Source organism: Chanos chanos, chromosome 9 (genome assembly GCF_902362185.1).
Source record: "Chanos chanos chromosome 9, fChaCha1.1, whole genome shotgun sequence".
Taxonomy (NCBI): Eukaryota; Metazoa; Chordata; class Actinopteri; order Gonorynchiformes; family Chanidae; genus Chanos; species Chanos chanos.
Window position 1 is genome coordinate 9,339,055 of NC_044503.1, and position 54,508 is coordinate 9,393,562.

Here is a 54,508-nt window from a genome sequence, read left to right on the forward strand (position 1 = left end):
AAACCCTCATGTATTTATTTGCTGTAGGAATGGAGATGGTTATATTGATCTGGAGGAGTTAAAGAACATGCTGGAGTCTACAGGAGAGACTATCACTGAGGATGACATAGAGGAACTGATGAGGGATGGTGACAGAAACAATGACGGCAAAATCGACTATGATGGTGAGCAGTAGAACACAGTGAAAAAAAGTCACGTGTAGGTTTAAGAGGCCTGTAAAGGAGGATATGGAGGGCAAAGACCAGTTAACTTTAGCCATGATTTTACATGAATGAAATGTGAAATATTTTTTAAAAGGGCAAAGAGTTTTACAACTAGTCAATGTCAAAAATGATGTGACTAAAAATGATTGTACATGGTGAACACAACTACTGCGCATAAATTCATTAACGTAGTGTCAGTTTATAACATCTACACAGCTATGCGGATTTTGTTTCATTGTTTTTACTGATATTGCAAAGCAGCATTGATAAGCAGATGTGAAAGTACATGTCTAAGTGTTAGTCCAGTTTGGAGAGATTCTAATGTCCTTTATGTGTCTCTCATTCACAGAGTTCCTGGAGTTCATGAAGGGAGTTGAATAAAGGACTCACGGACCCTCATATTACATCTGACTTTCCAAGACAACCACAACTAGATGAACCATCATTTGAGAAAACGGAAATAAATTCAACTAAATAACTACAATTATCATGTACTTTCTCAGTAGTAACATGTTCAAGATGAAAAGTATCGTATCAATAGGACTGTTCTTATGTTTGACATTTGTTTAATGCCCTTGTAAAAGGCACTGTTAATATTTTTGTGCGTTTTTTTTTTCTGGTAGGTTATCAAAAAACGAAACATAATCTCAGACCTGCATAAATGTGCATACTGTAACACCAGACCCATCTTAATTTTAATAAAAGATCACCTTTTTCCAGCAATCTGCATCTGTACTGATTCTATATTCGACCTACATTTTTCACCTGGAATGTCTTGATTTATGACTTGCAGTAATTTGTCCTGATTATTGTTATTGCATTCTTCTTTCATCACAAGTCTGGTCTTGTCCTACACTGACGAGAGGTTCTGACGATGCCTTGAGATCAGCTTCCTTCATCCATCTGTAGGCCTCTTCCACAGGCGTTTGCTTCTCTATGTGGCATCAGAGCTGCCCATGCATAGTCTTGTCTCTCAAAGTCCTGATGGTGTCTTCCATTTGTTGTTAACTCCAGGCTGTATCTCCTTTGCCTGGTCTCTTATACTCTCTCCCTGACCAGAATGCATGGATGATCATGTTCCGATCTTGCTTGGAGGCCAATATGTAGTGATACTGAGTTCCCCTTCTCTGCGGGCTGTTTTGATGTTTTGTAGGCCTCTTCCTCCTTTGTCCTGGGTCAGGTACAGTTGATGGATGTCCGTCTTGGGATGGAGAGCTCCAGGAATAGTTACAAGTTTCCTTATCGTTCGGTGCAGCCTCTGCACCTCTTCCATAGCCCAGCAGGTGATTCCTCCAGCGCGGCCTATTACTGGGAGGATGTGGCTGTTAACTGCTTCGATCTTGCTCTATTCATTGACCTGATGTTGCCATATACTGAGATACATGCCGCCTTTCTTGATATCTGTATCCTTGATGTATCCTCCTTCCAGGTTCATTCCTTCAGTACCTGTGATTTTGCCGTGCTTAAAGATGAGCCTAGCCTATGTGTTAAGCCCATGTTTCGTCTTGATGTCATCTGAGAAAGTTTTTGCTGTCTGTGTCAGGGAGTCAATTTCATCTGCTGAACTTCCGTATAGCTTGATGTCATCCATGCACATCAGGTGTTGCATATATGTTGTGTACGCCAGTCAGTCGGCAGTTATGGTTCTGACCACTGAAAGCTGGTATTTCATCCTTCTGCTCCTGGGTCTTGCTTCTTTCTGCTGATAGGCAAGGAGGTTCTTTTCCTGCAGGTGCTCAGTGATGCTATTAATTATTTCTCCAGAGAGCAGTCTCCATGTACTTAGTAGGCACATGATTGGCTGGTAGTTGCTGAAGGCTGTATCCCTCTCTTTATCTTTCCTCAGCGAATAGGTCAATGAGGCATCTTATTTGGATGTTGCTCTTGGAGATGGTTGGCCAGTCTTTCATGTACTGCTGGTAGGTAGTTTATCCAGTTAGGTCTGTGTTTGGTCTGGTCCAGCTGCTTTCCGGTTTGCCATATTCCTGATCTTTCTTTCAATGTCAGCAGGTACTTTAACATTTCCTCTAGCTCTAAGGGGCTTTCCATGGTCCTCTTGACATTTTGAACCCACAGAGTCTGTGCGGCTCTTCTTCTTGGTCCAGGGGGTGCTTTGTTCTGGGGTGAGTGCTCAGCCATTGTGTTGGCATCTTCAGCCTGTTCATCTACATGCAGGAAGGCCACGATCTCTGCAGAACTGAGCAGGTTGTTCTTCTCAGTTGCCCTCATCAACCTTTATTCAGCGGCAGCATCATGAAGGAGTTGTCACTGAACAAAGAGCATGCATTCTCTTCCTATTCTTCTTCTATTATTATTATTATTATTATTATTATTATTATTATTATTATTATTATTATTGCTGCTGGTGCTGTTGTTGTTGTTGTTGCTGCTGCTGCTGCTGCTGCTGTTGCTGTTGTTAACATTAACAACGGCAATAACAATGGAAGTTTACTCCACATTACCAGTTGACTGATCCAGATCATATTTGGACAGTTTCTGTCAAAAACCTAGAGAAATCCAAGAGAGCTGAAAACGAGCATTCTAATCGGAATTTGGATGCTCTCAGAAAGCCATAGTCTTAAAAGATCAGACTAATTCTGCCATCTACTGGAAAATGATTAAAGTACAGATGTATTTATAGTCTCGTCAGTCCTTGCTCAGCCAATCATTCTTTCGGAACCCCTGTTTAAGGAAATATGGAGACTGCGGTGGTTATGGTTTAAAAAATATAAGCTGCAGTTTCATATAAAAGACACGGCGTTGAATATTACAATGTCTGTTTTATGACTACAGTCTCTGAAAACATTATTTCAGTTTACTCGAGGATCAATCGAAGTGTTTTAGAATGGCTACGCCTACGCTAACGTGGTCAGAGAGAATGCTTCTGCTCCTTCGCCGAATGAATAACTTCTATTTGCCGGGTGAGGTGCCTTTACTTGCCAGGTCCATACCTGTGACAGTATCACAGAGTAATGCCTGAATGGATTGAAATAAAACATAAGTTCAGATGGTCATATGTTGTGATTTGCTCATGGCATTATAACAAACAAATAACGATACCACGCAATCGGTTATCTGTTATTGTGGTAATTTGACACCTGTTCTACAGCAGTTTTTAAAATGGAATTTGGGCTTGTACACAGGTTCCAGTCTTGAGAGTTGTCTACGGTTCGAAGTTGCCGGGGAACAAGTTGGCTGGGTGCCCTTTAGAGTAGCGTCCATCTTGAGCTACTTTCCTCATGTTTTCAGTCAACCATACGGGAGCACTATTGCAATGTCTTCCGCACTTGACACCTATCACAAGAGGTCAGAGGCTATGGACTTAGTTCTGCAGGAGCTGAGGAGGGATGAGTCACTTACGTGTCTGAGAGGCTGGAGAGATGAGGTGAGAGGCACAGTCAAGCACGTAAACAACACGGCGACACTGGATAGGTGATAAAGAGAGATGTTCAGTATGTAGGTTATTCACTGCATCATTGCTTAGATTTTAAATTATATTTGTATGAAGTGCTATTTTTCTACTCATGTGACGTTTTCCTCTCTCTCTCTGTAGAAATACTCAGTAATGCCCAGATTTTGTGACACCCCATTAATGCACATGGAAAGAGCTGCAACAAGTAAGCAACATATGCAACCCACTCATATTGAACTTAATTTTATGCGAACACGTCCTGCTTTTGGTGAGAAAAATCAGAATGGTTATGAATGTGAAAATTGTCTGCTATATTTTCATATACAGGCCTGTTTGGGGTTAAACGTTACGGGGTCCATGTCAATGGTTATAGCTGGGATGAAAATGGTATACTGTATATGTGGTTGGCACGCCGGTCCCTTACAAAGCAGACCTACCCAGGAAGACTCGACAATCTGGTATCACTTTTATTTTTTTATTTTTTTCCAGCTTTGAACACGTAGGATTTATCATCACTGGCAATTTCAAAATTAACCGGCAGGCAAAAGAAGAATGACGCCGTAATTAAAATACGTATTTTAATGAATACACTCCTTTCCCCTTACGTTTATTTCTAGGCTGCAGGAGGTCTAGCAGCAGGTTGCAGTGTGAAACACACGCTGGTGAAAGAATGTGAAGAGGAGGCGTGTATCCCTCCATCTTTAGCAGAGAAAGCCCAGCCTGTTGGTACAGTGAGGTGACTCTCCTCCTCTCGAAGGCAGATCTCAAACCATATATTTTAAGAAAGACAGAAAGAAATTAAAACCAATTGAATTGCTTCAGGTATGTAAGTCTCTCTGTTTGGATCCTGACAATATAGAACGTTTGCCAGGTCATTCATGTTATCCTCTGTTTCATTCATTTTTGTAGCTATACTTATGAGGATGACGAAGGCATCTTTCCTGAGTGCCAGTTTGTATTTGACTTGGAGCTGCCCCTCCACTTTAAACCCCATATCGGGGACGGAGAAGTGCAAGAATTTTACTTCTATCCTATCGATAAGGTCAGACACTCTGTAAATGAACTCAGTGATCCTATTCAACGAAAAAGTTTGGTCCGCATAGGTGAATTATTGCTGTGTTCTGTGTGCAGGTAAAAGATCTTCTGGTCAGTGATGACTTCAAGCCTAACTGTGCCATGGTGGTCCTAGACTTCCTCATCAGACACTCTGTCATAGAGCCTGACTCAGGTTGGTAACTGATAAGCTCACAACTATGATTTTCTCTTATGTTTTTAATGATACTCCAAGAGCCAGGTATTCAGGCATCAAGCTGAAGTGTAACTCTGAATTAGACTGTACTTTGAGTGATGGTTGTCCATTGAAAATGCAATTTAAACCATGTCTCGGTCTCAAGCCTTTGCTCTGAGTAACTAACCTACAATGTAGCAGACATTGAATGGCATCAATAAAAACTGATACCAATTACAGAACTACAAGTGTTAGAATTTCAGCTGATGATCATTATTAATGTGTTGCTGGTTTTCGTTGAAGAGTCACCAACCAACAGTCCCTGTGTCTTTTTTGCTTTTCAGAGCCCTATTATCACGAGTTCATTGCTGGGTTACACAGATCACTATAAGTGAAGGGTGCATATTATGGGGAACCTAGTGCCTGGTACAGCTACCTCTGTGACTTAATGATGCATGCCAGAGTATGACGCTCATTCCTATTAACGCAGTGATATTAGTGTTACCATCAGTGAAATCTTGTGAAGTTCTGTACAATACTTTATGAACATATGTGGCTTCAATTCAGATGAGGACATTTTGGATTATACAATGCAATTTCAAGAGTAAATCTGGAAATACACACACAAATAAATAATAAAGGCACAGCCAAAATTGCCCTATAACTTTATTTTTTTTTCTTTCTTTCTTAAAGTACATTTAAAAGGAGTTTGGAGAATTCCATGGATGCAATTTTTATACAAAAAAGGTACAGTTGCATCAAAGGTTCTTTTTTTTTTTTTCTTACAACGAAACGTAAGATCACTTAAAAGAAGTTATTTGCTTTTTAATAATATGGCATTTAAACTGTTCTCTCATAATCTTGCTTTCACTACATTCTTACATTATTTTTTTCTTTAAGAATTTTGAAATTCTAAAGGTAGAGGAATTTGCAAAATATGTGTGACTCATCAAGAAAAAAAGCCAGTAGAATGTCACAAAAAAAAAGTTAAAACTTACAGTACGAGAGAGAAAAAAAAAGGGGGCGGGGGGGGGGGGACTTCAACAGTAAAAAGAATGACATGGAGTGAATAATGGAGGGAGTTGCTCGTGTCTGCGAGGTGAGAAACAAACGATTATTATCGCCTCACCCTAAAGAGCAGCCTGCCACGCAGGCGAAACGTATCCGCAAGAAAATACGACTTTTGCAAAATCTCTTAAATCTGACCTGATACAAAATTAGACCTCTTTTTTTTTTTCCAAAACCAAACAGTGTCTGACAATCCACATAAAGTGTGAAATAGTATTAAAATTCATATTCTGGTATGCTTTGAGCTCAATTACTATAGATCAACCCAAACTAAATTTCTTTAAAAAAAAAAAAAAAATTACAATACATAAACAAGCATATAAAATACCCAAAGAAAAGTGAATTAGTATCATTATGGATGTATGCGTTTTACTCAGTTTACAAGCAAAGGCAAATAAGAACTAGATATATTTAAATTACTCAGAATTGACAGTTGGGACAAGGTGTTGTACGACCTCCAGTGATACTCTTAAACAGTGACTACGCTTTCTATAATGAAGAAAAGCTGGCCCCTTAATGAATGGCATTGGTCTATCTGTTGTGGGAAGAACATATAAACAGAGAGTAGAGCATGGATGGATAAAAATGAAGAGTTGACACAAAGAGACACAGGGTGTCTCTGTGAGGTTATAGACAGAACCTGGGAACAACCCCATTTGAGGCAGTAATTTCACTGTTCTACAACAATGCTGTGCTCTGAACCAGAACCAGTTCTGGGGTCAAAGGTACTGAAGTAACACCCAATAGCAATTATCAGTACTCCTGAGGAAGGTCACATTCAAAGACAAAGTATACCCCAGAGATATTATGTGTTGCTCTAGAACTTTCTAGATTCAATTCAACAACTGAAATACTAATCTTGATAATCTTGATTTTAAAGAGTACTGATATCAAACGTGTTGGCCTTAAAAAAAAAAAAAAAGTTAAGTCCCTTTGTCAAATACTACGTATTCAGTTATCTTCTCTAGGTCCTTTGGCCTGGTAAGATAATGACTTTCCACAACCCCCATCTGCCTCACCGCCCATGTCCATTAGGGAATAGATCCCATCCCACCCACCCGCCCATCTTACTGATCTCTCTCCTTCTTTTCCTTGGCCTGGTTTGGTCCCCCTTACCCTCCCTCTCCCACATCTCCTCCCTCCCTATAGCAGAGTGCAGGCATTTTTCTTGCCACGTTTCTTGGCCTGGAGCGCCGCCCTGGTGGCCATTTCAAACACCTCCCTCACTCCATCCTTCGTTTTGGCTGAGCACTCCAAATAGCCGAACGCATTGATGCGGTTGGCCATGTCCCGACCCTCCTCTGGTTTTACAGGTTCCTGTTGCATAAGGATAAGAGCACAGGGGGCATTTAAATGTGGTCGAATGTGTGGGACATCTTGGATAAAATAGAAGCGAGAGAAACAAAATGGAACAGATATTGGGAGTCCTAATGAATCACGTACCTGTTTCATTTTTAACAGTTCCCGACGCGTATGCTCGTCATTCCGTAAGTCCTTTTTATTTCCCACAAGAATGATGGGAACGTTGGGACAGAAATGCTTCACCTCAGGGGTCCATTTCTCTGGAATATTCTCTGTGAGGGTAAAAAGTGGTCGAGGAAAACATTGAAGTAAATATTGCCACACAGTGTGGGCGTTCCTATTTACATTCAGACTACAAGATTAGCCCGGTAAGCTATTTCTGAGCCTGTGTACACTTCAGATTATATAACTGTGGTCCAAATGTGAGATGTTTGAATTCAATACTGTGGCAGGCATTATTAATTTACTATAGAACTGTAAATAAATTTAAAAAGGAAACAACGTAATTTGAGTTATAGCAGAGCAGTTGCAAATTAACTTGCCGTCCTACATGACGACCAAAGGAGTAGGCTTCCCCTCAGAATTCTTTCACCGGGACATTTTGGTGTCATTATGACAGAGCACAAAGTAAACGAGTAAAATAAATAAATAAATAACATAAATTGTAAAACAACAAAAATCCAGGCACTGAGAACATGACATCACAGATACTGCCAATCTGGATAGTTCTTTTGTGTTAGATAATGATTTACAAGACAATGTTGAGTCTAAAGGCAAAACCTCAGAACAGGATTTCTATCTCATACTGTATTTATAGGTGGTGCATCAATAAGTTGCCTTACTGTACAGAGTCTCTCAATGAATGAATTCAATGGAAATGAAGGGCTTTGCAAACAGTATCACCAGGACTTTCAATCCTTACCCAAGCTGTCAGGGCTGTCTATGGAGAAGCACATAAGAATAACGTCAGTGTCGGGATAGGAGAGGGGCCTTAGTCTGTCATAGTCCTCTTGTCCAGCCGTATCCCAAAGTGCCAGTTCCACCTTAAGACATAGAGGAAAACAGATGCTTTAGGATTTAGTCACCACTTTGTATAGCCTACATACTTCTGTCAGATGAAAGCCACTGTCATGACTGAACGCATTGTCTTAATGCTCAAACCCTCTAATTGTCGAAAGGCAAACTAAATTAACTTTCACATGTATTCATTTAGCAGACGCTTTTATCCCAAGCAACATCCGAATCAGGTAGAGCAGATGAAGAAATAGGAATATGTTTGGACAGTATCAGAAGACTCAGATAGTGAATGACATTATTTGTAAGACATGCAACAGGTGATATATGAGTGAGGGCTGAATGGATTTACTCCAAAAAGGAGGTGGACCAGGGTAACTACGGGGGCATTGATTCTCCACATTCGACTGCAATGTAACACACAGGTTAAATGTTCAGCAAGGATTCTTACCTGCTTCCCATCCACTTCAATGTCTGCAACATAGTTCTCAAAAACTGTAGGCACGTACACTTCAGGAAACTGGTCCTTACTGAACACTATGAGCAAACAGGTCTTTCCACAAGCTCCATCCCCAACTATCACCAGCTTCTTACGGATCGCAGCCATCTGAAATTTAGGCAAGCGTTCAGGTTAAAGCAAATGAAGCTTTCACTTAAAGGAAGAAAAAAAAAAACCCAGTGTCAAACAAATGTTGAGGATTAATCACATAAGTCTATTTAATCATTAAATCTTAATATGTGTTTGATTTACGTGTGAACAAAGGTATGACTGTGATACCGTTTATTACTGTGCAACATCAACGACAAAAGACAGTGACCTGAGTACAACTGGTATATGTAATACCTAATTCCTTGTCAACAGTCATATCAAACAAAAATGATGTACCTCCACTCGAAAGTTGTGATGCACATTCTAATACCATTTCAGTCTACTCTCTGACATGCCTACCCGGTAGCATCGGATCCTACTGCTGCTGTCAAAACACGCCACACCCTAGTGGCTCTCCCAACAGTTGTGAGACAATGTTATTTACCAGGACACATCATGTTATATAAACCTTGATACTGGATTTAAGAACGTTATAAGACGATCGTTTACACACTTTCACAACCTCACGACATATATGATTTATAGCTCTGCGTGCTACAACCTGGACGACTCAAAGCTGACATGGCACTGCGTTCTGTAAGGTTTTGCGCAAACTCCGAGCGTCGCACAACTCGAGTGAAGAAGTTATGATTAATTGCGTAAGACCAACAATATCTTTTGTTCTTATTGTTGTTTAACATCGATACCTGTAGATTTACTGTCACAGTCAATCTGACCTTTAATGGTCAGAAACCTTGCTCTCTGTGTATACATAGAAACAGCGAATGAGCCATGAACCAAATCCAATGGCAATTACGGGTGATCATATCCAATGGCAGTGGGGTTATCCTAAAGAGGCCATCGTAACGGGAAAGTATGTAACAAGTGCTTAAGTATGTTGAAAGAGAAACATGAAACGTTCACTCGCACGGGGGCTAGCAATTTATTTTGTAATGTGTACTACGTATCTATCAAGCTAGCCACTTTCTGGAGTGCCTCTGTATTTGCCTTGCTGGCTTCGGAAGCGAACACAGGCAGTATGCAATATTTCAACACTAGCTAAGCAAGCTAGCTAACTTTACAGCCTATCAAGAATGACTGCTTAGGTGTTACCGTGAAACTAGTCATTCACATGAACTACTCCGATGTACAACTCAGTCTTTTCAGTGCGTTGCTGTTGTCCTGTATGTGCTTCACAAATTATCCATTTAGCTCAGAATGCGGTACTATACATCCTATCGCACAATAAGTTATCTGACCGAACTAGGTTTTTTTTCACTTGTTGTTCGTCCGTTTCCGTCATCAAGACCAGCTAGCAAGCAGCCAAGATCAAACGAGATCTTTAAACTCCTCTTTTCTCTTTCGATTAAACGTTTTCATTACGGATTGTTACTTAAAACTGTATAAGTGGTTGACAAAAGAAATGACCGACCAAAGTGGTGATATTTTAATATATTTACCGTTTCGTTTCAGATGTCCTCCCTTTCTTTCTCTTTTACTGGGCTATGTGAACTGAGCAACAATGACGAATATCCAAGATGGCGACGGAAACAAGTATTTGTCAGAATAAAAGACGACAATTATTTGAACGCTTTTACAACGCCGAAAAATAAAACGTCAAAAATCGTCGACCCACCCCACTGACAGCATTTAAGTCTTTAACGTACGTCAGATACTGTTCACGGACTGAGTACCATTTTTCAGATCATATCGATCCATTCAGTTAATACTCCTGAGAAATTATTCGCAGCTATCACAGCACACTCATCATAAAGTTAATGAAATAAGTTAATGAAATCAATATAAGAGATATGTTTCAGATTTATCAGGGAGAAACCCATGTCATTACAGAATATAAACATACACAAATATCAGCGACTATAAGTACATACATAACGTGGCTAAACAACTAAAACGTCACAAGAATGTGGACTTCAACTTTAAAGTAACTACAGCACGATTACAGCCCGCTGTACAGGTAAGTCACATTGAATACTACTTACCAATTTGTGTCACCGTCAAAAGAGGTCTGATCATCAGCATTTCGATATGAGTGAGAAAAAAAAAACGGGCACATTGTTGCCTAACTTGAAGGTGACTAGACTACAAATGCGAAATTATTTCATATGCCAACCCAGTCTTATTTGAAAATCATGACAGCATATGTCAAACAGGAAAAAGCTGCATAACAAGAGGTACAGATGATAGGAGCTTAAGCTCATTGACAGGGATATAGTGATGCTTGACAGGATGGCCGTTAATCACAAAGCAATAGCCTATCGACCATGGAATTAATTTCACATCTGTGTGACCCATCCTTGACAAAAAAAAGTGTCTGTCTCACTAAGCTAGTATTTATGATAGGGCTGCAATATGGAATCAGTTTGAACCATGACGAGTGAGCAAAAACACCAAGAGTGGTATGATAACTACAAAATGAACTCGTGAGAGAAAAAAGCAATGTGGCTACATGACTTTTACTTTAATTCATTTTCCTACATCGGAATGGGTTCACATTTGCAGAAAGGTAAAGGATGCCATTAACCTGTACTGCCTGCTCCCACTTATAAAACACAGTAGTGAATCTATTCTGATATGACCAGTCATCCTGAGCGAGTCACCAAGTATGATGATTGTTCCCTGTGGTTGAATAATGGCTCTGGGCGATGTGCAGCCATTTTAGGCAACATGTCATGCTCTCTGCTGAAAACATTTTCCTCTAGATGTTGCCATATTTGAAAGTAATAATACCTTATGACCCCTGATAAATGGGTGCATGATTGGTATCATGGACACCTGGATGAGGCCAAAAAACTTTCCATGACCTCCCTAACAACCTAATCCAAACATCATTGATCCTTAATAGGCTATCAGTGCTGAGTAGTTTTCTACCTCCTTTATCCCTCAAAGGGCAGGAAACTTTCCTTCCTAAAGAATGTTCCAGTATATAACTAGACAAGGTTTAGAACTTGTTTAACAGATCTTAGTTATTACATTTTCAAGTTCTGTTTGGTGTTTCTGTTTTTTGTTTTGTTTTTTTAAATGTGTTTTCTATATGTAAGGAGTGAAGTTAATTCCTTTGTTGTTGTTTTTCTTTTTGCCACATGCAAGAAAGAACTTTTTTTTCCCTTTAAAACAGCTTGAATACCAGGTCTGTGAGATATAATTTAAAAGAAACAAACCTTGCTGCTTGATATTAACAGAATTTTATGTTTTGTGAGCTAGCAACACTATGAAAACTTTGCTCATTGTGACAAAGTTGCTTTAGAGGTTCCTCTGCTTTTTAGGTGCACAGATCTCTCCCTTCTCAATTACCATTGTCTGATCCAGCCTCTCCCTAAATACCCAAAACAATAATAGCCATCTGGGCTCTCCTCCAAAAGGATTTTGTGTCTTGTTGACGTGCTATATCATCTTATATAAACTGTCAGTAATACTCCGTATGCTGGGGGCACGTGCAGTTGTGGCGCAACACAAACTTCTGAGTGCAATTTCATGCGAAGGGTCATGAACTCCAGCGAATCGGTTTCAGATATATTTTTTTAAGCAGCACTTTCCTTATCCTCTACTTTATGTATGTCACATGTTTGTGTTCTGCAATGGTTTTGATAAAGTGTATCACTCTATCCTTTGTTAAATGGGGATATTTGGTAGTGCAAGTTGTTTTTGTTTTTTTTTGCTGTCCATGGCAGCAGATTCCCTACATTTGCAAGGGAGAAAGTCATTTAAGAAAGAGAAAAGAAATCAAACAGAATAGTTTCGGAGTACCACTGATTTTAGAGATGTAAATTACTGACTCAACTTCTGCAAATATCTGGTTTGAGCTATAATGCTTTGAGACCATTTTATGTGTTATATATCTCAACCATGTCATCAACTCAGCTGAGCTCAAGGTTTTTTTTAAAAATGTGTTCCTTCATTCTCCTTACAGTATGCATGACCATATAGAGAATTTCAGCTGTCCTGAGAGATTCAATGATTGTGACATTAATTAGGCAAATGATGAAATGTAACAAAAAAAAAAAAAGGCAACACAATGCAAAACAGTGAAAGTCTAGAATAATACATATGTTTATTACACTTTCGTTTTACTAGAATCAAATGTACAGTCAAAGACAAAATGAACAGATTATCAGTCAACAGGCTGGTAAGGTAGGGCCTACTCCTTTTCAGATGATGGTAGGACAATCTTGCTGGGGTCGTAATAGTTCTCATCCATAAGGGGAAGACCTGCAGCCTCTCTCTGAACAATCAACCTTTCTGCTTCCCGCCTTGCCCACTGCCTCATGCTGAAGAAAGATGTGACAGAAAGTTAGTCAGGCATAAAACAAACTAGCCATACCAAAGGGCATATTCATGTAAAAACAACTCAGTAATTAACAAGAGCAGCTACAATCATCATCAACATCATCATGATCATCACAAATTGTAAACTGGTAAGTAATCACAATATAACGTGTTCATTTGTCTAATAATCAATAAGATAAAACAACACACGGCTTGTTACCGTTTACAGAAGAGTGAAAGCAACAAAGAGACAAAACGGTATTAGAAGGTATTAAATTCATGATACTAAAGTTAACTGCTAAAACAATCCAGCTGAGACCTGGTGACTGAGCTGGCTGTGACATATGGTTTCCATTGTTTTCACACTCATAAAACCATTCAATAGCCACTTGTGCTCTCTAAATGATGACTGTCTTTCTGTAAGAGTTCACTCCTATTGTGACAACAATGCTTCACCACAGATTGAAGATGATCACTCAGAATGGTTTTGTAATGACTGGTGTTAAACACTCCCTCACTGTTCTCTGAACTTTAATAATGTCAGGATATTACATCCTACAACATCACAGTGTCCCCAATACCCTTCACCCTAGAAAATTAATACTTACACCTGTAGGTTTCAGGTGGCAAGCCAAAACATTTTTCTGGTGGCAGTGCAGTAGATCACTGTCTTTTTTTTTTTTTTCTTTTTTTTTTTTTTTTAAACACCACCTTACTTGCAAACATGTACTTTTATTTGTAATAGTAGGTTTAGATAATGCAACTCTGACACAGGACCTATTTCTACTTGCTCGGAGCTGCTTTTTTTTTTTTGCCTTAACATCCTTAAATGATGCAAAGACACTATAATTGGGGACTATGTATTTACTGCACCACTGACCAACACTGATGATGTTTGTCAATGTTGTCTTACCCTTGATTCCTTGTGAAACATCAGCAAGGCGACATGCCAGTCACTCAAGCTCCCTTTCACTTAAACCATCACTCCTCTCTAAGTCACTGAGATCTCCTCTAACCATTAAAATCAAAATAATTGGCCATACTGGCCAGCGATGTCAGTGACAATGAAATACTAATTACAAAAGTAAACAGACACCATGCCTGAGTGGTAGCATATGTTTTCATTAATTCACGTCTTTCAATTATTTGAATATTCCTTTATGCTTAGATTGCTTTTAGCAGCTACCTTAGCCAGGACTGAAAATGGTGCTTTTGCTAAATACTGAGCTATATCAGTAGTATTTCCATTCAGCTAACACCCGCTCTTGCACTGATCTGGGAACAGGAAATACTGCTGTATCTGCTGCTGCTCTAACACAAAAAGTTCCCTCGTTGACTGACATTCTTACCCGTGATCAGGCAGATAATGGATGAAAGTGCCCCCAATGACAATGGCCACGGAAATTCCAAAGAAAAAGGCCAGTTTCATATTCCATTCATCCACAATTGGGTCTTCTGAAAATCCATGGTAGTCTGGATTCTACAAAGTTCAGAGGGATAAGAAAGAACATGGTTAGTCAGGGGTTTTTTTTGTTTTGTTTGTTTGTTTACTTTTACTAAGAATCGGAAAAGAATAAACTTCAGATAAATGCTCTATTACTCACAAAGCTTGAAAACAACATTTTTTTCAACTACTTACCAAGACACACTGTCTAGATTCTGCCTTACAAAAGCTGCATGTTTGCACATAACGTTCCTATACATGCTGCCAGTGGCTGCGTGTTTCTAGTGCTGTAAGCGGTATATCTATATAGCTGTAAGGGGCCACTGCGCGCACTGGCGATAATTTAACGGGAGGATGGAGTAGTAAACACGGTAAGGTAGATAAGACCACACAGTGACCAACCACCACAATAGACTCCACTTGCTTAAATCGCTAGCTAGGTACAAGATAGTCCATGTATCTAGTAAAGAGTAGCAAGTATTCGCGTGACCGATTAAAAAATGTTTTTAATTGCTTCACTGAGTGTGAGTAGCTAGTAAGGATATTTTCGTGGATCCAAGAGACCAATTCACCTTCTCAAATACGTTGACCTCTGCGTGTCCATGGCTGTCTTTCGCAGGAGTCACCGGCTGTAAATCTGAAACAGTAGCTGCTCCAGCTGCGCTAGATGATGGAGTTTGAGACACGAAGCGAGTCCCGCATGCTGTATTTAGGCGAACCCGTGACAGCATGGGCCAAATCCTTGTCAACCGTGAGGCCATTTTCCCCCGTTCCCCTGCACTGAAAAGCTGTTTGAGAACAGCAATCGTTTCAGATAAAAAAAAAAAAAAAAAATCAATTCATTTCCGGGATCGGAATCGATGTAACCTGGAAGTGGAATACTGTTTCTTACTCGCTCCTTCTCGGTGATTGTGCTCGGTTTACACGGCATTACTGCCATCTACTGTCATTTTACATAACCCGTCATTATAAAATCAGGCGATCACAAATGTAAGACAAATCTAAACGTTCCACTTAAAATATTACTTGATTAAGGCCTTATCGAGTAAAATCTGCTTAAATCATATTATAATGGGGGCGAATCAATGCACACAGTTTGCGTCTTCGAGAGGTTGTTTTGCTTCATTTTTATATATCTCTCACACCGGCGGGGACACTCTTGTCGCTGTCGCTTGCAGTCGCCTAGCTGTTGCTTGCAGCCAGCTTGTGGGCGTTGCTAACGTAGTTTTGAGGAAGAGGGCTACAAATGTATCGACAAGAGATGCATCAATTTCCCTAAAAAAATGTATACACTAATAAATATTGTAAATATTACTATACGTTATACTTATTTATATGTTATATTTACGTCGTCTGAATTCATCATGGAGTTGTATGTTTGTATTTTGTAAAAGGCAGGCCTATTAGTATACCCAATAGCCTATATGCCTGAACAAATCAGCTGTATCCATACACAGAGACAACGTTGGGAACAAAAATGCTAATATAGGAACTAAAGTCACAGCTAAAGAATATAAGAGGAACACATCTGACCTCCGGTTGGCCGTCGCTCGACTCTGTCGTTGCTCATTTGCATAAAGGTGAACGTTGCTCAACTTTTTGTTGTCGCCAAGTTGTGGCGATTTTGTCGCCAGGCGACTGGTCGTGCCGTGTTGCTCAGTGACGCCCAGCGGCCATTGGAAGCGAATGACCTCCTGTCGCTTGTTGTCGCTGCCGGTGTGAGCGCAGGGTAATACGGCTGTTGTGCAGTTTTGTACCTCAGACATACACGTCCAAGTGTGATTAAACACTTTGGGCTTCAGCATTATACACGCTCTGCTACTCATAGTTCAGTGCTCTTAACCCTCAAAGTGGATCTCCCCCCTGGTGAACTGCCTCTCTCACTTTCCAGCTCTGATGTCTGCGCCACCCTGAGCAGGGTGAATGCACGGAAAGCAGCTGGTCCTGATGGAATACCTGGCCGTGTGCTCAGAGTCTGTGCAGGGCAGCTGGCTGGGGTCTTCACGGACATTTTCAATCTGTCCCTGGCCCAGGAAGTTGTCCCCACAAGCTTCAAGACTGCCACCATCGTGCCAATGCCAAAGCACTCCACAGCTACGGCCTTGAATGACTTCCGACCAGTTGCACTCACCCCCCTCATTGCAAAGTGCTTTGAGAGACTGGTTCTAACGCATCTCAAATCCTGCCTGCCTTCTACCTTGGATCCCCTCCAGTTTGCCTACCGCACCAACAGGTCAGCAGAGGACACCATCTCCATGGCACTCCATTCTGCCCTGACCCACCTAGACAGTCCCAACTCCTATGTCAGAATGCTGTTCATTGACTTCAGCTCAGCATTCAACACGGTGATTCCCTCCAAGCTGATCTCCAAGCTTAGCCAGCTTGGTATTAGCACATCCCTGCGCAACTGGACTCTGGACTTTCTGACGAACAGACCCCAGTCTGTTAAGTTAGATTACCTCTCCTCTTCCACTCTCACTCTGAGCACCGGCGTGCGACAAGGCTGTGTGCTGAGCCCTCTCCTGTACTCCCTCTTCACCTATGACTGCATCCCTGTGCATGGTTCCAACACCATAATCAAGTTTGCAGATGACACCATGGTGGTAGGCCTGATCAGAGAAGACGACGAGATGGCCTACAGAGACGAGGTCGAGCACCTGGCTGCGTGGTGCGCAGACAACAACCTGGCCCTTAACACTCAGAAGACCAAGGAGGTCATTGTGGACTTCAGGTGTGCTAGGAGCAAAGCACACACCCCCATCTACATCAACGGAGCTGTAGTGGAGCGTGTACCAAGCTTCAAACTCCTGGGCGTCCACATCTCTGACAATCTCTCCTGGTCCCTGAACTCCTCCATCCTCATTAAAAAGGCACAACAGCGGCTTTACTTCCTGCGGAGCCTTAAGAAAGCTCATCTGTGCTCCAGGATACTGGTGGGCTTTCACCGCTGTACCATTGAGAGCATACTCACCAACTGCATCTCTGTGTGGTATGGCAACTGCTCCGCAGCAGACCGTAAAGCACTCCAGCAGGTGGTGAAAACTGCCCAACGGATCACCGGCACCAAACTGCCCACCATTGAGAACATTTACACCAAACGCTGCCTGGGTCGGGCGGAAAGCATCATCAAGGATGCATCCCACCCTAACCATGGTCTCCTTACCCTCCTCCCATCTGGCAGGCGTTACAAGAGCCTCCGCTCCCGCACCAGCCGGCTCAGGAAGAGCTTCTTCCATGAGGCTGTGACCCTGCTGAACTCCACACTGCAGCGCTAGCTTTATTTGCACTCCACTGCACTATCTGTACTTTATGCACTATCTTTGTACTATATGCACTGTTTTCTGCTCCTTTTGCACTGGCTTTCCGCTCATGCTGTTCAGAGTACCCTATTTAAACTGTACATAAACATACTGTATATATTTTGTCTGTTATGTCTATTCAACCTATACATATACACTGCTCTGTCTACTCTGTCAGCTTCACCTCTGTGTATAACATTATTAATATATATACATGTACATATCTGTATATTTGCTCACCACCATCTATAATGCTGTATATACTGTATCACCACTGTCTATAATGCTGTATATACTGTAACATAAACATCACTACTGCTGTTCTGACTACCTGCACTTGTAAATAATACTATGCTTTTGCACTTCTGGTTAGATGCTACTGGATTTCATTGGCTTTGTACCTGTACTCTGCACAATGACAATAAAGTTGAATCTAATCTAATCTTATGGAGTCTGAGGACTGTCAGCCACTTTTGAGGTAGTTATATATTTCACCTATTTAAAAAACATTGATCCCAAAGTGTTACATATGCTTATATTCACCACAGACTCAGCACTGATAATCTGAGAGCAGTAAGAATTTCATTAATCTATTTTTTGTTCAAATCAAAGTAAACATACACTTTTCAAAAACCTGTTTTCAGAGGTGCTGAGATATTGTAAAAAAACACATTATAAACCTTTCTGGCCAAAACTTTTGAGCTCTGAACCATGTAAACACAGGTGTTGGCTACACATAGGTGATTAAAGCATTCATGTGGTTTGACTACTGAATTGTTATAACTTTGGACTGACGCTATTTTTCTCAAAGCCAGTGGCCTACACAATGAATATTGATGAGGTAGGTGTCAACACACCTGTAACAATCCCCTGCCCCGCTGTCAAAGGTAATGGCCCATCAGTCTGGAATATCATTGTGGCCTGTCATTGTGCTTGGAAAGTCAGTGTGAGTTGTAAGAAAAGAAGAGACAATAAAGGCCTTTTCACAGTTCATTAAAAATGCTGTGTTCAAACCCAAAGAGACAACAGATAACAGAAGTTCAAGTTTCAGGTTTAGTGTCATATACTTGATAACAAAGCGACATCATTACTAGTAATGCATTACAACAGCCTACACTGATGAGACTAATTGTCATAGTAAGGGCAGTATAATCTCCATGAGTCTGATTTAGTTGGCTCCAATGATTACAACACTCTTATTTTGTAAAGCACACAAACAAGAGCAAATACTCCTATTAAAAGCTCTATAGTGATTCTCAGCCACAGACAGCAATGCGCTGGCTACGTGAGGTTGTTTACCCAGCAGATCACAAGCTTTGCCAACAATCGTCAGGCTATGTACATTCAGCAATCACAATAATAACTCTAAACATGATCAATCGCTTCGCGGAGCAAACGAGCCGCTGTGTGCAAACCCTTCGAGCCGTAAAACTTTCCCCACTCAATTTCAATGGGAAAATAAGAGTGTCTTTTGTTGCCATAACAACAGCTAAGAGGTTAGTTTTGCTAACGACAAGCAGTAAACACAAACATCTCATAGAAACTCCTAGGATCCGTCCAATTTGACTCAAAACAGATAGATGCGTGATTGTGCCATCGTCTAGCTCCTTTGTCAGTGTAAAAGCAACCCAAACATGTGCTCTTGTTTACAGGACTCAAATTGAGCGTTTCCAAGCATTTTCTTGCCTCGTACTGACCCATTAACGACTCGTTATCATGCCGTTATCATATGAATAGATCTATTTGCAAATGGGTGGGCCACCAAGAGCTACTTTCTGACTCAGAGACTGAAATGTGCATGTTGTTCTTTTTATTCCCCTCACATAGTTCTAGAAAATAAATTCACGCTCTATCTATATACATTTTAAAATAGACAGTTGAAGGTTTCGGATGATATGTTTTTCATATTTCTAGGACAAAAAAACTGGCGGAGTTTTCGAAGGGGTTTGTCGAGATTTCTGTTTCATCCCACCGGTGGGATGTCCGGCTCTATTTTAGTTGTTTGTGTGATCTTAACCACAAATTTACCATCTCATCTTCCATGGAACAAAGTAAATGGATGTAGACCTGCTTCAACCTTCTTTTGTGGTTAAGTCTGCGGACGGTATTTTGAAATAGCGTTACACAATGCCTAAAGGGAAGCTGCAAAGCTGCTTCTAAAGCAGAACAAGTGGAGCTAGATGTGCTTTTGTTTAAAAATTATACTGTTGTATACAGTAGGTGATTTATTTTTTAACAGAGGGGCTGGCCAAATGGTCACTGACACTACTTTATACAGTATATAGGGGGAGGGCGGGTTAACAATGGGGGTGCATTTTGGTCTTTTTGCTAATAAGGGGGATCACATCTCCCAACAAATCACCTACTATTTTTATATATTGGAGAGGCCATTGCTGATGGCAGTTCACAGGACGGATAGTACCTAAAGTCTTCCCAAGCAAAAACACACAGTACTGTCCAACGTCTATCTGTGGGCATGTTGCTACAGCGTTTGTATGCGCAAAATAATAATCATAATAATAATAATAATATTTATTTAGAGCCCAATATCACTATTCATAGTCTCAAAGGGCTTTACATGTCTATAACAAAGTCAAATCAAAATTATATCATGCATAAGTTCGAGAAAATAGATAAGTCTTTAGTTTTGTTTTAAAGGTATTGAGAGAGTTTGCTTCTCTGACTTCTTTAGGTAAACCATTCCAAAGGAAGGGAGAGCGGTAGGAAAAGGCTCGGTTGCCTGCGGACTTCTTTTTGCCAAAAAATGCGTTGTTATCGACTGGTATTGCTAACAATCGCTAATCTGTCTAAAACATAGTTTTCTGACTTGTTACCCTGCAACGTGGTCAACTCGGGTGTGAAGTCATTCCCAGGTCCGAGTTCCGACTTCCAAGGTAAATGAAACGCACCACTAGGCCGCTATTGCTATTGTCTTTGCTGATCTGTGTACTCACAGTTTATTTCACAATTTCCTAAATCTGCCATTCATATAATTGCACTGATCTATTAGTGAATGATCAGAATCTACGGTTGACACAGTCAGTTTCACTTTATATTTGAAAAACTCACACCATCTAGAAATTTCACCAGATTTTTTTTAACAGGGATAGCTCATTTAGTGGGATGTCCGTAGTTGCTTTAGGGTTAATCTATGGTAAATACCCCACTCTCCCACACGGAACAGTGAATACCCCACCCTCCCTCACAGTGAGGTTTCTGTACTCCAGTTCACTGCCCTTACGAGAAAGGCCATATTTGCAGTTTGTTCCTGAAAAAAAGGTATGTCATTTTGAGTACAGAAAAGGGAATTTAAAAACAATTTAGAACGAATTCTGAACAAAATTTCCCGAAATACGAAGTGAAACTAGCTTGCGTCTGACTGTCTCTCACAACTATTGTCAGTTTGTCTGTGTTGCTCAAGAGGCTTTGAAAAGTGAAGAAATCACTCCGATGACCAGATGAACTCTTTGTGAAAAATATTTCCAAATATGGAACTCTTTGCTGTGTTACGACTGGCCAGTTCTCTTATATGATGCTCTGTGTTGTTATTTGTCAGTCTGTTACACATGACGCTTCCCAGCATAAGGCTTAGTTGTGACCTCTGATTCCAGGTGCTTATGGTTACACAAATCAATATCTAATATCAAGGACAATCAGGTGAAGAAATGATGTTGTTTTTGTTCACTATATTCGTGATGCTTTGTCTTCAGCAATCAGGTTGGTTTTATTCCCTTTTCAAGTTAATATAAGATTCATGTATGCATGCATTGACCTAGTCAGCATTGTAGCAAATAATTTGTGTTTCTCCCGTTCAGCTAATACACTGTTAATAGGGCATGTGCAAATTAAACCAAAAATAAAAAAATATCAGTGTCAATGTGTGCAGAAGAAAATAGCTTTTTTTTCATCATGTTTTTTTTTTCCCTTTCCTATTTTCATTATTTAAGCAATATATTGTCTGTAGTGATTTATAGTGACTCAGTGACATCAACTTTCGTCAATGTTTCCTGTGGTTTGTTTGGTTGTTTAGCGATCATGTCAAATAATTTTGTTGGTTATATAATTCATTAAGTTACAGTCAGTGAAAGACTAGCACTTAAAACACAGAAGTAAATTGCAGTTATCAATATGCAAAGTAATTTCACTAAGCAAACTGATCTCTTTGTGAAGTGTGTGAGGTGGTCGAGTGTTACGGTCAGTTTGATCCGTCATCGGGGAGATGTGGCAATGTTTTGGGTGCTGTAGATATGGATGACTGCTGTTTAAACGTGGACTATGGATACATGGATACAGATGGCAATTGCAAATCTTGTAGGTAAGATGAAGACTTCTGAATTGTCCTTAATAATCTGTTATTACCCAAACCATCGTAACAACTGATGAAATTTGATGTAAATTTACATTTATGTGTTAATCTAGAAAAGCTAAATGGTCGGAGTGGTCACCCTGGAGCTCGTGCTCAGCATCGTGTAAGGAAGGCGTTAGGATGAGACGGCGACGTTGTTACGGTATCGGAAAATGCCGCGATCCTGAAATGCTTGGAGAGCTACAGACAAAGGCCTGTGAAGATAAGAGCTGTTGTCCTGGTAATGTAAAGATCAAAAACATTTAAATATACCATTTGTCTTAACGTGTCGAGACACGTCTCTTTGTAATTCACTGCGCTGTATTTAACAGAGGATGGGGGATGGACTGAGTGGGGCGAATGGCAGCCGTGCTCAGTTACCTGTGAAAAAGGCTTCAAAAAGAGACAGAGGACTTGCACTGAGCCCCCACCTAAATGCGGAGGGTCCTGTTTTGGTCCAAATGAACAAATCGCAGATTGCGAAGAACCTTCTGTCTGCCCAAGTAAGGAACTATCTCAGGTTTTGCACAAATAAAAGTTTCTCAAAACTCAGTTACTCAGCCAGTTGGTGCAGTCAAGGGAAAAAAACCACACACACACACACACACATTATGTAGATAGGATATGTAGAAAGGAAATACATACTGCCAAACTGAAGGGAAAAAATGTTTCTTTTGAAACTTAGCTCATGGTGGCTGGTCCGAATGGGGAAATTGGGAACCTTGCACAGGAACTTGTAAGACAGAGGGACGTGAACCCCCTCAGCAAAGGCGCTCTAGGACTTGTACCAACCCGGCACCATCCTCACAACCCCGGGGCCGTCACTGCGAGGGCTCGGCTACTGAACCTCGAGCCTGCCAACACCTACCTTTCTGTGCTGGTAACACAAAATTGCATTTATACCTGAAGACCTGGGGAGTACTTCATAAAACTTGTTGATGTGAATGAATCCTCTATGGGGTCAGACTTGTCAAATATAAGTCAAGGTCCGAGTATACCTGCTGGGCAGCCCAGTAGAAGAAACTTTTACGACCATTTAAATTAAATTAAATTTAAAACAGTTAAATTGGTTGTTTATGTGAAGTCATACTCTTGATATTTCAGATTTAAAACAAACAAACAAACGGAATTGTGCATGTTCGGAATAACAATACCAAAAGTGCTGCTGAGGTAGGTAATGTTGTAATTCCATATGACAGTTCCAGGTAACTGGGGACCTTGGACGCACTCATCACCCTGTTCTGTGACATGCGGAGTGGGGCTGGAGACAAAGACTCGAGAATGTAACAGTCCACCGCCCAAACATGGTGGCCAACCCTGCCAAGGAAACGGCATCAAAAAAGATATTTGCAATACTAAGGAACCATGCCCAGGTGATGACATTCGTTCTACACAGCTGAAATATCAAACATTTTCAGCTCTTATTAATGTATTCTTTTTTCTTTTTTTTTGAATGAATCCACATTCCAATGTGCTCACAGCAAATACTGAGTAGGAGCTCGTGGATGAAATGGTTGCACTTATTTATACAACCAGTGTCAGTTCATATTAAGGTGGGGTAGTTGAGTTGAGTATGTGAATCTATTCATTTTCTTCCTCTCAGTGGATGGAGAATGGTCATCTTGGGAACCATGGGGGGCATGTGAAAATAAGGCCACGAGATCAATAAGATGCAGAAAAAGAGAGGGGTCACAAAAGCGAGAGCGATGGTGTGAAAGGGACTGGAGTGGAGAATACTGTAAGGGAGATATTGTGGCTTACAGGAGCTGCTTTGACATTCAAGATTGCAAAAGTGAGTAATAGGCTTTGTCAGATAAAACACAAACAACCAAAGGTGAGTGTGTCAGATCTAATTGTAGCCTAATAATAGTAAGAGTGTCCTATTAATAATTTAACAGTAGGCTTTTGATAATAATTCAGTACACCCTCACAATGAGGGGGTACAAAACAAGTCCATGTTCATCAGCTTTAGAGCCTATATGTACTCGCAACACCACTCCACAACACTGTACCATATTTGACTGTGTACAAGCCCCAAACCTCACAACACTATTGACTAGCTAGAGTAATGCATTACATTTTCAAGTGATGACTCAGTGTGAAATGTAAATACACATTGTCTCCACTGTGACTCTGTCATTATGGAAGCTGAATTTTCCTTTTTTTGTGTGTGTGCTTAGTGAAACACTATTGGACTGAGTGGAGTGAATGGGGTTTGTGCCATCCACCCTGCGGACCTGGATCCAACAGGACAAGAAAACGAGAGTGCAAACCTGACGTGTCAGAATACAAGTATGATGAGAAAACTGATACTCATTAGCTAATTTATTTAAATATTAAGTTTTACATGCTTTTTTTTTTTTATGAGTGTCTGGCATTGTGCTTTAAAACTGTTGATTCCAGTTTCTCATTTTTTTTGTGATCCAGAGGTGAGAGTAAGAACTTTTATGGAACACCACTGCTGGACTGTCCAGATCCCGTAGAGACAGAGTCTTTGCCATGCACAGGGGTGCCCAGTTGTGAGGATGCTTTGGTAATGTTAGATTCAGCAACATTATTTTAATTTAGATTTGGTAAATATCTTTGATGTTTAATTAAGTAATTACACTAGGCTTCTTAATATCTCATAAAATAATTATTTCTTTTTTTCCAGCGCTGATTTGCTTAAATTCAGGAGCACCCCAACTGAGGCTACACTAGAAGAGGAAAATGCCTTGTGTTTCTCTTTGAAAAAGTACATAAAAATAAATACATTATGGCACAAATAGCTACAAAATATGTTTTCAGATGTATGCTCATATATTAAAAGCATCCTTCTTTCAAAGCCTTCTTTCAAAAGCTCATTTGCAGCTACAACACCTTTTGTCTTTTTGTAAATTTATTTGCAATGGCACAGTCTTTGTGTTGAAACCTTGCATGCATGTGTACACAATATGGATAACATTCATTCCAACAGCTTTTATAACCTTGCTATTAATAATGAAAGCCATGCAACGTTTGGTAGTTCTGTTTGTAAAGCAGCAGTTGTCATGTGGCCTTATGTTGACTTCAAATTAAAAAAGAAAAAAAAGAAAAATGTTGCCTAATGCACTAGAACGATTTACATTCAGTAACTTAATAGTAAAACCAGCACAGATACACAGAGACCAAAAGGCTTTGACTTCAAATTAAAAAAAAAAAAAGTTGCCTAATGCAATAGATCAATTTACACTCAGCAGTTTCATAGTAAAACCAGCAGAGACACCCAAAAAAAAAAAAAAGTTTCGAGCCAGCCAGGAGTCGAACCTAGAATCTTCTGATCCGTAGTCAGACGCGTTATCCATTGCGCCACTGGCCCTACGAAGTCGTAGTGGACAAATGACTTAATTAATTATGGTATAGCTGCCATTACGACGTGCATTTTCAACAGGTGTCGTTTAAATGCGGAACATTTGAAATTATATTGAATTTGTTTCTAAGTAGTTCTAATTCCATGTAATTCGTGCCTAGCTTAATTACATAAAAGTCAACGTCTTCACGAAAGATTGGTTTCGCAAAATAGCAAATCCGCCATTTATCTTCACGTCATTAGTTTCTCTCCTTAGTTTTTTACATCATGTAAACCAGCCAACATTTAAAGATTGACTTTTTCCTGCCTTGTAGGCAAGATATGTATATGGCAATTTGTAAGTGGTGATACATACCTTTAGGATTTCAGTTTCGAAAGTGTTGACGACCTCGCTAACCCTTCTATATAATTCTGCTCACCTAGCAATATATAGTTTCCGTAGTGTAGTGGTTATCACGTTCGCCTCACACGCGAAAGGTCCCCGGTTCGAAACCGGGCGGAAACATCCTTTATTAGATTAATCTTCACTTCACGGTTCATTTATGTAAAACCCCGATGGTTGTGTGTGTGTATATATATATATATATATATATATAATACAATGACAATGGCTGGGGGCAACCCTCTCTCCATAGGATATATAAAAGTTTTGACCCCCCCCCCCCCACCAAAAAAAAACTACCGTTTTTACCTCTGTTGTCTGTACTTCTGTTTTTACCCTGTGTATATGTATATTAGGGGTTGCACAGAGTGCTCGCTAGTCGCGTGATGCTAAATCTCTCGCGCACTCAGTTTCGAGTTAGAGCCCTTGGTAAACGAGAGGACCGATGGCGACAGCATGAAAGGGTGAATCGATTGTTTGCTTTATTGTTGTATTTCACTGTGCACATTTCTTTCCCAACTATCGTTATGATTCAATAAACGTGCAACATTTGTAAGTTGTGGACGGATTTCTCAAGGATGGCTCTAACATCGAGTCTGGCTACTAACTAGGCTAAACAACTTAATGTTGTTAAAAGGCAGATGCACGCAAATATGACTAATTTCATTTTTAAGTCGGTTAGGCATACTAATGATGACCAGGCAAAAAACACAACGCTATATTTAAACACAATAAGAACATTTAACGGAGACATAATTATGCGTTTTCAAATTTGCCCGGGTTTGCCCACTATAGTGTGCACAACACGCTTTCTTGACTGAGCTTTCTATCTTGGGCTACTGCAGAATGTTGGTAACAATGGAGTTAAAATATCGCCGGTATCATCCATACTTCACCATTGCGTAAGGTAAGACCAAGTGTTATCTTCATATCATATCGTTAATGTTATGCTTTGCCGTATGCGCTAGGACCAACCGCATCATTGCATAGTTGATGCTGCAGCACGCACCCCCCCCCCCGAGTACTCGAGTACTCGAGTATTCGAGTTGTAAAATGATTTACTCGTGCAACCGCTAATGTATATATACATAAAATTCTATTACATATGATATTGTATATAAAGAAAAATTATTTATAATTTTTTCAGGCTTTCCCACAAGTTTTTCCACCGTATTGAGTCATTAAAATGGATTTGGGCTGCCCTAGGACATGGATAGTGCCTCAGCTGAGAACCAAGGTCTGGCTGATTGCTGACATTTCATAGCTTGTTTAGATCTGTGGATCACCCCCTGGGGAAACTACAGAGAAGCACAATCTTTTTTAGTTCAGTATGTAATGCAGCGAACAGAAGTGATCAATTTTTTGGCAAACTGTATTTCATACAAGCACACACTGGTCAACAATACCTCTGCCTCCTCCACAACATATTCTGGAAAATCCACAAGTAATCTACAATTCACTGATTCTAGGCCAACATTGAAAACTACATACTTTATATTCTGAAGTGAATTTTTTTTTTATTTTCCAAACAATGTGGTCGGCTTTTATGTTATATTTGGTGCAGGAGAACTGCATAATCACAAACAATTGGTTAAGTGAATTTATTGTACAAATGTGTGTATTGCTAGCATTCAATCTGACAAATCATGGGTCATCCATCTATTTCAGTAGAGAATTCAGTCATACAGATCAAAAGGAATCAACCACAAGCATACATGTCTGTAAAATGTCTAACAGAAACACAAGGCCAACAACAGTTCCAGTTTCAGGAAACATTTTTTTTTGGTCCTGGTAAGGTACACAATAAGGATTTCAGCATTTAAACAGGTGAAAAAAAGAACACTTGGTGTTAAGACATGAAAAAAAAAATTCCAGTGTTGCAAAACTAGGATAAGGGCATTTTGTGCAAGGCATTGACAAAACATTTGTGATTTACTGATTGCATTTTTTTTAATCACAAGAATATTTTGTGGCTCTGAGAGGTCTCTAAAGGATGCAAAGTCTCCATTTGATTGAAGTTTGTTAATGTCAATAGATAGTTTCAAACACAGACAAGCCTTTGGTAAAAGAAATGATAAATGAATAGAGATAATAAAAACAAAGAAGGCAAAAAAAGAAAAGAAAAAAAAACCATTACGAGGCACTTCTCTGCAAAGAGGCTAATTAAGTGTATCTGCCATTTGACCAGCTGGTTAAATTATTATCAGACCATACATTCAGCAGTATATTGATTTTCATTTTGAATGTTTTCTTGTTCAAAGACAGAATTTCATTTCAACAGATCATGAGGATGCTGTCAGAGGGAATTTAAGTCTTAGTGTATACATGTACAGTCGTGTGCTTAGACATACGAGAAATTACACAGTACAAAAATCTGTGACTATGTATTTCTCTTGATCAGAATATAAACAGGGAAATAAGAGGGCAAAACAAGAGCAAAAATGATTACTAAAATGTTGATAGTAATTAATACTGTTAAAACTATTCATAATTGAGAGAAGCCAACAAGCACAGATTTTGCCCAGAATGATAATGCACATAGTTTGTTTCATGGATCTGCTGAATCTTTCACATTGATGGGAAGAACATTTCTTGCAGGTTGCCTTCATGAGAAAATGTAGTCCTTGCACTGCTACAAAAAACATACACTCAAATTCCTGTAACATTCTGAAGTATTGAGTATGATCAGTACATCATAGAAATCAAGTGATAGCATCTAAAAGACCTCTTTTGTGGAATGGTTGCTTATACAGGTCTAGACAAGAGCTCATGCTTCATAATTACTTTACTCCATTTGGCCTACGCTTTATAAGCATAACACATAAATTGCTAAGAGGCACAAGAATCCCTCTGTTATAAAGGAAACATGATAATTCCAGTCAAGCTTTGGAGTCTTCAAATGAAAGCTAATGCTGTGCATTGTCTGAGCAGAGTACAACAATACCAGCAAAACAAACAAACAAAAAAAATTCCAACATAACTCACTTATAATTTATTTTGTTTTCTAGTGTCCTTAATGTGTCCTTTTCATAGGTTTAATTTACAGAGTTAACAAAACATGAACTGGCCGTGTCCTTAATTGGGACAAGATAGAGGTCAAGTGCTAATACATGATGTAGAGCCAGAAAAATGATGAGACCAAGTGTAATGCTAAAGTGTGGGGACCAGAATTGGACTACATTATACTGGCATATTACACAGAGGTTCAGGCAACATGAAACATGAACTGAGTGAAACCACTGTCAGGAAGAATGACTGGGCAAGGGGTAATTTATAGTTCATATTTTTGCTCATATTTCCAGACATGCTGGGAACACAAGACAAAACTATCATTTGTTTCATTTGCCTAGTGTGGTTTGTGATAGTGTGAGTGGTGTGTTTTGGTTTGTGGAGGGAACAGCTTTCTCGAAATGACATCAAAATAAATCAGGAGGATGATGGAGGCGGACCAGTTGGTGATGTAGGGGAGGGAATCGTAGTTGCAAGGTTGTAGGTTGAGTTGGGGGAGGTGGCCGGAGTGGACTGCAAATTGGGAAATGTGGCCCGGTTAGGGGGGGTTTGGGGTGATGCCACAGCTGGGGTGGGAGAGTCCAAACTGACCTCGTCACCCTCCTCAGAGTCCCAAACCTCACTTTGCAGATAGTCTGCAAAGAGGGCCTTGGCACGCTGCAAAATACGACCAAGGTTGTGCCGGCGAACCAGCCGATCAAAGTGCATGGCTAGTTCATTATAATCTAAACTGTTCTTAATTATGTGATCACGGTGTTCCAGCAAGATGGACAAACACAGGAACAACATGAAGGGATTGCCCTTCCCAAACTCCTGAGGAGGGGGTAGTGAACATGGTTTGACAGTGCTAGTCTCTGGTTTGTTTGTATTTGGTGAGTTCATAGTGGTGCTTGGAGGTTTGCATGGTGAGGGAAGATTGCTGGAAAAGGGCTTAGGCAAAGATGGAGCTTTTCCAAAGGACAAAACTGGGGAAGAGAGCAGAGAGCGGTTCTGAGAGTAGGAAAGTGATGGAGATGACAGATTGGACTTCCCTGTCGGGCTAGATGGGGAGTTAGCACCTGTTCCGTTAGACACTGAGGAAGAGGGGGGAAATCTGCCAGGAGCTTTATCTGGTGATGTTGCACCTCCGCCAGTAAACATGGAGGCAACACATTTCATCGGTGGCCCATCAGGGGATCCTGTTCTCCAGTTAGACTGTGGAGGTGACGCTACCTGAGATGAGCCATTTTTCCAATCTGGCACACATTGCTGGACTGGCGATGACAGAGAAGCTGTGTGCCCATTGGGGGAGCTTCGCTCTTCAGTCTCAGTGGATGAGGACTTTTCGTTACTGCTGATGAGTGGCTCCCTCTCTCCAGGGTCATCTTCACTCTCTTCAGTGGACTGCCTTACAGCAAGAGACAAAGTGGGGTGTGAGGGCTGAAACTCTATAGGGGAACCTGTGGTGTCTTTCTCTTCCAAGTCAAAGCTATCATCATTACGGGCACTGTAGTATTTGAATTCCCCAAAACTGGCTTGCTTCTCAAAAGGAGGTGCAGGGATACTGGTATCACTCTTAGCTTCGTAATCCATCCCACTTTCCCTTTCACATTCCCTCCTGGGCTCTTTCTCATCTCTCTGTTCTTCCTCGATGTCGAGCTTCCTTCCACCATCAGCCTCTTCTCGTGAAGGCCTCAGCATATGGCGTCTCCTCTGTCTTTCCTTTTGCTCCCCGTCTGTTCCATCATTGTCTGCCATCCCATGTCCATTTACAGATTTGGAGGTCTGCTCCGTCTCAAGAGGGGGTCCGAGTAACTCTACCTCAGTCTCAGGAGGATCTGGGGGCAGAGAGCTCCAGGTGACCTCCAGCATCCTCAAGGCATCGTCAAAGGCAAATTCTCGCTTGAGCTCGAGAAGTAACCAGCGGTAACAGAAGAAAAGGTCATCAGCCCCCCGAGAAACCAAATAGGCATAAAATTCGGGGTCTGAATATTGTAGGAGAAGCTTGAGGTGCTGAAATTTGATGGACATGAGTTGGCCATCGGGGCGGAAGTTGCCTTCCAAACGTTTCATGATTCCACAGAAGCAGATGAACGCATGGGCTTCGTTATCCATTACAGCCAGGATAGGTGACGCAATATCACTCATACCTTGGCAGTATGAAACCTAAAAGCAAAACAAATACTTCTTTTTGAGATACATTTCAAAAACAGGGACAGAGTCACGTTAAGTATTTTACTCAGAATGCAATATTATTCTACAAATCTTAAATCAAGATAAAGTTGGACAAACTTGTTTCTTGGCCATACCTGTGGATGTGTGATGGCAAAGGTGGTTAGGAGGTCTGTCAGAGCAGTGAGGTGGGGACTGTCTTCTGAGCCAGCGTAATAGGGGTGGGCACGGTCAGTTCGAAGGACGTCCTTCAGCACATTGCCCCTGATAAACTCCAGGTCCTCTGGGCTGACTCTAGCTGTCCATTCACACTTTAACTGGTCGTATTCTCGGGTCTTCCTTTTCATGTAGTCCATCCGCTCTTGGCCAGTCAACCCATCGGGGTACACATTTAAGAGGTACCGCCACACTACCTAATTATGGAGGTGAGAAAGAGGTGAGAAACGTGAACAACGCAAAGCAAAGGTTATCAGGGCAAATTCCGTTTCGAGTGGCTAGCGCAGCTTAAGGGCAGCATAAATTTAACTGTTTAGTAAACAAAGAAAGCACATCATGTCTAGAGGCCTTGCATCAAAGTCTCATGACGTTTTCTTAGACAGGTTTAAAAAAAAAAAAAAAAAAAGATTTCTGAATGCCAGTCCCAGAGAGGCCTAAACACTCTTTCTTCCCGGTACGACAAAGCTTTTTGATAATACCTGACGTGGACGTGGACTTATCCAAAGTACTACAAAAAATTCTACTGATTCTTTCAGTAGAAATGTACACTGTCTTATAGGTGTGTTCTTAGAGCAGAGAAAGAATAGAGTAGACGTCTCAGCAAGATCAGTGGGTTTCACATGGCCTATTAATTGCTATCAGTTTGATTACTTTCTCATGTTACCTTGCGCAGTGATGGTTCGACCCCTCCGTGATAAATACGTAGGCGCAGCTCTTCAGGACGTGTCAGCTGACCCTGGCCGTTGAGGTAGCTGTGGAATTCTGCGTCACTCAGTGGAGGCTTGAAAGGCTTTACTTCTTCACCATATGACCAACTCAAAGCCTGCTGCACCCTTGACAGTGTTCGGCCCATCTGTGAAGACAACAACCAAACGCGTTCACAAACTGCGATGGTGAACTGATGAGGGTGGCTGAGCTATAGCTTCTTTATGATTGCATTAGGAGATGAACCTGACTCAAAGCAGCAGAGACTGGCTGGTAAAACAGTTGGCTGACTGGTTGAAGAACGTCATCAGTAACCTGTGACAGGAGAGACTGGGTGAAGGGAAGAGCAGCGGCTGCCAGAGATTTCTTCTCCCCCTGGAGCTGATCAGAACCAATTACATCCTTAGGGCTGATAATGTCCCAATCCTCCAAGACAGGACCTGCAGGAAAGCAAAGTGTGAATGGGAAATAATCCAAACAGCTTCACTCCATCAGAAAAACAACAAGATTATTTGAGTGCTTGCTTACTGTCTTCAGATGGCTTAATGTCCATCTTGAGCTGTAGGTAAGGTTTAGCGGCACTGACAAATGCTGCGTCCAGATCCCAGTCAGACAATAGTGAGAGGTACGCTTCCACACCTCCTCGATCACGGGACAAATAACTTATTCCAAAATTACGTTTCCTGTGGAAAAATAAAAAAGTCTTAATAGCGTGGTATGGTAAAGCATCAGGACCTTTTCAACTTTCTCATAAATAATAACAAGATAATGCCTTTTACTATTAATGTAATCTAAAAAAATCAATATTTTGTTTATAAATGATAGAGTCAATGTATCATCTCAACCCACATAAGATAACTGTGTTCTTTTCCATTCAAAGTTCAAGTTAAAGCATATCTGTATATCTTTTTACAATTAAAAATGGTCTCCAAGCAGCTTTACAGAGATCAGTGGCTTAAGCCCAAGACAGCAAGTCCAAAGCAACAGAGGCAAAAAAAACTTAGTTATGAAGTGAGCGGAACTCCAGTGCGACCTACCCATTCAACTCAAAAGCACGAATGAGTATGTGCTGTAGTACTTCCAGTGAAGTGATCTGTGGATCAACGGCAAATGACCGGAATTCCACCGGCAGCATTCCTTCGCATTTCTGTATGAGAAAATATCAACACAGCAAAGTATGAGGAACGAAGAGTGAGGAACTAAAATGCATAAAATAAAGCCTCTATGCAGCCTTTAGTGTGAATAGCAAAACACCGACAATGACATACCACAGCAGATAACCAGTTCCCATTTCTGGAGCACCTCAGAGCGGGGTTTCGTTTCGGTTCAAGTATTTCAGGTATCCAAAAATTGTGACATTTACATACCCCCTTAAAATGCAGTAGGGCCTAAATGCTTTAAGAAACAATGAACAACAACCACACTCTATGCTTGACGCGTTGTAACACTGAGGCAAGCTATGTGGATCAGCCAATATTAAACTGACAATTAAATTGCTTGCTGGTCTACGCCAGCTCACTGGCCTTTAATCGTTTGACTTAATAAATAACCAAACAAAATAAACAAAGTACTACTAAAGGAAAGGATATATAACCACTACAAAATTCCAAGAGCAGTCCGGAGAGGCTCAGACGATGATCATGTATGTGCTGGCTGGATAAAATCGGCCGATGACGACGGCACTCAACTGAGTCACTATGGAGCAAGCAGTGACTGTTCGTGTTTATCAAACCATCTACGTCAAACGAGCAACAGCAAGATATTGGTTAACGGTAATTGACTTTGTTTAACTGACAGATTTTCATCCTCCTCCAGCAGCCACAAGACCATCTGTTACTGACCGGACGCAAACTACCTCAGTGGCAACCTGCTGTCATCAACTCTTATACATTTCCATCATAAATGTAACCTAGAGGATGGTGTTAAAACACAGTTCTGATTAATATTTTCAGGACATATTTAAGAAGGAGAGCAACTGAAGATCGCAGTCGTGAAGAACTATAACACAGCCAAACGAAATCCTTTTACTGATCAACGAAATGGAGCAGCACTGTGCAAATCATTTAATTACCCGGATTTCCATGAGACACTTGGCGTATGATGACAATACAATGGCATTTGTCAGATGTCACACTAGCTAGCTTGATTACGTGGATAATGTTATTGTTAGCTGGACTGCTCCGTGCCAGCTCTGGTTCCCTGGTCACTGCTGTTTACCCCCAATTTCTTACCTTTACTTTGACACGAACTACCCCCCTCTCCTCCTCAGCTGCCATGGTGGGTAGCCCGCTTGAATCGTCCTCAGGAATCCGTTGTCCGTTACCGCAAGATTAAATGGAGCGTAAATTAGCAATGATGACGGGCACTTGCTTTTTTCACCTGACAGAGCCTTGGCTATTTATGTGAAGTCAGCGCAAACGAACATTAAAACGAAGCTGTTTCCTGTGCCGCTTCGTGGAGAGATTTCAAAATATTAGCCGCGTACCTCACCCTGTTCAGATACCCGGAGTATTTTAAAAAATATTCCAGAGTTGTAAGGATATAATTGATTTTTTTAGGCTAAAAAGTCAGAGAATGGTGCTTTAGATCCACGTGGTCCATTCCACTAAGTTTATTGTCCCCTGTCTTTGAAATGACAGGCACTTTTATTAAAGACCAGAACGAGTCGAGTTTACATTTCCGGTCCTTTTCTTGGTGTTTGCGTCTTCACGGGCCCAGACAATCAAGCAGCCGATTCGCTGCCTCCATGGGCAGGATATTACATCGCTTATACATTACATCATGCAGCAAAACAGTCTGCGAGCAAAACTGGAGGGAAATACACAGGCCTATGTGGCTCACAAACTGTGATCGAGAATATAATTAAAATAAATTGTTTTCCATATACATAACAACTCATAGATTCGCACGGGACACAACAGAAAGGTGGACATAATGCGCAGACTTGAAACGTAAATATACTGTAATGTATTGTAGTGCCTCAAGACAGAGAGACATCCAGGAGCGTGACAATGAGACTGTCAACTAGCGACACAAAAATGCCATTTGCAGTATGTACAAAGGAGTACTTAAACAAGAAAAGGAATTGCCCATTCAGTCGTGATCAACTGCCGTGACCCGGATTCGAACCGGGGTTGCTGCGGCCACAACGCAGAGTACTAACCACTATACGATCACGGCGCGCCACCCATAGGCGTTCGCAAGGAGGAGTACAAAGCTTCAAGAACATTGACTACGAAAGGTAGTTTCCCTCTATGGGTTGCTTCCAAAGATTTGTGTTTCTTATCTATTTTATACGCAACAACAAAAGACATACGCGTTTTCGATGTGTTTTTATTGCCGTATAAACTTTTATTGCATTTTTAATTACAAAGGCATACAAGAACGCATCACTAGAGTTAAAAAAAAAAAAAGAATGTCAGCCACCTAACGCTCAGTACCACGCTGTGTGCATTTATTTGGAGAATTTAATTAACAGCAAAGACATTTGTTCCTGTGTCAAGTTCAGAGTTAATGTTTAGAAAAGCCATCACACTGTGCGTCTACACATATAATTGTTACCCATAACTGAGACAAAGAAGATAAAATCTTTATCCTCATATTCTCAACAGTTTAGTCTAATGGAATCAGAAGAATGACCACATTTTTTAGAACACTAACTAGATGAGTTCAGATACTGTAAAATAAAAGGAATATATCAATGCTTTGGGTGTTTTATAACAGCAAAGCTATTCCTCCTGTCTGCTGCATTTTTCAAAAGCTCTAATGTACAAACTCAGTTCATGATGGAATGTTTGTCTGCTTATCATCACTTCATTTCTGAGTATCGCAGATACAATGAATATTCTAAAAAAAAAAAAAAAGATCAAAAGGGAACAAAAAACCCCACCCCCAAGCCAACCCATCTGAACCCCCCCAAAAACAACAAAAAAACCCCTACAATTTGCGCTACCTACAATTTTACTGTATGTTTATTTTGCTGTGCGTGATAGGAAAACACTCAAAATGGACAATTATCGTTTGATTTCTCAAACCTCCAGTTTCCACACCCTGAGCAATGAACATCATACATCATTTATCAGTTTGTGGATTGTAAACATGGAGACTGTAATGTATCAGATACTCCAGCAGATGGCAGTACAGTCTCTGGGAAGCTTATCCAAAATGCCACGTCTGCATTACCTTCACTGCCAAAACCCAGTCACTCCTCCCTCATACCAATCCAGTTTTAACTTGTGCGTTTGCTTACAATATTTGCAGTGGCTATGGTGCGACTTTCACCACGAGTTTAGCGGATGTGAGCCATTTCTTCCAGGAACGGAGTCTTCATGCAGCCTGTGCACAACTGGTCCATCCACAAGGGGGCCTCATGCTGCAGAGGTGTGCGGCGGGGGTAAAAGGTGTACGAGAGGTCATAGTTCAGTAGACAGCTTATTGATGCCATGTAGAGGTCCGAAAAACGACACAAACGACGGGAGAAATACGTGGGGTTGTGGCAGGTGCGGAAAATGCTTCCAAACTGAGGGTTAAACAGGTTCTTTGTGACGGCTCTGTGAGGAGGAAAGCGGCAGAGGTTACTGGTTGATGAACTGTTTTGTGGAGCATGTACTTTCATGTATTGCGTTTCTGTTTACGTCCCACGATCGTTTCGGAGACCGTTAGACTCACCGGAGCTCCTCTCGCTCCTTCAGCCATTCCTGAAGGATTTTTTTCGATTCTGGATCTCGATACATCTGATCAAAACACACACAAAGACAACTGAGTAATCTTACACCGGTGCAGTTATAGTAACTCCTCTTTCATAAAACAAGGATATATGTTCAAAGCCAAGCTTGAGTAAATACACATGAGTATACAAACTGTGTTACATCAATATATATTGGAAAACACTCTATTGTTCCCCCCTACACGCTGCCTATTCATAAAAAGTAAACAAGAGGTTTTACTGAGGTGCTGCTGTTAGAGATAAAGAATGGTTTTTATGTGAACAATAAAAAAAAAAAAGTATATCACAGTCAAGAGCCAAGCCCACACATCGGCGTCATATAATTGAATCACAGAACAGCAGGGATGATTGAGATCAATACAGAGCGACTGGACTGCAGCCAGCTACATTCGCCCTTGTTGTGTGCATCATACACCCCGGGCACTTCCAGTATCACAGGGTGTACCTGCATGCGCTCCAGCAGGCCTGTAAGAGCCTGCAGCCAGGTCAAACTTTGGGCAAACTGCTCCGTATTCACCACCTTGGTCTCCACCTCCAGCTCGGGCACAATCGCCCCTGTTCTCCAACCATGTCTCAGCATCAGGTCCTGCACAAACCCCCCCCCCCAAAAGATGCACCTTTAAAGACAAGTTTAATTTATAGGTCCAGCAGGAACAAGCATTTCACCATCTGAATCAAGTCACTTAAACAGTTGCAGTGTATTTATCAGTTAAATTTATTACAAATTTTATTAACTACATTTACTTTTTCATTATTTACCATTACTTAATTATTTACAACTACTACATTTTGCTGAAAATCTGACTGTTAAAATAAAATGTATTTACAGCTAAATAAAGTCAGGTTAATAAAGGGGAAACATGAAGTGTTTGGCAGGAAAACATGACTGGAAATGTGGAATCAAAAGCAAATAGAGCAATGACTCACAGCCAGGTCACTATAGAGATGGTCCCCAAAATAGAGCACTTTGGAGCCTCGCCAACCAGTCAGTCTCAGAAAGTCATAAAGGTTTCCCTGAAATAAGTGATAGCGGCAGGTTCATTACAAATGCCCAAACCACTAAAATGCTCATAGTAATATCTGCTTCTCTGCTAATGGTAAGATTGACAAAAACTAATGGGGTTAGACAGGTTTAAAAAAAAAAAGAAAAGAAAAGAAAAGAAAAAAATAGTGGCACAATGATATTTTTGGAAATAATCCAGGTTTCCAAAAGCTGTTTGGCGTCTGTGCTCCCTTCATACACTTCTAATGCCATAGCAACAGAGTTTGATTGGTTGTAACAGTTGCCAACGGACCAATAAGAACTCTCAGCTGTGAGACAGCAGACAGAGCACGTTCTGGTGAGTCTTTCATTCCACATGCCAAATTTACTGAAACAAATGTCAATACATTTTCAACACAGTATGGCATAGAGACAAGTAAGCAACTTCCATTAATAATTAAATAATCAAAATATCTGTCAAATTTTAAGTGAAATAATGTTGGTTCCATAGATAACCATAGTAATTATGGCAGTTCTGAGCTTGTAACTTTACTCGTGTGATATTACTACTTGCTAAGATCAGTATAGGTGAGCTCAGGACATCAGACATAAACTTTCAGGATTCGACAAGCTGCTGTCACTTGACAGCCCTGAGAATCAATGAGCAGCACTGTGGCATCAGCTTTACTCTCTTTACAGACCGTTTAAAAGTATATGTGTGCTGGAGTGTACCTAAATGAGCTTAAAAAGCCCTTTTTCCGCTGAGATTGAACTGGCCTTTCCGACCATTTTTTTTCCTTTCTCTCTCCCCACAATAGAGCAACCAAATGAAAGGCATTAGTCACATTACAATTCACAGGCAATCTGTGTTTAGTAGGCAAGCAGTGTCTTGCTCAAATAAAGAAAGCTTTGTAAGACAGTGACTTCTCACAGAAAGGATGTGATAAGTAAACATTAAAAAAATACACTTAAAGTGACAAAAAAACTTTGATCGTAGTTGGGCCAAGTTTCCGACTTGTCTCTTTGTACAACTTTTACAGCGTTTTATTTCACTTGTCCAATATTTACGAATGTTTTCTGTCGTTTACATTATTAAATCAAGATAGGTGCAATGACGCACATAATTTGTGACCTGACTGCATATGAATAGTTTTATATCTTGTCTTGAAGAAACATAGCATAAGTCACTGTCTCAGCATGCCTTCTGTGACTAAGAATGAGAACAGAATCAACACGTTCCAACAGAATCAACAAGAAATCAACAAACACTTTGCTCTGACAAGAAACACTCGATGACTTTTTTTCTACTTGTTTTTCCAGTAAAGTTTATGTGGCTTTGAGTGTTCTTCATGTAGTTATAGCTAAATTTGTATGTTTTCACCCCCCAACCAAAAAAAAAAAAAAAAAAGGGAAAAAATGAAGTATTTAATAAAATACACTGCATAAATGTCTCATGAATATGGTGCCATATCATTTTTCTTTTTTTTTCTTTACCTGCTTGTAGATCTGCCCCTTGTCCAAAGTCTTGATCTTGTCCCACTGCAGATCCCCATTGCTGTCCAAACGTCTGAAAGGTCTAACAAGACAAGGACTTATAAATTAAACTTAAAATTTAACTTAAACATCAATCACACAGGCCTTAATTCTCAAAGAAGCACTACCTTTATTTCAAAGTAAGAGACAGACATTTTAATACAGTTGTGAAACAGCAGACTTACTTGACACAGTCATTGAAAAAGTGAGGTTTGTCGGCCTGAACGATGACGACGTCGAAGAACTCCCGCCAGTCTTTTCCGACCATGTACTTCATGCCTTTGTCTCTGAAAACGCCCCAATGAACAAACGTCAGTACGACTCAAGGCCGCGACAGACCTGATAAGCTCAGTTCAGCAGAATGAATAATACCATAGTTTTCAATAAACGACACGTCGGCACAGAAGACTCGGTATAGTGGGTGTTAGATTTAATCACTGGAAGATTAGAGCACTCACACAAAGCTGAATGGGCTGTTGGTGATGAGGAAGAGTTTCTTCCCATGGCTTGCAAGGCGATGCAGAACCGCATACGTCTCATCCCCTCTGAGGATGTATTTCTCTGGGGGGGGGGGGAGGGGGGGGGAGGAGGGAGGACAGGACCAGGTCAACAAAGATTTCAATCACATTTATCTTTCCGTCGTCCGCTCGGAAAAAATAAGCGTTTCCCCGTTTTTAAAGGGACGGGTTGACGGCGAAAAAAAACCCTCTTTTCCCCACCGGGACGCTAATCTTTGAAACGTTAAAAAGATAAGATGAGTTAACATTCGGCCCTACTGAAACGGATGGTATGAATAACAAACCATTTTCGTCAGGAAATATGTTACATAATCTTTCCCCGGAATGGGAAAATTTACACTGGCTATTTCACTCAGAGATGTGTGAAAAGACTTTTCATGAGATATCCATCTGTCTTTTTTTTTTAATTATTATTATGTTAATCCATCCATTATCAATCATATGAAATTTTTACCTGACTTAGGTTTCCACATATGTAAAAGTGTAAAGTTTTGAAATATATACTTCATTCTATACAGTTATTGAGCTAAACTTAAACTAAAATTAAATAAAATGAATAAGACTGTTCTTACCTAGATCTTGCATTATCCATTTGTACATGTAGCCTTTGATGTGAACCATGCCTATGGCGTCCTAAAGCAAAAGAGATAAAACTGATCAATTACCAATACTATGTCTTCTGGGTGTAAGAATGACCTCCTTATCTGATTGTTTCAGAGGAATGTTGCTGAACAAGACCTTTAGGGGGGGTGAGGGGCAACAAAACAAAGAGGAGAGTCCATTCTAGACATGGAATGCAATTCAAACACTTCAAAGTACTTGAGAGTTTAAGCATGGTGGGGGTTGCTAGCGTTGCATTATGCCTGACAACAGCAGGCAGTGTAGTTTGTTGTTGTGCAAGCGGCACAGAAAGAATCCCAAAAAAATTCTGTAAAGATCGACGTCCAAGAGACACGCTGGTTTGCTTCTTATTTCCAGTTTTAAAGAATCACGCAGTGCGACTACTGGAAGATCATCGTGGGAGGGTAAGTTGAGGTTATATTTATTTGTTTAGAGATGGCTGTAGATTTCCATCGGTACATCTGACTAGCCACTGGAATGCAGCCCAGAGATTGAGCGGGGGCAGAGGAAATCAAGCACTGCCCAGCGTTTAGATTTGATGTGCCCTGCCAAAGTTTTCCTCTTCACTGCTCAAAAAGAGTTCAGGGGGGTTTGGGTGGGGGGTTGGGGCGGGGGTTGGGACAGGGATGAAAAAAAAAAAAGTCACCCCTTCCTGGCGCATTTGCTAACACAGCGTGAAAAAACAAAGTCACTCTGTAACTCAATTCAGGACCATTGAGAACTCAGTTCAATGGGAACAAATTATACTGTATCACTTTCCAGGGTGGGAAATGAAAGGCTTCTCAAATGAGCACGTTCAGTTCTCTGAGACAAAAACATCACTGTTCTTCTGATTTACAACCATTTCTTTGTTTGAATGAATGTGTGTCCTGAAAACCCCCTTATTAGTAGCAAACAGCTGGAATTGGCCGTAATTCCCGGGGAAACTGCATCATTTCTATGTTAAAAATTGGATGACAGCATTACTGATTGCAGTATGTTTACTTACAGATACATCTTTGTAGAGGTGCACAGGGTCATATTCTATGTCATTAGAGATGAAATAGTCATTAGCAGAAGCAAGGAGGGTCATCTCTGGAATCGAGAAAACGTCCATGTATTGTTTCATCTTAGGACCCTGCAGAATGAAAAGCAAAAACAATGTAAATGTATGCGTTAAAAAGCTATTTGCAGTCCACCTTTCATTTTGACATTGTTTTATTGTATGGAGTAACACTTCCTTGACATCTTGACACAAATGAAATTCACATAGAAGGCAAAAATCAGCGCAGTACTTGCTGGCCCCTCACAGACAGCCATTTAATAAATGGTAGAGGTATGTAGGCCTGAAAATGCTGTCCCTTAACCACAAACTATTTTAAACAATATTGTCAAGCTAAAACAAGCATACATTCATGAGACTGGAGATATTTAGCTTCAACACTGACCTTGCCATAGAAACCGCTAACTTGGTGAAGAGGGACATGGTTGGATCCACCATAGAGGTGCATGACTTCCTCATCAGGAACAGGCTTCAGACCACTATAAAAAATAAATGATTTTCAGTGCTTTACTTACAATGTAAAACAAATATATTCATTTGTAATATTTTCTACATACAGTTTTTAACATCTCAGTCTGACTAACATAATAAAGCCACTCACCGATACACAGTCCCCAACTGGATGTAATGAAATGCATCTATTTTCATCAGGAGTCCCTGTTATGATTGTTATAAAATTCAACAACCACATCAATGTTTTATCTCGATGAAAAAAAATCTTAAACCTTTGGTTAATCTTCATGCATCTTAACTTTAGAATTTTCTTTTGCTTTAAACCTGCAAAAATGCCAGAAGTGGTATCTACCTATTAAAACTGTTCACTGACGTATTTGTATTAGATTGCTGTGTTACCTTCTGAATATCATAATGAAGACCCCGCGTGGCAAAATTGGGGATGTAGTCATACTTGCTGATACCCTGAGGATACTTTATAGAAAACAAAAAAATTAACGTTAGGTTGCAATATTGTGTGTGCCATTACATCACAAATAATGCCAATGTTTCAACGGCATATTGTTCATACTTCAACAGCACACATCAGCTTACGCGCTTTCACAAACCTTGTAATGTTCGATGAGGAACTGGCGTGCTTTGTTATAGATCATCTCATCCAGGGCGCTGGAGTAAAGAGCAAGGGTGTAGTCATAATCAAAACCATAGATGTCCACCTCCTCCAGGTTGACTTCATTATTAGCATAAATAGTGGATGGGTTCAGCAGATTACACACTCCTGGAGGAATCAAATCTGAGAAAACAAACAAACAAACAACAACAAAAAAACAGTGTGCGTCAGGTCAAGTTATGTACTTAAATTCAAACGCCTAATCTCAGTAGATCACTACTTAAACTGGGTTCTGGACATTCTAGGGAGGTATGGAGTTTTCATACTGAAACACAAACACGTGCATATGTGTGCATATAAATAAATATCTTTCACCACAACAATGACAACCTTTTCTTCAACATCACGTATCTCCCACGTGGGCAAAAGAGATACGTGGGGCGCAGTGGTATATGAGGTCTGTTTCACTCCTCAAAAAACAAATAAATGTGGGTGGAGATTACGAGATTTGTAATCATTTCAAGATTATCCGGAGAGATTAGATGTGACATGAGCTATCAAGTGTGCAGTAGAATATTAAAGCTGCAGCACAATTTTCCATTAACAACTTCATTTCTTTCTTCTTAACCTCTTTTACCTCTTTCACATAACCTCTTTATTAAACACCCTAAACAGTGCGCATGTTACCTTATAATATCTGAAGCAGACAAAAACAGGCCAACCTACCATGCACAAGTCGCTTCATCTCATTGTATCTTGCCCATAAGTACTTTTTCGGGTCAACTTGTGGAGCCGTGGAAGAAAATTTCCTTTGAGATTTCTTGAGCGATTCGTCGATTTTTCCCTTTCCCACGACTTGATGTCTATGTGAAGAGGGTGTGGTAGAGCCGAAGTGTGATCCGCCAGTCACTTTTCTTTCTGAACCACATTTCTGTGTTGTTTCACAGCATTTTGGACCGTTCAGAGTTAGCCCAGTCGACGCGACGCTGCCACATGCAAGTGCAGGAATTTTAGATGCTGTGCATAAAGGCGTTGTCCTACGGCTTTTCTGCCACAGGGCACGACTTAAATTCCCAATTTTCTGGCAAGACATTTTAAAAGTAATGCCTGTCCAACGGCGTTCACAAAGCGGATATCAATTTAAACTCCTTGTTATTGTGCTGTGCCCATCCTTTGCTTTCGGTACACTGAGTACCCCCTGAGCCAACGATGCTTCGACACTTTGAGGAAAGGGGGAGTCATCGACAGCACTAGCCAATCAAATGGTGAGAGAGAATGATTGAATCGGTATTAAACCAATAGTCACAAAGTGAGTGATTTCGCTGATAAAGGGGTTTGGTAGTGTATGTTTACATGACAGTCTAAGCCAATACGTGGCTCATATTGTCTTTTGGGAAAAACTTCTGCTGAGATGATTGGCTAAGAATCCAGAGCCTTGGTGAGAGCTTACATGTGCTACGTGACAAATCGCTGTTTTTGGGAACTTCTTGCTTGTGTTTCTTTAGGCGCTTTCGAGACACCCTGTCCTTAGATGATGATAAAGGCAAGACTGTCGATCCTAATAGCCCTTTCTACACCCTCGGAGCATGCCTCTCTTACATAGAGATAAACTGTTCCACTTTTTAGTTAGTTTCGAAATAACCATATAAATGTAAATCCAAAATGCACATTCTATCAAGCTGGAATGACCAGCATCACATGTAACATAATACAAGCAGACAGCAATAACAGATAATGCTGAAATGTATGGGTCTTCGCAACTCCAATTTCACAAAACAGAACCACATAACTCAACAGATGATGTGATACTGAAAGGCTTTTGCAACCTTTGACGAACAGGCTACGTCGTGTGGTGTAAATTTATTGTGAAACGTTTTCACAATAAATCTACACAATACATTTGCAGACAATTGTTGAATGGGAGGTGACAACGATATAATTACTTGATTTTCTTAAAATCTGTTTTCTTGAGTGCCATTCAAAAGACAAAACCAGAAATATTTCAGCCGCATGAATGCAGATAATTAAACACCAAAATGTTTTTGTTTCTGGTACACCATAATCCCTGTCTTTTAGTAATTCATGAAACAGTGGAGAAATGATGGACTAAATCAAATGCACGTAAATGACAACGTAAATACACGCACATCTTCTGTCCAGTAAGATATTGTGCGTGGCATGGTTGCCTATCATAGAGGATAAGCAGTTATATACTCAAATTACGATATAGAAAATAATTTAAATGTATTATTTTGTACGTCGTTCTCATGGGACACCACATAAATCCAATATAAATTCAGTTGGTTTCCGACTTCACTGATTTATCTAATCCAGGTGATACGTTTATTGATGGGATCACATCTGTTTGGAGAACTGGATAAATGTGATTTTATGCTTTTGGGCCCTTGTACTCCAAATGTAATCCCGGTGCGAAAACGAGTAAACAAGACACAAATCATTTATCAGAATGAAATGGAAATTAATTTAATTGCTTTTCGAACGGTACACTCTTTAATCGAGGAAAGGAGAAAAAAAGGTTTTAGCATAGTAGAAACGCAACTGTACAGCTCCAAAACATTCAATTTTAGAGTTTTAGACCATTGTGGCAATCGCTGTATGCTCGACCAAAAAAAAAAAAAAAATCAGTCTTTAGATTTCTGCACTTCAGTTTGAGACAAGCAGACGCTGTCGTTGTTTGTTTTGATTCTGAATAAAACTTCGGTGGGTTCTTCAGCGGACGTGTTTAGATGGTTTTCAACAGGACTTGTAAAACTATGTTGCTCCACATCAGGGACCAGCTGACTGAATGTAAGACACATGGTAATTCATAAAACAGAATCGTCGTTTTATCCACATCTCTAAAATCATTCGTTACAACAAAGAATGACTCAGTTAAACACATTTGCTGATTCCACCATATTAAGAGTTAATCAAGTTTACATTTTATCTGCTTACAGACATGACACAGTAATTTAATAGTAATGTGCTCTACTTGGCTTTTCACTGTACCTTCTCAGTTTGAGACATAATATTAAGCTGCCAGGGGAGCACTCCGTTTTCTATATATTTTGACAGAGTATCAGTCAGCTACAAAACAAACTCATAGGCATTATCTACTTACAAACTCATACCCAAATTCAAAATAGTTTCAAGATTGCAGCAGTGGATGGTCCCACTTGAAAATGGACAAGTATTTTAGAACATTCAAACTGATATCAAACAGACATCTGACGCTATCTGAATCAGTCTTTCAACTTCTTCATGAAACCAAGTGCGTTTAATAAAATCAGTGGCCACAATAAGCAGATAATTGATCAAAATATTAAGGTTAATGTTTCATAATGCATGATTTTTTTTTTTTTCGTTTGTTTCTTTGTTTTGTTTTACAAGGCATGGCGTACTAACAGGTCATCCTTGAGCTACTTTGTAGGATAAACAAATGTCTCATTTTGGTGACCAGCATTAGTATTGGCTAATGTTTTCTCATCAAAACAGCCATTTCGGTAAATGTATCCTCCCACCCATCCTGCAGGCACAGTATTGTAGGTGCAAGTAAAGGCAAAACAATGAGGTGACAATACACGGCAGCTTGGCCTGCAGACACTACAAGTTCTCTCTGCAAAACAGTTTCTCCACATTCTGCCACTGTGCTGATGCACCAGAAGACTCCTCTAGAGGACACTGGGGTTGGCAGTCCTCCAGCTCAGCCCTCCCTGATTTTCGCAGCGAGTGCCGAGTTCTCCTGTCGAATGGCCTTGTAGTCCTCCAGAATTTTCTCCAGGTTACTCACTGTCTTTTTACCATATTCAGTCTCAATCTAAAAGTAAAGAGCAGACACACTGATAATGAGCGTCGTCGAAACTAAATGAAATATTAAGCGTCAAACAGTCTACCATTTCTACTATTCATTATGTAAAACTGGATTCTCCCCCCCCCCCTCCCCAGTCATTGTCTGTGAGGCACAAGATCTCAAACTAATTTCGTTTATTTGAATAACGGCGATTAAACATGACGACAATTGGCAGTAACCGACACGTATTTTTAGTTCTAACACTTACTGAATCAGAGCAGCTTAACACTGTAAGCACGTTAACTGTGGGTAATAGATTGTGCTTCTGGGGATACTTATACCTGTTCCTCCAGATCCCTGATCTCCCTCATGATCGTTCCTGTGTCCTCAATAGTCTGGATCAGCTGAGTGCAGTTCTGGCAGGCACAACCAAAAACACGCTGACTACCAAATAAAATGATCTGCCACGAGTGTTAGTACAATAACTTTCTCTTTTTTTCAGAACTAAAATCCAACGCATCTTCTTGGCTGACACAACTGTGACACATTGGAGCACACCGTTTAGAAATTCAAAGCTTGGGGGGGAAAAAAAAAAAAAAAAGCACTCCGCATTTTCCAGTCTTTCACAACACTTTATTTTAGGCCCTTACCTCATGTAAAGCTGCCAAGTACTTGTAAGACTTGCGGACAGATTCGTCTTTCTTGGCGTCCTGAGAGGTCAATAAACGACAGGGTGTTTACAAAACAATGTGCGCCACGTAAGACCAATTCAGGGACGGCGGTGAAAGTTATAATGTGTTAACAAAACACCGCGAGTCAACGTGTGGAGGTTTTACCTTAAAGACCAGTTCATCTGTCACAGCGAATGTCCTGTCGAGTTTTCCCGTTAAGCCATTGATCTCTTTCTGCAGTTCCTTAGTGTCTGACAAAATCTGTGGGGAGATTAAAAAAAAAAAAAAAAATGATCCCAAGCTAAAGAGGTGAGCTCTAATCACATGACCAATACTTAAGTGTATTCTTCTGAACACGTACGACAATAGAGACTGTCACAGTTTGCAGACTGAAAACAAACGGGGGGACATGCGTGAATACCTTTGTGATTTCCTCCTTCTGTTTTTTAATGTTTCCAACAATCTCGAGGATTCTCATAGTGTAGGCTGAGCGGGAGACATCTTTCGGCAAAGTCTCGTATTCTGTTATCTGCAAAGTGTTAACGTGAGGAGGAATCCATGACATACATTAGGAACCAACACAGACCCATAAAAAAAAAAGACCACACATTTAAACAGGTGACATTAGCGTTTAAATATTGAGATTGTTATGCGGTTACTAGGTCTCCAAACTAAACAGGCTGTCCTTCACGTGTAAACAAAAAAAGTGAAAATAAGGTCATGTCTTTTTTTCTGGGATGTTAAAAGGGGAGTTGCCATTCCATAATGGCTTTTATTTTTATGTTTTTCATCTTCATGACTGCTGCTTGTGGCAGCACAAACAGTACTTAGGAAAACAAACACGTATGCCTGCTGCCTTATCTTCACAGCACATTGGGTGTACAGTATATCTTGACAAGTTCAAGGGCACTGAAAAAGGATTTGGAGACAAAGGCTTGGTGTAACCTACCAGCTGTTTATACAAGCCCTCCTTCTTTTTGGCTTCGTCAGCAGACTGTCGTATTTTGTCGTGGAGGTCTTTGATTTCTGACAACATTCTTGAAGACTCCATCTGACATTCATAATGTAAACATATACAACAACATTCACAAAGAGCTGTTGTTACATATCATACAAAAACATTTCAGTATATTTGACTACAGTTACTTTCTGTACCAGATTTTTTAAAAAATGAATTTGAATAGGTGCACAATTTGGAGTAACAGCTGGGATAGTACCTCTTTGTTGCTGCAGAGTTCTTTGAGTCTGCGGTGTTCGTCGATAAGTGGCCCCCGGTGCTTTTCCCATTGCGAGGCCAAATGAACTACACGTTTGGCACTGCTCTCCACAAGGCTCTGGGAAACAGCAGCCACACAGGGTTTGAATATGTGTACGGGCTTCGTATCAAAGCAGAAACACAGCAAGCCACAGGAAAGACTTTCAAAAATCTGTTACCTGGAGCTTGACCAGGTTGTTTTCGGCATCTGGTAGTAAATCAATTGTCTGTTTCTTCACTCTCACAGAGTCCTCTTTTTCTGTGTTTCTCACTTCCCGTTGTTTCAGTTCATCAGACACCTACACACACACACACACACACACACACACACACACACACACACACACACACACACACACAAGTTGTAAGTACTGGTCGCAAACATCAACCTGAACGTTTATGGTAAAGGTCTGTTAGAATAATGTTGTATACTTGTATATAGGGAATAACTGCTTTGGTGAAAACATAAGAAAGCTCATTAACCTGGCTGATTGACACGGTCAGCTGACGCATTTCTCCTCCCACTTCTTCAATCTGGACAGACAGCTGTTGTAACTGCTGCTGTAGACCAGAGATCTCCTCTTGCTGTTGGGCCTTCAAGTCCTCCTCAGATTGGTGGGAACTAGGGAGCGAATTTGCTGCTGCTGCCATCTGCTGGGCAGCTTTTTCTGGCTCCTGAGACAAAAACATTTCCCGTCAGTTGACCTACTACTTGCAGTAAGATAAGTCAGCAGTGTTAAAGGAATGAGGCGGATTGAACCAGAGCCAGTAAGGAAAGCTCTGATCCAGGAGAAGGACATTTAGTACAGTCGGTCATGTCATCATGGATTTGCAGAAATGTCACACTGGAAATACTTAGGCTGGATTACATTAGACACACTTGGGTTTCGACAAGACAGTTACTGTGGTGTTGTGCTCCCACAATGAGATTCATTCCCATCACCCCTGAGTGAAATCAACTACTCTGGGACAGTTAGATCCAAACTGCAGAGTTTCATGTTTTAAGCTATTCTGCTTATGTGGTAAGTACTCTGCAATGATTGATCAGTGACACATAACTTGACATGACTGCTCAGTATGGCCTTGTAAGCAGAGAATGTGAAGTAAGGATGACATTTTAAGGTGTTTTTGTAAAACCTTTTCAAATAACTTAAACTCACTGTAAAATCTCATTTGGGTCAATAAACTCATTTTCATCTCTCTTTTTTTTTTCCCCCCCTAGATCTGAAAGTCAACGTCATCGGTAGGGTTTCTCTGGGTGTGTTTATATAGCGTAACGGTAAACGACGGCCATCGAGACGTACTTGCGTAAAGGTGAACTTCTCCGTGTGGGTGAAGCGGGTGCCTTTGGTCAGCACGTTTCCTCCAGCAGATGTCCCTCCAAAGGAGTTCAGAAACTCGGCGAGGTCAGAGGTCGAGCGGGTGGCGCTGTGGGAGTCCGGTCTGGGCTGCGCTGTCGACCGCAGCTGCTCTTCAATACGTTTTTGCAGTCTCGCGCGCTTTCTGGAGCGATACTCCTGCAGACGCACACAAAGAGATATCAGGTCAAAAGCTATTTCGGTCTTAATGAGTGGTCCGTGCGTCACTCGATGGCAGAGGAGGAGAGAGAAAAGGTCAGCGCACTACATGACACATGGATCACAAGACAGAGCTGTGCCAAATGTCACACTCCGGCGCAAAACTTTCCTGTTTACGGCCCAACACGCTCACGTCTGGTGTGTAAGATTGACATGTGAACAGGTGAAAACATGTTCGGTGAAAAAAAAACCCCCAAAAAAACCTCAGGTCATCACCGTTAATGCAAAAGATCTCTGGCACTGACGTTTCTCCAAACAGACAGACAGTTAAATAAGAACCAGGTAACATCTCATGAGCTGTGGTGGTGTGTGTATGTTGGGTGAGTGGGGGGGTGGGGGGGGGGGGGGGGGGGGTGTACCTCCGGGGTGAGACGGGTGAGAAGGCCTTGGCTGTTCCACTCGTTTTCCCATTCCTGGGCGGCACTGAGCTCAGAGGCATGGTTCTCCAGCAGGGAGGCAGGCACTGAGATAGGCTGGGAAGGCTGGGCTGTCACAGGTAGCAGATAATCTCTGTAGTATTCCCTCACCTCTGTGAAAAAATTCACAACGACACAATATGCCCAACGGAATCCAGGGTTGTCATATCTGTTTATTACAAAGTTACCTTTTGAAGGCAAGCAGAAACATGTGCAAAATCACACACACTGCTACTTTTTCTGAGAAAGACACACCCATTTAAAGTAGCACCCCCCCCCCCCCCCCCACATTCAACGTGCATGAATTTACCTTTGGGCTGTTTTTTAGATGAGCCTTTCAGAGAATAAGGTACACTCAGAGGTTGGGCGTGGAAACTATAAGATGGACCAGGGGTCTGAAATCAAATACAGTCGCATTAGACGACTCCTTTTGGTTAATTCCTTAAGTTGCCTCATTTTTAGTGAATTTGTTAACTCCTCCTCCTGACAGTCATGGCGTACCTGTGTTTTGTAGTGAAGAGGCAGTCGACAGGATGGAGGCAACCACGGCAGTGCGAGCTGAGCTTTTATTTGAGCAGCGATAGCTTTCTGTAGCAGGACAGATTTTCCTGTGTATGACAGGAGAAAGGCAAGGTGAGAACAGAATGCGTAAAGGTATTTCAGGAGTGACGACTTGGGAATAGGATATGATATATGACAAAGTATCGTTGTATGTAAAGAAATAAATCACTGTGCAAATACCATGTTTGTGTGCATGTGTGTGTATATACACACATACATATACATACAGATACAGACACATACACACATACATATACACGTGTGCCCTCACAAAATGCACTCTCTGAATGAGGCACTGTCGTATGAAGCAGCAAACAAGTAATCATAATTCCCTGCGTTTAACTAAGGGAACAAGGGCGTTAGACCAAACTGCTGGAATGTGCATACTTATTTTTCATGAACGTGGCTCAGGTGAATGCTGGCTATACCTGCAGGTTGATCAGAGGTCTCAGCACTTTCTCTGGGCAGCTTCTCGACCAAAAACATGAGCAGGGAACGGATCTCAGGTTCGTTACTGTACAGGAACGTCTGGTAGCCGATTTCTCCCTTGTAGCCCAGGTCCTATTTGGCAAACATTACACACCGACAGTATAAAACAAACAGCCCCACACTGTACTGATGTTTGTCAATGGCCCTGAGGATTGACTGTAAATGGCTCATGAAAAATGGTATACCAGTAATGGAATATCTGCTCAGTTGTGTACTGCATAACTGCTCACTGTACAGTATTACACTGTACAGTCTAAGGAGTTTAATGATCTCATTTAAAACATTTGCAGAAACTAGGAGTTGTAAGAGGTAGCAGCAAAACAAAATCCATGACGATGATATCTCACCTGGCAAGCCTGTGCCAGACTCATGCCCAGACGGAATCGGGCAGACATACCAGGGGGCAGGGAGGGAGACAGGCCGTTTCCCAAGGCTGGGTCTATAACTCGCAGGCATCTTACTACTGCCTCTACAATCAGCTCACTGGAAAACTGTTTCACACTCTCTACGTCCTCACCAATGTCGCTGTCATATGCCAAGTAACACACACACACAATAATCAATTGTCACATAAATCAAAATCATCATACAATCTTAAGCAATGCTCCTGGTTCGCACACCATTTCATTTTAGCTTAAAGCATAGCATAAATCTGATACATGAAGAACAACTGATCTTAAACTTTTGAGGTTTTGAAGTCATGCAGTTTTCATTGTGAAATTTCATGAAAGCTTAAGTTCCTCTGCTGCCCTCCGGTGCTGTTTAGTGTTGGGTAAATTTTGATGTAAATTTTGACACAGTAATACAACACACTCCGTGCATGTTAAGCTTATGTGCTAGCCCTGCTCGGCGAAATAGAAGTGAGCAACGTTTCCTAATCATCATTATCGTCACTGCATTTGTATTTGTTCAACTACTATTTAATTCTGATCATCGGAATAGCTACAACTGACCACAGTTACAGCATACAATACCTACCTACCTGAGCTTAATATTCACAACGAACCACTGCATGCTTAGTCAAAAAATTCAACTCTCGGCAGCAGTAATTTTCAAGCCCCTAAAGACAGGGGCTTAAATGTGACAAATACATTTCTCAAACGGAAGAACAAAAGTGGGTACTTACGTGCCAGTCTGTCTAAGGGAATGAATTAAAATCTTATCCACTTCCTCCATCGCGAAATGGACTGGACGTTCCCGCGTTGCTGATTTTCTACAGGAAAAAATGTTTCGACAACTAATAACCAAATGAATATCATATAGGTCCTTCAATGTACCACTTAGCTTACCATTAGCAGCGCTTACACTACATTGGGCTAGTGAGAGGTTGCTAGTTGACTAGGACGTAAAGATAAATAAGTGTTGGGACTTGGCTACGGAAATAATCGTTTAATGTCCATTTCTGTGCATCGAAACGTTTCTTCAAAAAGAGCTCGGCTGTGCTTTCACCACAGTGTGGAGTATTGCCACATAACAACAGTGTAGCAAATGCCCAATTCGCCAAATCTCTTAAAATTCTGCTCAAAGTAGAAAGGAAGTCATGTGCAAGGAGTAGCCCAGAGTATTGGCCGACGGGATATGAAGTCTTAGTCAGTACACGCATCTTTGGTCGTAAGAAAAAGAAAAGTGAATGAAACTATCATTCCCATCCGGCATTTCGCACTTTGGTCTCATGACTAGTAACGACGTTTAAACACGTGCTCTGTGTGCCAAATTGACATTTTGCTATGGAAACGTTTTCTAAGAAGTCTAAGAGGCATCAGAAATTGTGTCATTTTTTTCTTTTTAATATAGTGTACAATAATGTGTGATGGTATGCAGTAGTTACAAGCAGTAGCGTACGCGAATACACATTGAAAAGCTGAATCCTATTTTGGTTCATCAGCGCTATCTAAATGTAGAGTTAATTTGAGAGGTCTGTACAGTCGCTATATTTAAACACGGTTCTGCTTTAGTTTAACACTGCCTAACACTACAGGGCAAAACTTTATGACTTTCTTCGAGTAAAACCTGTGTATGAGACCCCAGGGCTGCGTGTTCTAAGTTATCCCACGTTATTTACCATACAGTACATTTAAGAAGTTTTATAGTGAGTTGCTGGAGACAATGAGGTTACAATCTTGCAATGTGGGGATAAGCAGTTAATATCTCAACGTGGTAGAGCTGTCTTCATATTTTGATTTATTTTGTCCATTATTTGACCCAGCAACAGAAGTTGGAACAGAATGAACTACAACATATTATATCTACCAAATATCGTGACGCGACTACAATACATTTAACTCTGAATACATTCTCAGCTTTTTCCTTTAACAGTTAATGCACAATGTTGCTTTTTAACATTTTGATGGTTAATGGTTGAAAGTGTGTTACAATTACAAAGCTCTGTTGACATACTGGGCTGAAAGACAAAAGGTGCTACACCTCGAACACTTAAAAAGTGCTTGAGAAACAGCACTTGAAAGAAGTCCTGCTGGTGTTTTGTTGTGTTTCCCTTTATTTCCTTGCACTATTAGTGTGACATCCAGTTTTGTAGCCCCAGGGCTAAATAATTAGCAATTCAAAAGTTTATTCGTCTGTCTACTCCACTCTACCCAATGGAGTGTGATCCTTTTGTATTGTTTTCGTGTCATTATATTCCTTTATCACATAATTCAACCACTAGTACAAAGTATTTTAAGCCATGTTTCACTTGTGTTCACTTATGTATTTGTTCACAATTTGACTTGGTGTCTGTGTATACAGCAGTGCAAAGTGTAAGTGTGAGAGAACTGGAGAGACCCATACATATGTACGAGTTCCATTAATACTTAATGTCACAGAAAGTTTCTCACACTTTGATTGGCGTAATAACTCAAACACTATACAGTTTGCTCTCTGGTCATAATCAGGGAAAATGGAAACTTGAGAAAAACTACAAAATAATCAAAACCTACAGCTGCCAGATTAATATTGCTAGTATTGCTATTAAAATAAGTTGGGTGAAATATATTAGACCGATTCATACCTTTGTACTAGCTTTTTGTTTTGTGGTCCAGCAAAAGATTTCTGGAAGAAACTGCTGTCATCCACATAAATGAGAAGTGAAAACATTTGTTCTTTTTTAAGATCAGGGGTTTTAATATGTTATTTATTTATTTATTTATCTTTTTTTTTTTTTTTTTTTGTGAAAGGTTTTAAGGGATTTTTAAAGTCTGATTTAAATTAGACTTGAGATTATGGATGTACATCTAAATGTCAAACCTAGAAGCACAAAACACAGTTAAGTCCTGATGTAGTAAA

At 40.6% G+C, this 54,508-nt stretch overlaps 8 protein-coding genes and 3 non-coding genes across 12 annotated transcripts in view; 4 read left to right on the forward strand and 7 right to left on the reverse strand.

Annotated features, from left to right (window-relative positions):
• The window catches only part of LOC115820601 (troponin C, slow skeletal and cardiac muscles-like), a 3,260-nt gene extending 2,676 nt beyond the window's left edge, over positions 1 to 584 (forward strand). Inside the window, exons 5-6 of the mRNA XM_030784227.1 lie at positions 28 to 164; positions 553 to 584. Coding sequence (XP_030640087.1) covers positions 28 to 164; positions 553 to 584 — 169 coding nt within the window. The remainder of the gene's footprint in view (positions 1 to 27; positions 165 to 552) is intronic.
• Positions 585 to 2,930: 2,346 nt separating this feature from the next.
• tpk2 (thiamin pyrophosphokinase 2) lies at positions 2,931 to 5,443 on the forward strand. Its single transcript, XM_030784683.1, has 8 exons — positions 2,931 to 3,124; positions 3,347 to 3,588; positions 3,757 to 3,820; positions 3,943 to 4,073; positions 4,233 to 4,351; positions 4,525 to 4,657; positions 4,747 to 4,843; positions 5,188 to 5,443. Exons 1-8 carry the CDS (start codon positions 3,049 to 3,051, stop codon positions 5,232 to 5,234), a joined length of 909 nt encoding a protein of 302 aa, XP_030640543.1. The 5' UTR covers positions 2,931 to 3,048; the 3' UTR covers positions 5,235 to 5,443.
• A 1,535-nt stretch (positions 5,444 to 6,978) lies between these two features.
• Positions 6,979 to 10,352, reverse strand: rhoaa (ras homolog gene family, member Aa). Its single transcript, XM_030784684.1, has 5 exons — positions 10,277 to 10,352; positions 8,679 to 8,834; positions 8,136 to 8,256; positions 7,355 to 7,485; positions 6,979 to 7,228 (listed from the first exon to the last, which is right to left on the reverse strand). Exons 2-5 carry the CDS (start codon positions 8,832 to 8,834, stop codon positions 7,055 to 7,057), a joined length of 582 nt encoding a protein of 193 aa, XP_030640544.1. The 5' UTR covers positions 10,277 to 10,352; the 3' UTR covers positions 6,979 to 7,054.
• Positions 10,353 to 12,869: 2,517 nt separating this feature from the next.
• ndufb11 (NADH:ubiquinone oxidoreductase subunit B11) lies at positions 12,870 to 15,356 on the reverse strand. Its single transcript, XM_030784685.1, has 3 exons — positions 15,120 to 15,356; positions 14,453 to 14,583; positions 12,870 to 13,105 (listed from the first exon to the last, which is right to left on the reverse strand). Exons 1-3 carry the CDS (start codon positions 15,306 to 15,308, stop codon positions 12,976 to 12,978), a joined length of 450 nt encoding a protein of 149 aa, XP_030640545.1. The 5' UTR covers positions 15,309 to 15,356; the 3' UTR covers positions 12,870 to 12,975.
• Positions 15,357 to 21,039: 5,683 nt separating this feature from the next.
• Positions 21,040 to 25,252, forward strand: LOC115820349 (properdin). 2 transcript variants are annotated; one of them, XM_030783901.1, is made up of 11 exons: positions 21,040 to 21,125; positions 21,458 to 21,563; positions 22,017 to 22,161; positions 22,266 to 22,432; positions 22,524 to 22,694; positions 22,877 to 23,071; positions 23,391 to 23,564; positions 23,795 to 23,983; positions 24,372 to 24,483; positions 24,619 to 24,724; positions 24,845 to 25,252. In XM_030783901.1, the coding sequence occupies exons 2-11, from the start codon at positions 21,512 to 21,514 to the stop codon at positions 24,848 to 24,850; spliced, it is 1,317 nt and encodes a 438-aa protein (XP_030639761.1). In that variant the 5' UTR covers positions 21,040 to 21,125; positions 21,458 to 21,511; the 3' UTR covers positions 24,851 to 25,252. The 2 variants fall into 2 exon arrangements, with proteins under 2 accessions (XP_030639761.1, XP_030639762.1); XM_030783902.1 differs by having other exon boundaries at positions 21,071 to 21,122; positions 21,456 to 21,563.
• Positions 25,253 to 25,455: 203 nt separating this feature from the next.
• trnar-acg (transfer RNA arginine (anticodon ACG)) lies at positions 25,456 to 25,528 on the reverse strand. The gene has a single exon. It is a non-coding gene; the product is annotated as a tRNA-Arg (tRNA).
• A 423-nt stretch (positions 25,529 to 25,951) lies between these two features.
• trnav-cac (transfer RNA valine (anticodon CAC)) lies at positions 25,952 to 26,024 on the forward strand. The gene has a single exon. It is a non-coding gene; the product is annotated as a tRNA-Val (tRNA).
• A 3,265-nt stretch (positions 26,025 to 29,289) lies between these two features.
• Positions 29,290 to 34,295, reverse strand: tbc1d25 (TBC1 domain family, member 25). Its single transcript, XM_030784457.1, has 7 exons — positions 34,214 to 34,295; positions 33,020 to 33,129; positions 32,511 to 32,665; positions 32,229 to 32,422; positions 31,942 to 32,130; positions 31,199 to 31,474; positions 29,290 to 31,055 (listed from the first exon to the last, which is right to left on the reverse strand). Exons 1-7 carry the CDS (start codon positions 34,256 to 34,258, stop codon positions 29,328 to 29,330), a joined length of 2,697 nt encoding a protein of 898 aa, XP_030640317.1. The 5' UTR covers positions 34,259 to 34,295; the 3' UTR covers positions 29,290 to 29,327.
• Positions 34,296 to 35,090: 795 nt separating this feature from the next.
• Positions 35,091 to 35,162, reverse strand: trnah-gug (transfer RNA histidin (anticodon GUG)). The gene has a single exon. It is a non-coding gene; the product is annotated as a tRNA-His (tRNA).
• Positions 35,163 to 35,940: 778 nt separating this feature from the next.
• On the reverse strand, positions 35,941 to 43,581 carry nt5dc2 (5'-nucleotidase domain containing 2). The gene is made up of 14 exons (XM_030784099.1): positions 43,194 to 43,581; positions 42,466 to 42,650; positions 42,257 to 42,331; positions 42,006 to 42,061; positions 41,790 to 41,883; positions 41,351 to 41,479; positions 40,314 to 40,374; positions 39,682 to 39,784; positions 39,409 to 39,510; positions 39,185 to 39,266; positions 37,636 to 37,722; positions 37,154 to 37,294; positions 36,651 to 36,715; positions 35,941 to 36,532 (listed from the first exon to the last, which is right to left on the reverse strand). The coding sequence occupies exons 1-14, from the start codon at positions 43,558 to 43,560 to the stop codon at positions 36,271 to 36,273; spliced, it is 1,809 nt and encodes a 602-aa protein (XP_030639959.1). The 5' UTR covers positions 43,561 to 43,581; the 3' UTR covers positions 35,941 to 36,270.
• Positions 43,582 to 44,992: 1,411 nt separating this feature from the next.
• ccdc22 (CCC complex scaffolding subunit CCDC22) lies at positions 44,993 to 52,698 on the reverse strand. Its single transcript, XM_030784429.1, has 16 exons — positions 52,353 to 52,698; positions 51,574 to 51,751; positions 51,166 to 51,298; positions 50,678 to 50,784; positions 50,487 to 50,571; positions 50,120 to 50,289; positions 49,488 to 49,700; positions 48,667 to 48,858; positions 48,363 to 48,482; positions 48,146 to 48,262; positions 47,878 to 47,979; positions 47,350 to 47,457; positions 47,094 to 47,189; positions 46,908 to 46,967; positions 46,599 to 46,673; positions 44,993 to 46,284 (listed from the first exon to the last, which is right to left on the reverse strand). Exons 1-16 carry the CDS (start codon positions 52,400 to 52,402, stop codon positions 46,171 to 46,173), a joined length of 1,920 nt encoding a protein of 639 aa, XP_030640289.1. The 5' UTR covers positions 52,403 to 52,698; the 3' UTR covers positions 44,993 to 46,170.
• Between the last annotated feature and the right edge of the window lie 1,810 nt (positions 52,699 to 54,508).

What these genes read in the sequence shown, in the direction of transcription:
- tpk2 (XM_030784683.1), top strand. Translation starts at nt 3,049, where the DNA reads ATGGCTACGCCTACGCTAACGTGGTCAGAGAGAATGCTTCTGCTCCTT. An exon ending in CATGGAAAGAGCTGCAACAA is followed by an intron (nt 3,821 to 3,942) that starts GTAAGCAACATA and finishes TTTCATATACAG; the next exon opens with GCCTGTTTGGGGTTAAACGT. An exon ending in CAGCCTGTTGGTACAGTGAG is followed by an intron (nt 4,352 to 4,524) that starts GTGACTCTCCTC and finishes TCATTTTTGTAG; the next exon opens with CTATACTTATGAGGATGACG.
- rhoaa (XM_030784684.1), bottom strand. Translation starts at nt 8,834, where the DNA reads ATGGCTGCGATCCGTAAGAAGCTGGTGATAGTTGGGGATGGAGCTTGT. An exon ending in TTGAAGTGGATGGGAAGCAG is followed by an intron (nt 8,257 to 8,678) that starts GTAAGAATCCTT and finishes CTATGTCTTAAG; the next exon opens with GTGGAACTGGCACTTTGGGA. An exon ending in AACTGTTAAAAATGAAACAG is followed by an intron (nt 7,229 to 7,354) that starts GTACGTGATTCA and finishes CTTATGCAACAG; the next exon opens with GAACCTGTAAAACCAGAGGA.
- ndufb11 (XM_030784685.1), bottom strand. Translation starts at nt 15,308, where the DNA reads ATGGCCTCACGGTTGACAAGGATTTGGCCCATGCTGTCACGGGTTCGC. An exon ending in AGGTCAACGTATTTGAGAAG is followed by an intron (nt 14,584 to 15,119) that starts GTGAATTGGTCT and finishes TGAACTTTGTAG; the next exon opens with AATCCAGACTACCATGGATT. An exon ending in CATTATCTGCCTGATCACGG is followed by an intron (nt 13,106 to 14,452) that starts GTAAGAATGTCA and finishes ATCTTTCTTCAG; the next exon opens with CATGAGGCAGTGGGCAAGGC.
- LOC115820349 (XM_030783901.1), top strand. Translation starts at nt 21,512, where the DNA reads ATGATGTTGTTTTTGTTCACTATATTCGTGATGCTTTGTCTTCAGCAA. An exon ending in GCTTTGTCTTCAGCAATCAG is followed by an intron (nt 21,564 to 22,016) that starts GTTGGTTTTATT and finishes CTCTTTGTGAAG; the next exon opens with TGTGTGAGGTGGTCGAGTGT. An exon ending in AGATAAGAGCTGTTGTCCTG is followed by an intron (nt 22,433 to 22,523) that starts GTAATGTAAAGA and finishes TGTATTTAACAG; the next exon opens with AGGATGGGGGATGGACTGAG.
- tbc1d25 (XM_030784457.1), bottom strand. Translation starts at nt 34,258, where the DNA reads ATGGCAGCTGAGGAGGAGAGGGGGGTAGTTCGTGTCAAAGTAAAG. An exon ending in TAGTTCGTGTCAAAGTAAAG is followed by an intron (nt 33,130 to 34,213) that starts GTAAGAAATTGG and finishes TTTCTCATACAG; the next exon opens with AAATGCGAAGGAATGCTGCC. An exon ending in TCTCTGCTGCTTTGAGTCAG is followed by an intron (nt 32,131 to 32,228) that starts GTTCATCTCCTA and finishes TTGTCTTCACAG; the next exon opens with ATGGGCCGAACACTGTCAAG.
- nt5dc2 (XM_030784099.1), bottom strand. Translation starts at nt 43,560, where the DNA reads ATGTCTTGCCAGAAAATTGGGAATTTAAGTCGTGCCCTGTGGCAGAAA. An exon ending in GATGAAGCGACTTGTGCATG is followed by an intron (nt 42,651 to 43,193) that starts GTAGGTTGGCCT and finishes TTGTTTTCTCAG; the next exon opens with ATTTGATTCCTCCAGGAGTG. An exon ending in AAGGAGCGAGAGGAGCTCCG is followed by an intron (nt 36,533 to 36,650) that starts GTGAGTCTAACG and finishes TCCTCCTCACAG; the next exon opens with AGCCGTCACAAAGAACCTGT.
- ccdc22 (XM_030784429.1), bottom strand. Translation starts at nt 52,402, where the DNA reads ATGGAGGAAGTGGATAAGATTTTAATTCATTCCCTTAGACAGACTGGC. An exon ending in GTCTGGCACAGGCTTGCCAG is followed by an intron (nt 51,299 to 51,573) that starts GTGAGATATCAT and finishes TTTGCCAAATAG; the next exon opens with GACCTGGGCTACAAGGGAGA. An exon ending in AGAAGTTCACCTTTACGCAA is followed by an intron (nt 48,859 to 49,487) that starts GTACGTCTCGAT and finishes TTTTTGTCTCAG; the next exon opens with GAGCCAGAAAAAGCTGCCCA.